General features: G+C 43.1%; 2 protein-coding genes across 2 annotated transcripts; both read left to right on the forward strand.

The window, feature by feature from the left end:
- Nucleotides 1–15,524: 15,524 nt before the first annotated feature.
- Nucleotides 15,525–19,914, forward strand: APOLD1 (apolipoprotein L domain containing 1). The gene is made up of 3 exons (XM_036252232.1): nt 15,525–15,586; nt 16,375–16,556; nt 17,855–19,914. The coding sequence occupies exons 2-3, from the start codon at nt 16,554–16,556 to the stop codon at nt 18,596–18,598; spliced, it is 747 nt and encodes a 248-aa protein (XP_036108125.1). The 5' UTR covers nt 15,525–15,586; nt 16,375–16,553; the 3' UTR covers nt 18,599–19,914.
- Nucleotides 19,915–35,617: 15,703 nt separating this feature from the next.
- Nucleotides 35,618–52,482, forward strand: DDX47 (DEAD-box helicase 47). The gene is made up of 12 exons (XM_036252456.1): nt 35,618–35,752; nt 36,444–36,537; nt 42,933–43,121; nt 43,359–43,430; nt 44,549–44,667; nt 45,541–45,612; nt 45,752–45,868; nt 46,419–46,565; nt 47,832–47,969; nt 49,478–49,548; nt 50,236–50,365; nt 51,918–52,482. The coding sequence occupies exons 1-12, from the start codon at nt 35,666–35,668 to the stop codon at nt 52,047–52,049; spliced, it is 1,368 nt and encodes a 455-aa protein (XP_036108349.1). The 5' UTR covers nt 35,618–35,665; the 3' UTR covers nt 52,050–52,482.
- Nucleotides 52,483–71,860: the final 19,378 nt, after the last annotated feature.

A 71,860-nucleotide genomic window follows, 5' to 3' on the forward strand; every position in this document is an offset into this window, starting at 1 on the left:
TACCTTTCATCTTATGCAAAAACCACCTCAAAAGGGATCATGGAGCTAAATGTAAAATGTCAAACTATAAAGTTTCTAGAAGAAAACATAGGAAAAAATCTTTGTGACCTTGAATGAGGGAGCTCTTAGATATGACACTGAAAACATTATTCATGAAAGAAAAAAATAATAAATCGTACTTCATCAAAACGAATAACTTTTTCTGTTAAGGGAATGGAAGACAAGCCACAGATTAAGAGAAATATTTTCAAATTACATATCTGAGAAAGGACTTTTATGCAGAATTTAGAAGAACTTTCCAAACTCATTAATAAGAAAACAAACAACTCAATTAAACATGGGCAAAAGATTTTGAACAGATACTTCATGAAAGAAGATATATGGATGGCACATAAGCACATAAAAATATGTTTAACATCATTAGTAATTAGGGAATTTCAAATTCATATGACAATGATATAATACCATGTGCCTATTAGAATGGCTAAAAACACAACCCGAATCAAACCAAACTAAAACAAAACATAAAACTGACAATATTAAATGCTGACCAGGATGTAGAGCAACTGAAACTCTCATACATTGCTGGTAGGAATGCAAAATGGTACAGCCACTTTGGAAAAGAGTTTAGCAGTTTCTTATGAAGATAAGCATGCACTTATCATATGACCCAGTAATCCTAGATGTTTACCCAAGAGAAATGTAAACTTTAATTCACACAAAAAACTGTACATGAATGTTTATCAAAGCTTTATTTTTTTATTGTTGAAAGTATTGCCCTGGCCGGTTTGGCTTTGCGGTTAGCATGTCAGCCGCGGACCAGAGAGACCCGGGTTAGGTTCCTGCTAAGGGCATGTACCTGGTTGCAGTTTGTCCCCGGCCCTGGTTGGGGTTGTGTGGGTGGCAACCACTCAATGTGTCTCTTTCACGCGTTGATGTTTCTCTCCCCCCGCCCCCCCCCCCCCCCCCCCCCCGCTCTACCTGAAGATAAATGCAAAAATGTCCTCGGGTGAGGATAAAAAAAAAAAGAAAGAAAAAGAAAGTATCACAGATGTCCCTCTTTTATCCCCATTGACCCCCTCCTTCCCGCTCCCATTCTTATTTTACCTTCCCCAGCCTAGTGTCCCTGTTGATTGGTTGTGCGTACATCTTTAATTTGTCTCTTCCCTCCCACCCCCACCCCTGTGAGGTTTGTCAGTCTGTTCCCTACTTCCATGATTCTGGGTCTTTTTTGGTCGACAGCTTGTCGCAGCTTTATTCATAAGCACCAAAAACTGGAAACACAAATGTCCATCAACAATTGAATGGATAAACTGGTATATCCATATAATGGAATACTACTCAGCAATAAAAAAGGATAACCAGCCCTGGCTGGTTTCACTCAGCAGTTAGAGCATTGGCCTGTGCACCAGAGAGTCCTGGGTTTGGCTCCTGCTAAGGGCACGTGCCTCGGTTGCAGTTTGTCCCCGGCCTCGGTTGGGTTTGTGTGGGTGGCAACCAGTCCATGTGTCTCTGTCACATCAATGTTTCTCTCTCTCTCTTCCCCCCTCTCTCCCTCCCACTCTATCTGAAGATAAATGCAAAAAAAAATGTCCTTGGGTGAGGATAAAAAAATAAAAAGGATACTATTGATACACCCAACAGTTCGTGAATCTCAAGTACATTTTCGTCAGTCAAAGAAGCCAAACCCAAAAAACTATAAATCATATGATTCCATTTATATGTCATTCTCAGAAAGGCAGAAGTGAAGGGATGGAGACCAGATCAGTGGTTGCCAGGGGTTTGGGGTGAGGAGATGTGTTGATTACACAGAGGCAGCACCAGAGGATTATTTGGGCTGATGTAAGTCTTTTGTATTTTGATGGTGGTGGTGGCATCATACCACTGCTTCACTTCCTGGTCAAGAGAAGAGAAAAGATGCACACATTTTTCCAGGCTAGGGGGCTACAAAGAACTTCTACTTTCTAACTAAATTGAAATAATCATATCTACAAGTTGAATTCTCTGAAAGGGCTCTGTAAGGGACAGAGCACCAGCTGGAAATTTCAGAGTCATTGACAAGCTCAGATGCCTAAAAAATTCCATCATAGATAACATGTGGCATGCACAATAATGGCTCTCCAAAGATATCTACATTCTAATTATAGGTACCTGTAAATATATTCCCTTAAGTGGTGAAAGAGTTTTTACATATGTAATTAGTGAACCTTGAGATGGGGAAAATACTTGGAATTATCCAGGTGGGCCCAATCTAATTAAATGAATCCTTAAAAGCCAAAATAGGGAGGACTTTTCCAACTGTGGCTGAAAGGAGACATGACTACGGAGGAATGGTCTCCCTCTCCCCAATCCCTGCTTTGTTTTTCTCCAGAGTGCTTGTATCACCATGTGGCAGGCACAACACTGGCTCCTCAAAGATGTGCACACCCTAATCCCCAGAATCTGCAAATAGGAGGAGTTCAGGTTGCAGATGGAATTAAGTTTGCCCATTTGCTGACCTTTGAATAGGGAGATTATTTTTTGGATTATTTCAGTGGATTCAAAGTCATCACAAGGGTCCTGAAGAGTGGGAGAGGAAAGCAGAAGAGGTCAGAGTGAAGTGATGAAAGAACTCAGCCTGCGGTTGGCTGTGAAGATGGAGGAAGGGGCCATGAGCCAAGGAGTGCGGGCAACCTCTAGAAGCTGGACAAGATCAGGAAAAGGACTCTTCCCTGGAGCTCCCAGAAAGGCAGCAGCCCTGTCCATGCCTTGACGTCAGTCAGACTGCACTTCTCGCTCACAGTACTGCAAGATTCTGAGTGTGTATTTTGTCACACCATTAAGTTTGTGGTAATTGGTTACAGTAGCAATAAAAAAACTAATACATAAGTAGAATGTATTATTCTTAAGCGTGAGGGGAAAATATTAGGAGTAGGAACCAGCGTGGTTTCCTGGATCCTCAGCCCTGGACTGTGGGCAGGTGATCTGTGTGTCCACTTTCACAATCGGTTTTGTTGCTGGGGGGACAGTTCTGATCCTGTCAGTAAACTTGGGATGCTTATTGAGTGCAATATTCACTGAGTATTAAACTGCAATCCTGTTGCCCATGCCCAGTGTTCCTGAAACCCTTTGCTCTTGGCCTCCTTGTGCACAGGCGATTTGGCCTCATTTGAGCCCAGTTTTATGCTGTGTCTGCCCCTGCCTGGAGATCAGGTTCCCGATCTGCTTTCCCTTCACCAGGCGTCACTACAAACTGTCTTTCTAGATCCCACATTTGCTTCTCCCTGACGTAGCTTTTTTTTCCTCCCACTTCTTGACTGCTTGAGATTTTGTTTTATGTCTGTGTGACAGAGGGAAATATATTAGAACGATGTACTGGCAACACCTCCCTTCTTGTCTACAAGAAAGAATGAATGCTTTGTGTACTCAGTGCACTGGAGGGCCTTTGTTGAATTAAGCAGGGTATTGGCAGTGAGGAGAATTAAAATGCCGAGAGGAGACCAAATTGCTCTACCCACCACAGAATGAGGGCGATACTTGGAAGGACATTTTATTTTATTTTTTTTCTTTATTAATTTTTTAGAGACAGAGGAAGGCAGAGGGAGAGAGAGATAGAAGGATTGATGAGAGAGAACATTGATTGTCTACCTCCTGCATGCCCCCCGGTGGGGATCTGGCCTACAACCTGGGCATGTGCCCTGATGGGGAATGAGACGGAAGACCTCTAAGTGCATGGGTCAATGCTCAACCACTGAGCCACACCGGCCGGGCTGGAAGGACATTTTATAAGAAGAGTGGAGAAAAGAGGAAGTGACGATGGGTGAGCAGTAAGCTATGGAGCCTTTGAGGAAACAGAAAGAAACTCAAAGAATATTAAAAAGGAAGGTTTCCTGTAGAACCTGTAATGTAATATTCTCTTTGCCTTCCTAAGAAACACTCAGTAACTCTTGGGTTTGCAGGAGATTGGATGCATTCGTCGCTGAGATTGGCCTTAAGGTGAGAATGGGATGTCCCCAGCCCGAACAGTTTCAGGTGGTAATAGTGAGGAAAAGGGGAAGGAAGGATGCAGAGTGGTCTTTCCAACAGCAGATCTTTTGGCAGGCCGACTTGCTCAGTACTCAGGAAGAATTCTTCAGAAAGTTTCAGGAAGAAGCGACACCTCAGAATAGTTCAAGAAAGAGAGAAAGAAGAGGGCTGACTCTCACCCCTGCCAGGCAAGCTGACTTTGGCCCAGAACTGTGACATCTTATTCTGTAGCGTAGTGTGGGGAAACTCTTCCGATTCTCCTATTAAGCTTCATCCTGCAACCCCACTTTATCAGAAAATAATGAATAATTTGGCCTTCTTCTTCCATTCCTTTATCTTGTTTCTTAATTTGTTTCAGACTCAGAAAAGGAGGAAGGGTGCTTTTCATTGGGTGCCCCTTCAATGTTCCAAAATTTGATGCATTTGGCCAGAACATTGATATGTAAGCAATAAGGAGTACAATTGGGGAGAAACAAATGAATACACACGGAGTGACCGAGGCTTCTGGAGTGGCAGGGCATTGGCAGGGCATTGGCAGGGCATGGGCAGAGCATTGGCCTTGGCCTGGGGTCTTGTTCTGAGAGCAGGACATTTCAACCTTGGCAGTTTGTAAAGACTTATATTGGACCAGGTAGGTTTTTACGGTGGTGTACTTGGCTTTTAAAGCTGTGGTCTGGGGGGAAAGACCTTGGAAAAGCCACTCAGAGGCTGTAAGAGCCTTGGCACGCATGGGCAGAGGGGCCATGAAAGGGTCTTAGCAGAGGCCAGCAGGCTGAAGAGGACTTAATAAGCTGTTAGAGCAGAGGCCAGGATTCAATTGTAGGGAAAAAGAAACAGTCTTTTCACAGACTGTCCTTTTAGATATTAAAGGAGTGCAAAAATATTTGCGGCTTTTAAATTGTGGGGCAGCTGTGTTCTCTCTGGACCACAGAGCATTAGTGAGAGATTAGTTTCCAATGTGCCAGTGCTAGGTCTAGGTGGTAATGTAAACAGACAGCCCGGATTTTAATTCCTCTTTTATGCTATTTTGAACTACCTTCAAGGGCGAAAGAGGGCAGGGTGGATGGACCAAGTTTACATTCATATGGCTCAAGAATCCTTCCCTCTGCTTGTCCTGAAGGCTGCTAGAAAGTGGTTATTTAAGTACGGTGAAGAAATCTTCCCCAGGTGGTAATTTTCTTAGGCCTGAGGAGGAGGCAGTGGAAAAAGCCGTGGCAGCACAGGAGTGAGAATGCCACGTTACTGAGGGGCCCTGTTAGCAGGCAGAGTTCACCTTCATAGCAACACCGCAGTACAGGCAGCTGAAGTTCAGAGGGGACACGGGGATTAAAAGGTTGTGAGTATCTGGGTGGGAAAGAGCAGCTCCTCAAATAAGGTCTGCTGACTGAGGATGCTGCCATTGCATGTTTCTGAACTTTGCAAAAAGGCAACACTTCCCTCACATGCTTGGCCTGAGAGGGGGCAGCACCCAGAAATGGTAGCTGCAAGGTGCCACGGTGCAGAAATTAACCTGGAGCTAGGAGATTTCCTCTTTCTGGGTTTTCATTCACAGGCCACAGATTCTGCACTTTTGGTATCACTCAGTTGGCATCTTGGTGAGGCTGCAGCCTCTACAATAGACTTTGGCCTCTGAAAATACAGATTCTGAGTATGTATTTTGCTTGAGATACCTGCTAGAAATTGGCTTGTTTTCTGAATACGGTGGGTGTAGTGCTAGCACTATGATCACTTTGCTTATTCTATTAAATCTATAGACTCTTAAAAAAAAAAAAGGTACATTACAGACTTGCTGGTATTCTTTCTTTTCTTTTCTTTTTTTTTATCCTCACCCAACGACATTTTTCGATATTTTGTTCAGATAGAGTGGGAGGGAGAGAGAGAGAGAAACATCGATGTGAAAGGGACACATCGAGTGGTTGCCACCTGCACGACCCAACCAGGGCCGGGGACAAACTGCAACCGAGGAACGTGCCCTTAGCAGGAACTGAACTCGGGTCTCTCGGGACCGCAGGCAGACGCTCTAACCGCTGAGCCAAACCAGCCAGGGCTGCTGGTATTATTTTCTGACTTGGAAGCCCTGTGGGAACTGTGCCCACTCCAGTGAGATACAACTCAGGCTGCTGTTGCTAAAATAGCCTTGACTCTACCCAGGCGTTGCCATCCCCTCCAGTTGATACAGAGCAGAATAAGAAGTTGAAGAAGCTGAATTTTGGATTTTAACTTCTTTAAATTTTAACTAAGAAGAACAAGATAATTTTATTTCAAACTTTACTTTTTTTTTGAAATAGAATGTCTCATGATTTTGATTTTATTATTTTTACATTAATATCTCCCTAGATATTTGAAAAAGGTAAGATGATTATGTTAAAACAATTCTTTCTTTAACATTGTTGGCCTTTTGTTATTGGAGTTTCATTGGAATAGTTTTATTATTGGAATAGTGTACTTTTGTCATTAAATCTCACCGGTGATCCTCTGATGTACTATGTGGACAATATGGATAGGAATAATAAAAATGGATAATAGAAAAATGAATAAAATTTCAGCCTTGGGTACAGATTGGCATGTGGCAATTTAATTAATGCATGATAGGGAACAATTTTGGAAATTTCTGTGAGCAAAATCCTTCTTGCCCACCAGTGAGAGGGTAGCAAGTTGGTTGATGTAAGAGGGAAGGGTGGTCTCTTAACGCTGGGGCAGGACTGTTCTGATAGGCTGCTGAGATCGTGTCTTGAGGATGCCAGGCACACCTCTGGATGACAGGCTCAAGGGCTAAACCAATGGTTTAAAAGAACAAGAATCAATGGAGTATTACTGGGGAGTCATTCGTAATGAACTCTTGATATTACCTCTATCATAGACTAAATAATGGTTCCCCAAACAAATCCACATCTTAATCTCCAGAACCTGTGAATATGTTACCTGATATGGCAAAAAGGACTGTGCAGATGTGATAAAGTTAAGGATCCTGAGGTAGGGAGTTATCTTGGATTATCTGGTTGACCTGATGTGATCCCAAGGGTCCTAATAAGAGTGACACATGAGGAGTCAGAGTCAGAGAAGAAGGTGATGTAAGGACAGAAGCAGAGATGGGAATGATGTTTTTTGGCCACGCTGGAAGGAGACACAAGTCAAGAAATACAAGCGGCCAGTAGATGCTGAAGCAGGCAAGCAGATAGCTCCTCACTCAGAGCCCCCAGGAAGAACCAGGCCTGCCAGCACTCTGATTTTAGCTGGGTGAAATATTTTGGACTTCTGATTTCCACAACTATTAAAGAATACATTTGTGTTGTTTTAAGCAACAATGTTAGTGGTAATTTGTTATAGTGGCAACAGGAAATGAGTACTCCTTCCATGTGAAATAACTTGATTGAGGGTATTTCCTGTGCTCTTGGAGGTGGTGATTTATCTGATTGGTAAGTTTGAAATAATACACTGAGCATGATTGGCTTGGTTTCTTTCTCCTTCCTCTTTGGGAGCCAGTCACCAGAGAAAGCACAAGTTCTACGTCTTGCAGGGCAGGATGCCACCCATGTGAGGAGACCTGCCCCGGCCCGTGCTGTGGGCCTGGCTGCTTAGGGTGATAGAAACTGTGGTTCACTGTGGTTTTATCAGAATAAGTTAATATTTTGGCCTCCACAGACCATTTCTTTGTCTTAAGTTTCTCTTCATACACATCAAGTGTGGCAAAGGGGGCACTGGAAGATCCAGTAAGTCCGCCCTTATCTGTGGATTTGCTTTTGTGGTTTCAGTCACCTGTGGTCTACCACAGTTTGAAAAATATTAAATGGAAAATCCCAGAATAAACCATTCTTTTTATTAATAAACAAAAATGTTTAAATTGCATGCCATTCTGAGTAGCATGACAAAATCTCAAGTCATCCCACTGTCCGTCCCACTGTCCATGCGGGTCATGAATCGTCCCTTTGTCCAGTGTCTCCGTGCCCATTAGTCACTTAGTAGCCATCTTGGTCATCAGATGGACTGTCCTGGTGTTACAATGCCTGTGTTCAAGTCACCCTTATTCTATTTAATGCCACGTGCACATAACCTTTATTACAGTATATTGTTATAACTATTCCATTTTATTATTTGTTATTGTTGTAAATCTTTGTGCTTAATTTATACATTTAATTTTATTGTTGGTATATATGTATAGGAGAAAACCTAGTATATGTAGGGTTCAGTACTACTCATGGTTTTAGGCATCCAGTTGGGGTCTTTTAAATCACATCTAGCCATTTTCATAACTTTTTCATCATCCCAAACAGAAGCTCTGGACCCATTAAACAAAAGCTCCCTATTCTCCTGCCTCCCCCTGTAACCACTGTTCTACTTTCTGTCTCTGTGAATTTGCCTAGTCTAGATACTTCAAATGAGTAGAATCATACAGCATCTATCCTTTCTATAGCTGCTTTTTAACTGAGTAAAAATGTCTCCAAAACAAGAGAACTACAAAAAACATCCAGTTGTTGCCCACACTATTATCTCGAAGGAAATTCAAAGAGATTGGAACCTGGGCCCATGTTTTCAGGCCACTGGGCCATGGTCTTGTAAGCTTCTCCAGGAGAGGCCTGGAGCTCAGTCCTGAGGCGGTCCTCAGCCCCTTCATGGAGCCCACGTCCACCACAGACCTGACTCTGGTGGCCACGGGCCTACCGAACTGCAGCAGACTTGCTGAAACACTCTACAACATTCAGCTGAAGCCACACCCGCACTGCCCTCCGGACAGCTTGTCACTGGCCCGGCCCAGGGCTCAGAGAAGCGCACTGGACTAGCCCTGTGTTCCCCCTTCTCACCCACGCCTTCAACAGTAATGATTTCTTTTACTAAACTTTTTTACTAAAAAATAAAACACAGGTTATAAAACTGCATGAAAAAATGATCATAGTGAGAACATGTTTGCAACCACCACCCAGGCCAAGAAATAGAACCTTGTCAGCCACCCCAAAAACCCTGTATGTCCCATCTGCATCTCAGCCCCTGCTTTTCAAAGTAACTACCCTCTTGATTTTCTTAAACTATTTTATTGAGATATAAGTCACATACCATGTAAGTCGCCTATTTAAAGGGATTATAATTTAATGGTTTTAGAATATTCACCGAGTTGTGCAAATATCTCCTGGCTTTTATAGCTCTTCCTTGCACCCAGTGGTAAAGTTCACACAGGAAGGGCAAAGTAAATGCTTGCTCTGTCTTTTCATTTACCACTTTTCAGGATATGGGATTAATTTCCCTTTATCTTCCAAATATAACCAGTTAGTTGTTTTTTTTAAACCATATGAACTCATGGTTTTAAATAAGTTTGATGGGTTTCAATTCATTGCAATTATTATCCTTAGTGAAGCTCAAATTGTTCCATCTTGGCCAACACTACCTCCTGGGTCCTTTTGACACATCTGTAGTTGTCTTTAATAGATTCCTTGCTATCTGGTATGATGAGCTGCTATACAGCATATTACAGACTTTGGTGATTTAAATAATGCGATATTGATGTAGGAATGGACAAATAAATTAATAAAATATGGGACTTAGTAAGTCATAAGGTTATGCAGTGGATACCCATTGTTTGTTGTTGTTGTTTGCTTTCAGCATTTATTGCACTTTCTACTAGGAATAGTTTCCCCCAATTTATTTCGGACATCACTCCTGGCTCATTCAGCCTTATTAAAGTGTGTTGAGAGGGACTGACACCATCTTCAGCTCTAGGTGCTGCCTTGATGGACATCAGCATATCCTGTCACCCTGCCCACAGTGACTGGTTTAGAGATGGGCATGGCCAGAGTTCATAAAAACCAAGAAGATTCGGCTTCTAGGAAAGATGTTGGGATCATTGGCCTTCAATTTGGAAGAAGATATTAAATTTCTACTTCTTACGATTCATAAATATTCACTGCAGTGGTATTAAGAATCTATAAGAGTCTATTATTATTATTATTATTATTATTATTAGAAGACACAGAAAGGCAAAAAGCCATATTGATTGATAATTTGTTTGCATGATGTTAGGACTACAAAACAGCACGAGTAAAATGAAAGCAAATTGAATGGAAGGAAATATTTGCTACACATTTAACAAGAATTATTATCATAGTAAACCTTCTATATGTGGATAAGAAAAAAGGCAACATAAATATGGGTGCAAGATATAAGCAGATAATCCATATAGAAGAATATGGGCAAAGAGGGGCACCCTTCCCTTAAAAAACCCACATATGAAAACATATGAAAAGTATTCAACTTCACTCATAATCAAAGAAGTGCATTTTCAACTGCACATAGTTTTTCATAGTATGGATATACTAAAGTTTAACTAACCATTTCCCTACTCACAGAAATTTAGATGAGTAATTTATTACATACAGTGCTCAATGAACATCTCTGTCCTGCGTCCTGGAACCTGTCTGCTTTGCGATATTAAACCTCGTAAACTGAGAATGTGGTAGCAAACTCCTTGGTATCTGGACCCCAAGTAGAAGATGTATATTTGTAGATGCACTCTGAAATGTATCATCAGAATGTTCTTTGGATTTTATTCCTAATCACGTGCTTAATCTAATACACTGAGGGATTCTTGGAACTTTTTCTGGTTAGATTAATTCAAACAGTCAGAAATTGTTCTCTTTCCTTGAAATAAAGCTGATTGAAGGATTACATTGTCTGAACAGCTGTAGGATTCAGAAGCGCCTTGATAAAGACTTTATTTTTAGGTTATAATTTTCATAGATTTCTTTTGGATTAATGGTCTAACACGAATGTTTGACTAGAGCCTTACTTTTCATTTATCATAGCTACAGCTTGTTTGTTGCTCATTAGATATAAGTACATTCCAGAGAGAGGAACTTGTTGGCTCTCTGCCAAGGAGGGAGAGAAAATATTAATCAAATTGAAAATATGTATGCCTTTTGTTCCAGCAAGTCCAATTATAGGACTCTCTCCTATGGAAATACTCACCAAAAGTATTCACACATATATACATACCTAAATATACCATTGTTTGTAATAAACTATTCAGTTGAAAATATTATAAATGCCCATCAGTAAAGGAATGGATAAAGAAATCATGACCTGTCAATATGCTGATTGACAGCTATGAGTATCACTTTGGAAAAATGTCTGTATTAGAAAGGTCCTGGCAGGAAAAAGAACTCATTCCAGATGTTTCAAGTGAAGAGATTTTAAGAAAAAGTTTACTTACAAGAGGTTGAACAGTGTTAAGCCAATAAAGAGATGGGAACATAGCTACAGGCCAGCAATAGAGGAAAATTATTACCATTCCTAGGGCTTAAGGCACAAGGGAGAGGACACATATAATAGGAGCCCAGTGAAATTTGGTACCATAGAGGCAGGGCCACCCACTAGAACAATAGTCAAAGAGGGATACAGCTACTGCAAAAGACAGAGCTGAAGTGTGGGAAAGCAGGGAAGGAGCGCCCTGTCTTCTTTCTCTTGTGCTCTGATCTCTTGCTGGTGCCTCCCAGTGGCTGAACCCAGTGAGAAGCATTGGCCGGGGAACCTGGGTGAGGCAGTCCGTAGGAGTCAGCCTGCTGGGGTATAGAGCAGGTCCAAGGGAAAGGGCAAAATGATATATGGGGATAAGGAATGGCAATGTTTGTGTTATATTTTTAAGTGGAAAAAAATTGCATAGCAATGTATACAACAATATGATATTTTTGTAAAAGAAAATCACAACCACATATTGGTGTAATCATAAACATCTAAGAACATATAGCAAACTACAAGTCTCAATATTACTTTCAAAGGGTGAAAACAGATGGAGAGAGAAAACTCTCATCTTTAACTTTCTAAATTTTTATATTATGCAAATTTGCTACAAACAGTATTTCTTTTGGTATTAGAAAAATAAAGATAAGCTCTATTTTCCATGATGCTAGCTTGGCCATGTGACTTGACTGACCAATAGAATGAAAGCAGATATGATGGGTAGCATGTCTGAGCAGGACCTTTCAGTATGATTTGCTAATTTTTCTGCCAAAATATATGTTTTACTTTATCAACTCCATTCTTCTGTCAACACTGTCTAAATCCATAATAATCTCATTCATTTATTTCTATAGCCTACTAACTCATTTGGGTTTGAGCTGTGTACCTTTGAAATCCATCCTTTACACAACTGTCAGTGATGGCAAGTCCGACCCTGTAAGGCCACAGACGGCTCCCTCTCCCCTACATGGCATTTGAGAGCCATCATGGCCTTCCTTCTACATACTCCCTCAGCCTCATCCCTGGACATTCCCAGCTTCCCACTTTATGATCTGCAATACTAAATTGCCTGAAGCATCCTGAACACTCTACCATGCCTTGGTTAATTCTGTTCCCTTAGCTTGCCTTCCTCTCCCTCCTAATTTTTGTCCACATAATTTCTGTTTAACTGACAAGGTCAGTGCTTTCAGCAAGTCTTCCCTAGTTCTTCATAGGCACGCCCTAGCCCCGAGCTGCTTTGGTGCACACACCTCTGGCACTTTCCACTTGTAGCTCAAATGTTTTGTTCTGTATCTTAATGGATTGCCATCTCCTGAAGGGCAGGGATGGTATCCTAGTCAGCTTTTTATCCTAAGAATGTAGTATGATGTCTTGCACACTGTAGGCATTCAATGCACATTCGTAGAACTGCAAATTAACCAAACAAATTAACCATTAATATAAGAAAACTTTGAGCAGTCCCATAGCCTGCAGCTTGGGTTCTTACAAAGCTAATGGCATTATAAATTTGTTCATCTGGAAAGCAGTATAACAAAGTTGAACAAAAACCATGAAAATGTTCATTCTCTCCCAGCTGGTATGGCTCAGTTGGCTGGAGCATCATCCTATACACCAAAAGTTCGCAGGTTCAATTCCTGGTCAGGGAACATACCTAGGTTGTGGGTTAGATCCCTGGTTGTGGTGCATGCTGGAGACAACTGATTAATATTTGTCTCTCACATCGCTGTCCCCCCCCACACACCTCCTTGTTCCTTTCTCTAAAATCAGTTTTTTTAAAAAGAGTTCATTCTCCTTCACCTAGAATTTTTCTGTTTGTGAATATTCCCCAAAGAAATAATCCAGAGGGGGAAATTTACACAGATGTTCCTGGCATCTCTAGCTATAATAGTGAAAAAAACTGGAAGCAATCCAAGTGTCTAATAGGGAAGTGACTAAACAAACAATGGGATTATTACATAGCTATTAAAAATGACAAGAGGTGAGAAATATGTCAACATACAGAAGTGTGTATCTGTAGGAACGTTAAGTGGAGAAAAGAACAAAGAGCAGTGTTTATTATTATTATTTTTTTATCCTCACCCGAGGACATTTTTCCATTTTTGATTCAGATAGGGAGGGAAGGAGAGAGAGGAAGAGAGAGAAACATCCATGTGAAAGGGACACATCAAGTGGCCGCCACCCACACAACCCAACCAGGGCCAGGGACAAACTGCAGCCAAGCCCTTATCGGAAACCAAACCCAGGTCTCTGTGGACCACAGGCTGACGCTCTAACCACTGAGCCAAACTGGCCAGGGCAAGAGCAGTGTTTAAACACTAGTGGTTAAGGATGTGTATGTACATTATCAAAGATCATAGGCCAATTTGAAGAAAAGAAAATAGCTGGAGTTCAGTGTTCACGGGGTCTTTTTTAAAAGTTGCACAATTCCCTGAGTTTATAACAATAATAGTTGAGATGTCATGCAATGTAGATATCCTGGAAGTCCTCTGCAGAATAAGGGCTCTAACTTACCTACTAGGTTGTATATTCCAAGAGAAAATTTCATGCTAAATACTCATCAAATTATCATGAAAATAATGACATTTTAATTTTTAAAAATTTTTTATCCTCACCTGAGGATATTTTTCCATTTTTTTGTTCAGATAGAGTGGGAGGAAGAGAGAGAGAGAGACATCGACATGAAAGGGACACATCGAGTGACTGCCTTCCGCATGACCCAACCAGGGCCGGGGACAAACTGTAACCGGGGACAAACTTAGCAGGAACCGAACCTGGGTCTCTCTGGACCGCAGGCCAACACTCTAACCGTTGAGCCAAACTGGCCAGGGCAATAATGACATTTTTAAAGAGAAGACCATACCTTTAGTTTTATTCAACAAGCAATTTGAGAGTTTAACAATGTGGCAGAGGATTTACAGTCTCATGAAATTTACAAAAAATACGGACAAAATCCTCAGGTGGATATGTGTTATTATGGTAACTTTTATTTATTCAAGTGACTGTACATATTAGGACCTATTACAAAGAAATGTCTGTCAGCCTTTGGCCTAAACCTCACATTCACAAATTGTCTTGATTTTATGCTTTTGATGTCTCTAAAAGGAGTCCTATGTATAGTCACTGAGATATACTGATAAAGATCAAAAGGAAAAGGTCATCATCCTATAACTCTACGCTTGTATCACATTACCACTGTAGTGCACTATGGATTAATATTTTATGAATCCTGTGATTATCTTGTGAAAAGCAAAATACTGACATTGCAAGGTATATTACATTATAATTAAAAGAAATAAACCACAATTTTTCATATCTTGTTTTAGAATTTCTTTATTTTTGTATTCACTAAGAGCCTCAACAAATAGACATGTCCCAGGCTTCTCTAGATCTCTGGGAGGCCCTGATCATGATTATCACGTTATCTTTAAAATGTGATCATTTTAACGAGGGGGTTGTTAATAACTTAACTGTACACACACCTAACTAATAAACTGCTTTCTACTAGCCCTACTATTTCTGTGCCATACAACTAGGGGTCAGAAAACTCTAGAGCAGTGAGTGGCTCACAATCCTGGCTGCAGGTCAGAATCACCTACACTTGCCCAGACACCACTCCAGACCTCCTGATTCAGACTCTTCAGGGCTGGAGTTTGGAGATCCCGATACTTAAAAAGCTCTCTTTCTCTCTTCTTGCTTGCAGTAGGGAAGTTGGAGAAGCATATGGAAAGTGAAGAATCAGGGTTCTTGCCCGGCCGGTGTGGCTCAGTGGTTGACCATGGACCCATGCACCAGGAGGTTGCCGGCTGGATTCCCGGTCAGGGCATATGCCCAGGTTGGGCCCGATCCCCAGTAGGGGGCATGCAGGAGGCAACCGATCAATGTTCTCTTTCATCGATGTTTCTATCTCTATCCCTCTCCCTTCCTTTCTCTCTAAAATTAATAAAGGAAAAAAAAAAAATCAGGATTCTGTCCCTCCTTGCTCACAGCCTCTCCACCCTCAATTCAACCTGATTTACATTCCATTTGGAGTGTTAATGTTTATGGGGACATATTTCCCCACTTCTTCATTCAAAAGTGCAGGTAGATGCTGAAGGTATCTTGACTAAGGTAATATTTATTCTTTGAGGAGCTATAACCAGAATGCTTGGACATGGATCAGATTCAGAAAAATTAAGTTCAAAGGGGCCATGGTTGTGCGTAGTAGTAAATGACATATTGATAAATACAAAGTATAATTATAAAGGTGGGGAATTTCATTGTATTCCAGGAAGGTATGGCTGTTAAGACTTTCCAGATGAACCAGGGAGTTGAGACAATCACTTAAGGAAGAAACCAATTTGGCCTTCCTCGTTTTAAGGTGAGAATGTTAGAAGAAGGATGATGTATCTGGGGCCCGGTGGTCAGAGGCTGCCAGGCTGAGCTCCAACCACCAGAAAGTACCCACAGATGCTATACTCCCTTTTCCCTTCTGAGTTATTCAGATAACTGCCCTTCAAGCCATGCTTCACTAACCTGGGGATAGAATCCATTCATTGAACTATTTCATGGGCTACAATTGCTACTTTAAATGAAAACCTGGGAAGCTGAATCCTTGCTGCTGTTGAGAGGATATAATTAGCTCCTTGTGCAGCAATGACCCCACGGATTTTTCTGACGCATTTGGCCTGCAGTGTGACCTTTCTGAGACCTCCAATATCTTCTCCACAGCTGTAGATGCCCAAAACTGCACGAGCACTTCCTGTGGGTGTGGCTTTTCATGTTTTTAAAAATTTTTTAAGGCTTCATGCTTATTGGATTACATATTTTAACCACTCACAGATTTGTAATGCTTTTTTTCAAATACAACAGTGGACTCTAAGTGGCTATATCAAACATAAGAGTCCTCCCTTTTCTTTTTAAAAAATGATTTTATAATTGTGGCCTCTCAAGAAACACTATAATTGGTCAGCCTGGGGTGCATTTGATGTCCTTCCAGATAACGTCATTAGCTATTTTCAGGAAAGGAAAGGCAGAGTATACCCTCTTGGGAAAATGACAACACTTGTTTCAAGTTGGGGAAGAGCCTGCTGTTCTTTTCCTGCATTTGGGGAAAGAGAACACACATTGTTCATTTCCTAAATACGGGATGTGCTGTGCGCCTGGCAGGTCATTTTCCACCACGTCACATCCTTCTGGATGAAGGCAGCAGGGGCCAGGGCAGGAAATGGCAATTCTCAGAATGAGACAAGGCTTTCCCAGGGCAGTCATTGGTTCTCTGGAAGTATAAAGGATGCTCATCCAGAAACAGCCTCAGATTTTTCTTTCCTGGAGACAGCCAGAGGTGAATGGTAAGTGGGGAATCTAGAGGATACTATCTGAAAAATTGCCATTGGACTTGTAATACTGGGGTTACATCCCCGGTCCATTATATATTTTGAGTGACCTTTTTCTCACTTTGCTAAGAGATGTCTTTCCTTGGAAATTTATCACTGGTGGGTGGAATTATGGAGGCATGGAAGTAAAATGAAGACTTAGGAAGAGTCAGGAGACAAATGTTCTAGACTGGGCTCTGTGCAGGACTGGCAGCATCTAGAAACTGTCTGTGTTTCTATTTCCTCATCTTTCAGATGAGAATAATAATTTGTGTCCTGATATCTCACAGGATTGAAATGCTCTATTTCTGTGGCTTATCTGCCATTTTTAAGAAGTTCCCAATAATGATGAGTACAATGGATATGAAGGTAGGAATTTTTGGCAACTCGGAAGGATGTACCCCATGGTGTACAGTTCTGTCTCTTTGTTAGTCATCTGTAATTGGCTTCAGTTAAATTTGGCACAAGGTTTGCCCTCAGTGAGTTGTTAAACAAAAAATTTGGGTGACTTTATTTCATTCAAACGTAACTCATTTTTAAAAGGAAGCTTTCATAATAAAGAGACATAGTGGTATTAATTTAATTTAGTTTTAATTATACACCCACCAAAGAATGAGACCTGATGAGCTCTAGTTAGAATAAATAGCAAAACCACATTTTAGGCTTAATTCTAAGATAAGAGCGTGGAAGAATAAGCAGAAGAGCTGCTCTAGACAATCATCTAACTTAGAAAGATTAGTTTCTTACATTTGATAGACAAAATGATTTTTGAGTTTTTGGTGACTTATTTTGAGAGAGAGAAAGAGAGAGAACTGTATTACAAAACTCTTATGATCCAATTCTTCATGTAACAAAAGGACTTTGTAAACAGGTACAACCTCCCACTTGTAAAGTATCATCTTTTGAATAGAGCAGAGGCCTGAGTATTGCAGGTGTTAGAAGGCTCATCCTCTCCTCACTGAGTTTACATCTTATACACAAATCGTTAATAAAGTCCATCCTTAGGGTTCCCTGGGAGAAAAAGCAGAGGAGAGCTTTATTCCCATTTGCACATGCGGTTTCAAGGTCCTGACAACTTGTGTAACTTGTCCCAGATTAAAGAACGGATCTTTGGGAACTTGACACATGACTCACTGGAAAATGACCCAATTCCCTTGCGTGGCAGCGGCTATGTTTAACTTTTGCCAACTGCTGGCTCGCATATGGGAACCGCGATCGGGAGCCGCTCTTAGTCACGGAGACCACGGAATAACTGCGTGTCTGTGTCCCCGCAGGACATGGAGGGACCTGCCGCCTGGGAGCTGCAGGGCGCCGAAGCGCTGCGGCGTTTCCACGGGCTGCTGCTGGACCGCCGCGGCCGGCTGCACGGCCAGCTGCTGCGCCTGCGCGAGGTGGCCCGGAGCCTGAAGCGCCTGCGCAGGCGCTCCCTGGCGGCTAACGTGGCTGGCAGCTCGCTGAGCGCTGCAGGGGCTGTCACCGCCATCGTGGGGCTCTCGCTCAGCCCGGTCACCATGGGGGTCTCGCTCATGGCGTCGGCCGTAGGTCTGGGGGTGGCCACCGCCGGAGGGGCCGTCACCATCACATCTGACCTCTCCCTGATCTTCTGCAACTCCCGGGAGGTGCGGAGGGTGCAGGAGATAGCGGCCACCTGCCAGGACCAGATGCGCGAGATCCTGAGCTGCCTGGAGTTCTTCTGCCGCTGGCAGGGCTGTGGGGACCGCCAGCTGCTGCAGTGCGGAAGGAACGCCTCCATCGCCTTGTACAACTCCGTCTACTTCATCGTTTTCTTCGGCTCACGTGGCTTCCTCATCCCTAGGCGGGCCGAGGGGGCCACCAAGGTTAGCCAGGCCGTGCTGAAGGCCAAGATTCAGAAACTGGCGGAGAGCCTGGAGTCCTGCACGGGGGCTCTGGACGAATTGAGTGAGCAGCTGGAGTCCAGGGTCCAGTTCTGCACGAAGTCCAGACGTGGCCACGACCTCAAAATCTCTGCTGACCAGCCCTCAGCGCTGTTTTTCTGAGAACATCCGTCTTCCTAATGACCGAGGCCAGAAACCATCCCTGTGGGATGCTCCAGATTTGTAGCTCCCCCAGGAAAACACGAAGCTGCGTTAGGAGCTGAATGCAAAGGATGAGAAAAAACTGTTCTTGAAGTAGAGGGTCCTCACAGCCCTTCTTTTCCCATCACTGTGACATTCTGCTGGGGTTGAGTGTTTTCTTGCCTGATCCTAGTGGATATGTGACCTGAAAACTATTTTTCCTTAATCAAAACCGTTCAGTCTTCACTTCACTAGGCACTCCTGTTTTAAGTGGTTTGAGCTGAGGCTGGAGAGGGTGAGACATGGCCATCCTTTGGGTCCTCTGCAAGCCCTACTAGGCTTGGAGGTCCTCAGAATGCCGGTGTGAAGAGACATAAGCTTTAAAACCTGTCTTCCAGAGTTTCTGAGTACAAAGACCTCCGGACTCCAGAGCAAAGTGACCCTCTCTGAACAGTGTGTTGGGGTTCAGGACTCAAGAGAGGCCCCTTCCTCTGACATGCAGTCCTCTCCCCTCTCAGCTTATCCACTCACAGATCCAGCCTGGGGATGGAGTGGACCTTCCTGGATAGCTTCATATCCAGACTCTGAAAAGGGGAACCAGCCAGTCATCTAAGTGCTGCCTCTGGCAGGAAGAAGCTGAGGCCAAGGAAAATAAAGTGATTAACAGCTTCATTTACTGACATCATAGTGTAGAGAAGAGAGCAATGGCTTTGAGTTAGACAGTTCTGGGTTTATTACAGACTGTCACTACTGTGTGATCTTGGCCATCCAGTCTCTCTGAGACTTGTCTTCCTGGTCAGTAAAAGAGAGATGCTAAAAACTTACTCTGAGTATTAAGTGAGATAAGGTGCCTAGTGCAATGTCTGGCCCCTGGTCTGGCAGCATTAGCATCACTGGGGACTTGTTTGAGAGGCAAATTCTTAGACTCAACCCCTGACTTATTGAAGCAGAAATCTGGAGGTGGAGCCCAGCAATTATATTTAAACAAGCCCTCAGGGTGATTCTGATGTCTACTAAACTTTGAAAACCACTGCAACAGATGTTAGTTCCTGATCCCCTCGATGAACTTTCATGAAGTCTAATGCTCTCTCTAGGAGCTCCATGGTCTTCAGAGTCATTCACTGTAGATCAAGGACAGTCTATGTCCCAGTGTATTCTGGGGCACCTTCCCATCATGTTCACTAAGGAATGTAACATATTAGGCCCTTTAGAGGGCAGTGTTGTCCACTCATTGTAGAAACTGGTACAGAAAGGAATGTGAATTTATTGGAAACTGACCTTTATTACCTTCTCTGAAAACTGCTAGACCATGTATTTTTTAATTTATTTTAAAGTTTTTTTATTTAATTACTGTTTATTATTTGCATTTAATTTTATTTAATCATCACATTTAGAAAATAATAGGAATAGCAAGTGATTGAATGGGAGACTACTGAGGATCTTTTCGGAGATGAGGTTGAGTTTGACTTTCTGAGGCCGGTCATGGGCTCTCCTTGAATAAGTCTCTCTCTTTCCCATATGAAGTAAATGTGGGAAGTTCTGAATAGAGAGACCTGGAGCTGAGTTTAAGCTTATGATTGGAGGCTTGACTTGCAGAATATAGAAATGATGCAGGCATATTTAACCTGAAGGTACTTTGCCAGCAGTAACACTTGACCTGAAAGGAGAACCTGTTTAGCCCAGGGTTCTAAACTATTTTTCAGGGGGAAAAACACACACAATTAAAGGCATGTGAAGCCCTGGCTGGTTTGGCTCAACGGTTGGAGCGTAGGCCTGCGGATCAGAGAGTCCTGGGTTCGGTTCCCGCTAGGGGCACGTACCAAAAAAACAAAAACAAACAAACAAACAAAAAATAAAGGCATGTGAAGAAAGCACTTAGACCTTGGAAGCCTGATGACCTGTGAAGTTATATCGTATGGGTGATAGACAAAATAAGTTGTGTTATGGTGGTGATGTGTCATATTTTCGCATTGGGAGATGTAAAAATCTGTAGACTGTCTCTAAGAAAATATAATTTTTTCAATTTTAACTGTAATATTGAAAAACATGTTGAAAAGTCTTTGGGACTACACACACATAAAACTTGGCTGTATTACATAACTATTTAATATGCTTTAAATTGATTCAGTTTTCTCTCATGCTTCTCAATGATGGCAGTATGTCTGAGGAAGTATAATTTCAGTGTTGGGGGGAGTTGGTTAGTGGTTCTATATTTTAATTTCTCCTATAAATTTCAATCAATATGTATTCTGGTTTGTTTTCAAGTTGGTACTGGTTTATTTATAAACTGGTGTCACTTCCTAGACTACCTTGCACAGATGCTAGCATTTTAGGTCACCAGAATGTACATTATGATATCATTGTGTTATGTTATAAAGGTACAACCACTCCCTAACTCCACCTTCTATTAATGCTTAAGTTTGAATTATATTCTTCCATTGCCTGAGTTGTTCTCTAGAAATAAACTGGGCACTTTTGGTAGCAGCAGCAGCATAAGTATGAGCAGCATTAGCAGCATCAGCATCATCAGCAGCAGCAGCAAACATTTCCTATCATTAGGGTATTTTGAGTATATCAAAGTCCTAAACTCCTGAAGTTATCATTTCAGTGGCCCACTTTACATCTAAGGAAGAGTGTCCACTTTGGAACAACACTTTACACATAATAGGACCTCAATAAATGCCTTTGAATACTTTAATAAACTGCTTGGATATATTATAGGAATCTGTTGATAATGAAAGACCATCCATCCTCTACATGTCTGTTATAAAGATTGGAGCCTCTATCAGGATTTAGTTAAGTTTAGCTCAGTGGATCCTACAGACAAATATTTATTTCTTTTGTGAGAATGTGAAAAATGCTTTTCCTTAAGGCCTGCATTCTATAAACAAACAAACTGAAATGGTATGTTGTAAAGGGAAGAAGGGAGAGGGGTATTTAGATCATAAGTGTACTTCAGAAAAATGTCCCAAGTTTGAAAAATAAATGTGTTTGTATTAAAGGTTTAAATGCTTCTGGTAGTTTCTGGGGTTTAGAATCATTTGGATGTTTTTCTTTCACAATAAAAGAGATTTAATAAAACTACATTCTGCTCTATTAGAAAAGAATCCTTAGCAAACATTCTGATCCTAATTGCTTTGATGTATTTGCCTTCAGGCATCTGCCATTTCCAATATGGCAAATGTCAAAGTCAAAAGTGTGTACTGGGGGGAAAAGAGAGAAGCGTGGTGTAGAAGCCACTCTAAATCAGATATATCAAACGATTAGTCACCTTGATAGAGTTTCATTCAGTACTTTGGTGTGAAAAACAATTGAGATATTGAGATCAAGACATTGTGCAGAGATAAACAGGGATACAGCAATTTTTGCATCAATTTTTGAATTTTATTTTTTCAATCACTATGCAAAATTAGTTCTTTCACTTTATTCAAATAAAGTTTTCCCATTCCTCAAACTTTTTGATCTCTGTAATTAATTGCCTAATATCATGTTTGCCTGTGCGTGAATTAATAATTTTGAAAAAGGGATAGTTAATCATTTTCACTTAGGATATTCAGTATTAATTCAGTGTAAATAAATTTTTAAAAAGCAATCAACTCATGTACAAGAATACCTCTCTTACCTAGAAATCAGACTTCCAGCAGTTTCAAATTCTGTAAACATAATTCTTTAAAGGAAACTTAGAATTAGCTAAATTAGCCTTCACAAAACCTAGAGAGAGGTAGAAAGGGAGCGCAAGGGGCAACATCTATATGAGGAGGCAAATTTCCCCACAAATCTCCAGGGAACTTCACCTTGCAACTTACTGATCTTGACCATGCAAAGCAGGCTGAGAAATGTACTAACTTTGAGCTAAGAATCGGCTGATCCTAGTATACCTAGAATTCTGTTTGAAAGGAAGGTGGACATAGAGTAGGGGTCCAGCAGTCCAAACAAAGAGCCTGCAGTGGTTGCTAGTCAGTCAAGAGCTACGGCCCTGGAGGTAATCTCCCTATATGAGTGCCAGCCAGCCTTTGAGTCTCCCTACCTTGGAGCCATCCCTGGGTCCGAATGTTGCACTGTTAGTGAATGTGCAACCAAAAAAGGATGTCTTGGCAAGACCCTGAGTATTTGTGAAGGCCAGACACAAGCTGGGATCCTGTCTTTGCTATAACGTATGTATTCCTGTCACAATAAATGTCCTTTTAGTTCATTGCAATAAATCTCTCCTTGTTGAGTGGACAGGTGGTCCTTGCAAACCCTAGTAAATCCTGCTGTGGTCTGGAAAAAGACAGAGTGAGACCTAAGATCTGGAAATAACCCCCAGAGAGTTGGCAACCAGAGAGTTGTTAGGAGAGGAGAAATCATGCTGATGAAGCAAGACCCTTCTAGGGGAACTTTAGGGACCCTCAGCATCCCCAATCCTGATTGGCATTAGCATTAGGTTGTGGAAAGAAGGCCCTCTAATGTGGTCTTGAAAGCACAGGTAAAGCTTGTCCATACAAAGCTACATCTGCAGAGAATGATGTTTAATCCCATTTTCTATTTCCGGTGTAACCCCAGGGGTGGCAGTGCAGGCAGGCCTATGAACTGATTTGCCCCAGAACTTCAGCAATGAGTCACAGCCTCCACCTCTGCAACTGGATCCAGTTGCTAAATTTACCGAAACAGTTGTAAGTGGGAGAAGCTTTTTGTGCAGATGGAGTTAGGGAGCGGCGGTAATGTCTAAAACCTTTTTTTTAGGCTAAACATTTCTTATTCTAGGCTCCCTGGTTGACACGTAGACCTTTGTTCTGCCCTCACCTTGTTACTAAAACTGCACTGTCAACATGTCGTTGCAGAACAATACTTTCTCAATGCTTAAATAAAATGATATTTCGATAATAGATATAGAATACAACTGTGGATATTTAATGATAATAATAGCTAACATTTATTGACAACTTACTAGGTACTGTTCTACGTACAATTTGACATGTATTATCACATTTACAAAAATGTTATGAGAGAGACACTAATTACTTTGTATTATTGGATAAAGAAAGTAAGGGAACTGAGAGATTGCACAAGTAGCAAGAGCTGTCCCAGGGTTTGAATATTGGCAGCCTGACTCTCAGCTCTTCCAAGAGTATTTTACTTTTTTTTTTTATCCTCACTCGAGGACATTTTTCCACTTTTTGTTCAGATAGAGTGGGAGGAAGGGAGGGAGGGGGAGAGAGAGAGAGAGAGAGAGAGAGAGAGAGAGAGAAATATTGCCATGAAAAGGACACACGATTGGCTGCTACCTGCACAACCAACCAGAGCTGGGGACAAACTGCAACCAAGGTACGCTCCCCTAGCGGAACCGAACCAGGTCTCTCCAGACCGCAGGCCGACGCTCTAACCGCAGAGCCAAACCGGCCAGGGCCCAAGATTATTTTTCTAATACAATATAATAGCTCATGACTGTGATGATGTTAATAAGAAACTGAGATTCATTCATTCATTCATTCATCTGGAAAACATTTATTGAGTACTCACGTTGTACTGCCTACTGTCATTGGTGAGCAATAAAGACAGGGTTCTAGATCCACGGCACTATCACTCCAGTGATCTAGATAGGGTCATCTTATGCCAGTAGATTAACCAAGAAGTTAAAATGTAGGTTTGCAAATGGCTAGTATTTGCAGAAAACAATGTAGGTGCAATTTGAAAATGATTAAACTTCAGCTTTGATCATAAAAACTTATGCATAAGTATTTTGTAATGTTGCCCCAGAAGTCCTAGACATGGCAAAATTCTTGTGACAAAACAGCCAGAATTGGAGGACATGATTAATAAAAACTTTTTGTTAACTGCTGTTATGCTGGGACTGAAGGTATCAACAGAGACCGCACAGATACGAATAAAGGAATTAGTGGTTCAGCAGACTTTTCCAGATCTTGCATAAAAACCTCTGAAAATGGCCCTAGCCGGTTTGGCTCAGCGGTTAGAGCGTCAGCCTGCGGTCTGGACCTGGGTTCGGTTCCTACTAAGGGCACGTACCTCGGTTGCAGTTTGTCCCCAGCCCTGGTTGGGTCGTGTGGGTGGCAACCACTCGATGTGCCCCTTTCACGTCGATGTTTCTCTCTCTCTCTCTCCCCCTCCCACTCTATATGAACAAAATATCAAAAAAATGTCCTCAGGTGAGGATTAAAAAAAACCCACAAAACTCTGAAAATGAAAATTCTTTGGGGTCATTCCATCAAAACTGTCACTGAACCTGCTCATCAGTTTTCTTCCTGTTGGGGGTGTGTACTCAATTTCAGTATGATAGCTCTGGACTAAAACTGTAGGAGACTCGTGGGTGAGGAGACAGGTGTGAGTAGGAATAAGACTTCAGGTATCATAAAACTATTCAAAATAATAATGCTGTGTCTGTGTGTGATTTGCTTTTAATATTGTTCCCTGAGCTTCTGCATAGTCAACACTTTCTTTCTAAGTTCTCTGTAGCATTTGACATTGCTCACTACCTGATTCTGGAAACACTTTGCTCTCTTGAATTCTGGGACATCAGCTTTTCTTATTTGTCTCTCTTGATGCTCTTCTTTCTCCTCCATTTCTAAACTTCAAATGTCCCCTGAGCCTCAGATCCGGCTGCTCTCCCTCTCACCTCCTTCATATCCAGTCCTCCAGTGAGTCCTTCATGTCCATTCTAGTGCTCACCGGTCCTGCGCTGGATGTTGGAATGGATGAAACCAGCGCTTAAGGATTCTCTTAGGTCAACTTGAATTGTCAGGTATCAGATGGGATGAAAACAAAGGTGAAGATCATTGACCGAGTAAAGCAGGTTGCAGGGAACACGAACAAAAAGAAAGTCCAAGCTGTGTGCCTCCGACCCCGTTCTCCCCATTGGAGTGCTACACTTTGATTTCAGCCAAAAGTGGTCTTGCTCTTATCTGGATGTCTAAGAGCAATCTGCCGGTGTCTCTTATACAGACTTATCACATGACACCTTTTGTTACAGATGTTTGTGCCTCCCCCAAGGCTCTTAAGGACAGAAACAATATCTCAGTTATCATTCAGCCTCCCAATGGTGTCTCCCCAGCTTCTGCCCAGGGGATGCTCCGTAAGCGTTGACTGAAGGAACAAATAAACAAATACTCTTTATCCTCATGGATGCACTGGCATTGCTCCCCAGCACATCTGAAGCTGAACGTGAGCTCCTCCTCTCTGTGAAAGCTGGCCCAGTTTCACAACCTTCTGCCTCTACCAAGGCAAAGTTAGTATCCCAGTTTCCTTCCTTGAAATCTCATTGTCATCTCCAAATCTTTCCTGCCTTAGTTCTCTGATAGAGCTTGCCAAGGTATATCCTTCCTGTTAACTGTCTCTCCCAAGCACTTTGATCCTTTCCACTGCTACCACAACCCATCTAGGCTTTTATTCCCTGACACCGGCGACAACCATCACACTGCTTTTCCTGATTCCAGGTTCTTTCCGCTCAAATCCATGCTCTACTCCAATCCTGGAGTCATTTACATAAATCATGGATTTTCTCAAATTCCAATCACATGGAACGTAGCCATACCTAAAACTGGACTCTGAATTCGAGTACACACCCAGAGAGGTGCTGAGTTCCTGTGGTGCTTGTGATGTTTTAACAACGTTTTATGATGTGTGATATTATGAAAGACTAAGATGAACTTCATTCTGTGGCTTTAATGAAAAAACAATGATGTAATTTGGCGACTTAAGAAAAAAGACTGAGTCAGGGAGAAAAGGACCAAGGGTGGAGGGGAGGGGAAGCCTTGGTAGGGGGAGGAAGGTGGAAAGCAGAGGGAGAGCAGCTGGAAAAGGCAACATCAGGCCACCACTAGGTGGGGATCGTACCTCCGTGAAATCACCTAGTGGTTCTGAGTAGCCAGGAGAGAACCAGACCACCACACACCATTAAAGCAAACTCTTTGTAGGACCTTTAATGATGCAAGATAGAAGCAGAGAGGAAAGGTAGCTCTGTGACGAATCTGACGTCTCACCTTCACAGGCTCTTGAACGTGTGGGGCTGGCATAAAAAGCACAGGCCCAGCCCTCGGTCAGCGCTAACTTCCTTGCTAAAGCTACTGGTTCTGTGGCCGAATCATAAATCTATAATGCCGACAATGAACTTCGCACCTGTGAAAACTTACCTCCCCAGAGTGGCCTTCTTTGTCAGGAGTGTTATCTAAAGAGGGAGAGACTTCAGGGCGATCTGGGGTACCATTTCCCACCTCTGCAGGATGACTAGTTCTGGTAAGCTTTATTGTGAAGTTGGTTACCTCTCAGAACAGGAGGACACCATCTCCTTTGATGTGCAGGAGACGTTAAGAGAGATTTTCCTTTGCATACCACAGTCAAGTTGGACCGTGTCCGCATGCCCCTGCCTCACATATGGAAAACTACTGGGCTTCTTCTGTCCTTGCCAGGCAGGAGCAACCTTGGCCCAGGGTGACGGCCTGTCTTCCGAAGCTCACTGTAATGGATTACGCCTTTTACACCCAAGTATATAGCCTTCCTACAGCACTACTGCTCCATCTCTCCTGTCAAACACACCGCATACCTACAGACACACAGACATTCATTCATTCAACAAAATATTCACTGAGTGCCTACACTATGCTAGCAGTGAGTGCAGAGTAGTGGACAAAACAGTCAACTATCTTTGCTGTCATGGACTTTGCGTTCCAGTGATGGTAGGAAATGCAGACAAAGAAAGATGTAAATATCTAGTTTGTGAGATGATGTCTATTTTTTCTCTATAGTCACCGCAACATATGACCACAAATGTAGTGGCTTAAAATGACACACATTTTGCCCTGGCTGGTTTGGCTCAGCGGTAGAGCATCGACCTGCGGTCCAGAGAGACCCAGGTTCGGTTCCTGCTAAGGGCACGTACCTCAGTTGCAGTTTGTCCCCGGCCCTGGTTGGATCGTGCGGGTGGCAATCACTCGATGTGTCCCTTTCACATTGATGTTTCTCTCTCTCTCTCCCTCCCCACTCTATCTGAACAAAAAATTGAAAAATGTCCTCAGGTGAGAATTAAAAACAAAAAAGACTCAATATTAACATAAAGATGTGTATTAAAAAAAATGACACGCATTTTATTTTTGTACAGTCAGAAGGCTGACGTGGGTCTCCGTGGGCTAAAATAAAGTATTTGTCAGGGCTGTGTTTCTTTCTGGAGGCTCCAGGGGAGGGGCTGTTCTCTGTCCTTTCCACCCGTTCGAGGATGCTGCATTCTTTGGCCTCCCTCTTCACAGCCTGCAGTGACAGGTTGAATGCTTCCTCCACTGCCTCACTCTGACCTCCCCTTCTGTCTCTTCTTCCACTTTTCAGGACCCTTGTGATTCTGTTGGGCCCCCCTGGACAATCCAACATAATCTCCCTATTTTAAGGTCAGTTGGTAAGCTGCCCAATTCCCTATGCCATGTTCACACATACAGTACATCCTTGGGGACCATTATTTAGCTTACTATAAAAGTGCCACGGAGCCCTTGCCGGTTTGGCTCAGCGGTTGAGTGTCGGCCTGTGGACCAAAGAGTCTCGGGTTCGATTCCAGTCAAGGACACGTACCATGGTTGTGGTTCAGCCCTGGTCAGGGTCCTGCGGGAGGCAACCAGTCCATGTGACTGGTCTCACGTAGATGTTTCTCCCTCCTCTCTCTCTCCCCCTCTCCCTCCCACTCTATCGGGAGATAAAGAGAAAAATATCCTCAGGTGAGGATTTAAAAAAAAGTGCCACGGAGGAAAACAAAGTGGAGACAGGGGAGAGAGTGCTGGGGAGGGGCTAGGAGGCCTCAATGGCAAGCTGACCCTGGCGTGAAGACCTGAAGTGGGTGTGGGAGGGAGCCTGAGGGTATCTGAGGAAACAGCATGCCAGGCAGAGGGAACATCAAGGACAAGACAAATTGTGTGTTGGAGGAACAGACAGAAGCTCAGGTGAGGGTGAAGGTGAGGGGAGATGCAGAGAGGTGTCGGGTCCTGAACATACAGGGCAGTCTAGACTGTTGTAAGGACTTGGATGTTTGCTCTGAGTGAGATGGAAAGTCATTGGAAGGCTTTGAGCAGAGGAAGGATCTGATGAGATTTCTGCATTAAAAGGATCCCTTTGCTGCTATGTTGAGAACTCCCTGCCGAGGGTAAGAGTGAGGTAAGAAGACTAGTGAGGAGGCGAATGCAGTCACCCAGGTGGGAGATGCTGGTGGCTGGGAGTGGAGAAAAGTAGTCAGAGTCCTCATCTGCTATGAAGCTGGGCCAGCAGGAGGGTGAGACAGTGAGCTTCTGGTTTCTACTGAAGAAGAAGGATCCAGCCAGTGTGGATCAGTGGTTGAGAGTCAACCCATGCACCAGGAGGTTGCCGGTTTGATTCCCAGTCAGGACACATGCCCAGTTGTGGGCCCGATCCCTAGTGGGGAGCATGCAGGAGGCAGCCAATCGATGTTCTCTCTCATTGATGTTTCTCTCTCTCTCTCCCTTTCCCTCTCTCTCTAAAATCAATAAATAAACAACATTTAAGAAGAAGGACAAGTACTGGAGGAACTTTGGCAGTTATTGGAATACTGTTCAAGAGATGCCCTGGCCAATTTGGCTCAGCAGTTAGAGCATCGGCCTGTGGACCAGAGAGTCCCGGGTTCGGTTCCCTCTAAGGGCACGTACCTAGGTTGCAGTTTGTCCCCGGCCCCGGCTGGGGTCGTGTGGGTGGCAACCAGTCGATGTGTCTGTCTCTCTCACGTAGATGTTTCTCTCTCTCTTCCTCCTGATCTATCTGAAAATAAATGCAAAAATGTCCTCAGGTGAGGATTAAAAAAAAAAAAAGAGATGCTGGGCTATCACCAAGCATAAGAAATGTCCAGGATGACAGTTTATGTTTTATTTTATTAATTTATTTCAAACTGTTTAGGCATCAAACTTCTCAGTCCGTGTGACGACGTTCAATCCACTGAGCTACATCAGCCAGGCTAGGCATCAAACTTCTTATACTTAAATTCACATTCTTCTCTTTGAAAGTGTGGCTGAAAGATGCTATGTACTTTACTGGTTTCACAGTGACCATGCTAGCTGGATGGCCACGGAATTTCATAAACACCTCCATTTTAATAGCTTGTTAATTTCTAACTGTGTGTGTGTGTTTTAAAAAACACTTGCATGAAAAGAATATGAACCAGGAAACCAGGAAATTAGTCAAAGCTGCCTTTATTACCCACCCCATAGTAAGAAGTGACCTTGAAACTCCAGCCTTTGTGGTTTTCTATGTCAGGATTATAACATCACATTTGGATGTTTTGCCTGTTGTTGACTTCAGGTTAAAACCATTCCCTACACGTTTTATTTACATCTTAGAACAGCTTTGTCCTCTTCACTGTAATTCTCAGTCTGAGCACCAGATTTTTTCAGGTACTGGACATAACTATCTCTTATGCTAAAGTCCCAAGGGTGGTAGTGGACCAAGGGTTCTGCCTAATGTTTAGGGGCAAAGGCAGGTATGGCAGAGAAGGTGGCTTCAAAGCCACACACAGCTGCTCCTAGCCACGGCCTAAGGGATGCTGTCCACCTGGTCCTAATTACTCAGGTCCCTCCCTGTTCCTGCAGCTTCATCATAAATCACCATTTTATAATCTCTGTGAGCTTCATTTCATTTTTTTTTTTTTTTCTGCCACAGGGCCTAACCTGACAGCTTCTTTCTGTTTTTAAACCACTCCCTCCTCGTCACAGCTAGTAGGAGCTGCTCACCTTGCAGGTCTTGGTTTAAAAGTTACTTCCACAGGGGAAATGTCCATGATTCACAGAGAGAGTTTAGGGCATCCCATTACACATGGCTTTAACATCTTGGTTTCCTCCTTGGTACCACTTATCTCACTTGTGATTACTTTTTTTGGTTTGTCTGTGGAAATCGATTGTGAGGATTTATTTATTTATTTTTCATTTTGGAGGGGTTTCATAGGGTTCATGATCACTTCTGTAATCTCATGTCTGGGCCGTAGTCTGCCACAGTGTCTGGGAATACTAGAGTTTAAAAAACATAATAGCCCTGGCCGGTTTGGCTCAGCGGTTGGAGCATCGGCCTGCGGTCCAGAGAGACCCGGGTTCGGTTCCCGCTAAGGACATGTACCTTGGTTGCAGTTTGTCCCTAGCCCTGGTTGTGTTGTGTTGGTGTTAGCCACTCGATGTGTCCCTTTCATGTCGATGTTTCTCTCTCTCTCTCTCTCTCTCTCTCTCTCTCTCTCTCTCTCTCTCTCCCTCCCTCTCACTCTATCTGAACAAAATATGGAAAGGTGTCCTTGGATGAGGATAAAAATAAATAAATAAATAAATATAAAAAACATAACAAATACAGGTGTTCTATATTTTAAGAAATCTTTCAAACTGAAAGCAAAAAAAAGAAATCTGTAAGTAACCAGGGCTAGTTATCTTTTTCCCTAGACACAAATTGTGATAACTAAGTTAATTTGTAACTCAACTCTCCTTTTTCTAGATTCCATGTAGACTGTCTTCTTCTCTCTGCCTCATTATTACATCATTTATATCCTTTCTTGTTTTTTTTTTTTTTTAATCCTCATCCGAGGACATTTTTCCATTTTTTGTACAGACAGAGTGGGAGGGAGAGAGGGGAAGAGAGAGAGAGAGGGAAACATCAATGTGAAAGGGACACATCGAGTGGCTGCCACCCGCACGACCAACCAGGGCCGGGGACAAACTGCAACCGAGGTACATGCCCTTAGCGGGAACCGAACCCGGGTCTCTCCGGACCGCAGGCTGATGCTCTAACCGCTGAGCCAAACCGGCCAGGGCTATATCCTTTCTTTGCTAGAACAGACATATTCATAACAGATTATAATTAATAAGTTAGCGATAATTTTATGAGTGACTAAAACTTGCCTTGGTTCCTTCTTTCTTATTTAAGATATTTTAAAAATGAGTTTTAGAGAGAGAGGAAAGGAAAGGGAGAGAGAGAAAAACATCGATCAGCTGCCTCCTGCACGGCCACTACTGGGAATTGAGCCCCAAACCCGAGTATGTGCCCTGACCGGGATCAGAACCAGCAACCTTTTGGTGCACAGGATGATGCCCAACCAACTGAGCCACACTGGCCAGGGCTGCATTAGTTCCTTCTTGATGAATATAAAACACTTTGTTATTAAGTGACCTTTCTCTGAAGCAGACTAGTGGGTATTCAATTTCTAAGAGGATTTTGAGCAGAAGCTGATCAATGACTAATTCTTTTTTGATTCCTCCACAGAACTTTTGTCCCTGAGTTTGGGGGCTCATTTCACTTTTGGTCCAGGAGCCACCACTGTCCTATGATGCTCACACCCCTCTGCAGCCCATTGTCACTGGCCTGTTGAAGGCTTCACCATGGTCCTCACGCCCTTCCCTTATCCACCAGGCGTGGTAGCCACAGTGTATAGTGCCCACTATACTTTTAGAGGCCCAGCAAAGAGGTTTATATTTCTTTTAAAACCAAAAGAAAAAAATGAACTTTTAAGTCAAAGAAAGTATTTAATATATAACAGTAATAGATTTGTTTTTATACGAATGCAGCCATAAACTGTAATTTTTAATATATATTTCTGTGCGTATGGAGGAAGAGGCCCATGAACGCAGAAAACCTTTCAGAGTAAGGTGGGGTCAGTCACTTTGACCTCTCATTCTGGAGCCAGTATATTGTTTCAGCCTTGCTCCCCACCCCCCATCATTCTGAGTGTTTTATTTGGATTTGCTCTTTAACCTTCCTCATTGTTCTGAAGTCACAGGATGTGACAGGGCTCCGTTACTAGAATGGAACCTCTATTATTTTCATGACCAGAATGCAAATGTCCAAGTAACGCCGAACCTGGCAGGAATAGTCAAAAGGGACAATCCTCTCAGTTGATACAGGCTTTTCTCTCTGGAACCCACCTGTAGCCACCCTGTTGGTCTGACCTGAACCCTATCAGCCAGGTGCATGTTGTTCAGGCCCCAACCCTTGCTGGCGCCCCAGGGCCAAGGAATGGAGTGTTGCGCTGCCCGAGTCATTGCCCACCTCAGGGGCCCTGGCACCGGAGGAAGTGTTAAATATAGCTGATATCTGAATTATTTAAGAACAAACAAAAGATGTTTGCTTGGTTAAAACAGGCAGGGTTTTTTTTTTTTAAATCCTCACTCAAGGATATTTTTTGTTTATTTTCAGACAGAGTGGGAGGGTGAGAGAGACAGAGACAGAGACAGAGACAGAGACAGAGACAGAGAGAAACAATTGGTTGCCTTCCGCAAGACCCCCACCAGGGCTGGGGACTGAACTGCAACTGAGGTACATGCTCTTGACTGGAATTGAACCCGCAACTCCTTGGTCCACAGCTGATGCTCTAGCCACTGAGTCAAACCAGCCAGAGCACAGGCAGAGTTTTTTTTTAATTTTTTTAATCCTACCCGATTCATCTTCGAATAGAGTGGGAGGGTGAGAGGGAGGAAGAGAGAGGAGAAACATTGACATGAGAGAGACACATTCAGTGGTCGCCACCCACACAGCCCCAGTCGGGACCAGGACAAACTGCAACCAAGGTACGTGCCCTTAGCGAGAACTGAACCCGAGTCTCTCTGGTCCGCAGGACAATGCTCTAACCGCTGAGCCAAACTGGTCAGGCCACAGGCAGAGTTTTATATTATTATCACAGCAGTTGACTGATTTAAATCAGTTTTCCTTTGGAGCAGCACCAGACCCACAGAAACCTTGTGTGTGATATTTTTTTCTTTCCTGTAACACATTTTAACAAAATGTGGGTAACTTTAGACCCTATAGACCTTCACTTTTATAGACCTTCCAATTGTTCCCACCTGGGTCCCCTCCTCAGGCCTCTTAGCTCCACTCCCCTCACGCCCCAGTCATTCCTTTTGCCTTCTCTCAGCACTTTTCATTCCCCACTCTCCTCTCCTAGGTGAAAGCAGAGAATGAGTCTAGGGAAGCAAAGTAATAACTTCAGCTGCTTCTCTGTTTTTACAGAAAAAAATCTGTGTGGCAGAGGAATTATGAGTGTGTGCAAGAGAACCCTGCTTGTGATCATGGAAAGCAATGTTCTCTTCAGCAAAAGCATTGCTCTGGGCCTCAAGAGGCTTCAGTTCTAGTCTCGTTTCTGTGACCTAGCTGTGTGACAGGCCACTTTACTCTCTGGAATTCGAGTTCCTCATTAGTCAGACAAGGAGCAGACATTCCCCAGCAGGTCTACGAAGTAGAGAACAAGAGGAGGAAGAGCTGGAGCGAGTTTGGTAGACTTTCTTTGGGATAAATTAACTTCCCCTTACCTCAAAGCCTACTGTCCACCTTGGACTTCCTCTAAAGTGGCCCAACCCCCAGTCCTAGGATAAAGGAGAGGGCAGCCATGAGGAAGAGCTAGCAGACAGCCGGAGAGCCTTAGACTGCACTGGCACAGTGTGTGCTTGTGACTGCCCAGTGCAACCCATTTCAAGGCGACCTCTTGATTTATCCAGTGTGTGGCTTCTCTCTAACTTAGAATAAACTGATATATAAAAATACCAAAGTTCCTAGCCTATTCTGCAGAAGTGTAATCTCAAAGATGGAAACAACTTCACTCTCTTAAGAAACAAGCAGCACACTATGCTGTACACCTGAAACGAATATAAAATAATATTGAATGTTAACTGCATGGACACCAGATTGCTTCCAACTGCCCACCTCCAAAATACTGCTGTGAGGAATCCCCTGGCACCGTGTGAGAACCTGCATGCTGGGCCACGGGTACGTTTGCCGGGCACAGGGCATGCAATACTTAATTTGCCTCAGTACTGGTGGATTGCTTTCCAGAACAGCCTCACCGGCTGCACTCCCTCACGGTCTCCGAATTTGTTGTTCCCTCAGTCTGAAATCATGGTTCCACCAGCTCTTGAAGGGACTTCCTCCTGCTCATCAGTGAGGTCTCAGCTTAAATATCACTGCCTCCGAGAGGCCTTCCTCAATCTTGCAGTAATCCCCACAACCCACCCTCCCTAGGCTACTCTCTCTCATTTTTATTTCCATTTGTTACATCATAGTTATTTTCACAAGTTGAAAGGATCTACGATCACTTATTTATTATCTCTCTTCTCCATGAGGTAGGGAACAAAGTCCTTGTTACTAAGCATCTAGCATAGCTCTAGCATATGGTAGGCACTCAACAAATATTTTATTTTATTTAAAAAAAAATTTTTTTTTTATCCTCACCCGAGGACATTTTTCCATTTTTTGTACAGATAGAGTGGGAGGGAGAGAGAGGAAGAGAGAGAGAGAGAGAAACATCGACGTGAAAGGGACACATTGAGTGGCTGCCATTCACACGACCAACCAGGGCCGGGGACAAAATGCGACCGAGGTACATGCCCTTAGCAGGAACCGAACCCAGGTCTCTCTAGACCGCAGGCCGACGCTCTAACCGCTGAGCCAAGTCGGCCAGGGCACTCAACAAATATTTTAATAAAGAAATGAAATAATACTGATAATAGTCCTGTGTTGTCAACCTGTTTAAAACTCTATGGCTAGAAAAGTAAGGAACATAGAGGTGGAAAAAGCTTTTTAAAAGGGACCTGAAGCCCTGGCCAGTTTGGTTCAGTGGTTAGAGCGTCAGCCTGCGGTCTGGAGAGACCCGGGTTCGGTTCCCGCTAAGGGCGGGTACTTCGGTTGCAGTTTGTCCCCGGCCCTGGTTGGTCGTGTGGGTGGCAGCCACTTGATGTGTCCCTTCACGTCGATGTTTCTCTCTCTCTCTCCCTTCCTCTCTCTCCCTCCCACTCTATCTGTACAAAAAATGGAAAAATATCCTCCGGTGAGGATAAAAAAAAAAAAAAAAGAAAGAAAAAGGGACCTGAAGGGCACATTGGAGGCCTTGGTCATCAGCCTCTCTGCCCTCAGCTCAATTCCACAAGCCCACACGCTTATATCCATTCCTAACTTTTTCACTAAGTTTCCCTGAAGCCCCACCCTCCTGGTCGGCCGGTGCAAAGCCCGAGAAGCCCGCAAGGGGGCGCCCAGAACACGCAGTCTAGGGAGAACCATGACTACATTTACCAGCATCCCCCGCGCGCCGCCGACCCACTTCCGGAGCCGCCGGACGACATGGAGGCGCCGGAGGAGCAAGATTCTCCAACTGAAGCGCCCCAGTCGGCGGTGGAGGAGGAGGAAACGAAAACATTTAAAGACTTGGTGAGGGTGGATGACTGTGGTTTCTCTGTACTGCTGGCGCCAGGCGCAGGCAGAGAGCAGTCGCCTCAGGTCCCGGCTGGTGCAGTGCTGCGCCGCGGGGCCTGGCTCAGGTGTGCCCGGAATTTGCGACGCCGGGGTTCGGACGCGCGCCCTTCCCCTCGGGGTGTGGGTCGGCGGGGTGGGGGTCGGCGAGGGGGGTGGGTGGGGCGGCCGCGCTGGGCTCTGCGAGCCCCGGTTTGCCCTTTCCCCCCTTGTAGTGGGGCGACGTTTGTGTCTGTCCTGGAGGTGGCACATGCGGCGAATCGGCTTTAAAAAAAAAATATCTTGGGCTTTGGAACAAGATGAACCAGGTTTGAATTCTGACCCAGTCTGTCGCCGGAGGCAAGTTGTTACCTCCCTGTGGCGCACTTTCCACACCTGTACACCGGGGGGTACCGCATAGATTATTAGCATTGCATGAAGTTAGTACCCGCAAAGGACGTGGCCTTGCCCCGGGCAGCGGGACGCGCTCCTAGTCCAGCTCGGGTCACCGCCACGCAAGACGAGCGGACCGAGCAGGCGCGGTGGGCGCCCGGAGTCGGCGGAAGCTGCGCGCGCGCCTCGCCCGCAGCGGGGCCCTGGCCGTCGACTGATTGGCAGGGAGGCCGGTGCGGGTTGTTCTTCACTGAAGTGTGTGTTTCTGACTTCAAAGGGTGTGACGGATGTGTTGTGTGAAGCTTGTGACCAGTTGGGATGGACGAAGCCCACCAAAATCCAGATCGAAGCTATTCCTTTGGCCTTACAAGGTAGGTTAAAATGAAAAATGTGGCCTGGTACAGATTCAGTGTGAACTTACCCTCAGTTAAATAGTAAACACTTTTGAGAACTGTTGCTTGCATACTTCAAGTGATATAAAAATATGGGCACGAGAGATACAAGGTTGGTGGCTTATGGGCTTTTGAAAAAGTTATCAGGTTTCACTGAGCTAGCTTACTTCAAAAAACAAAAAAAGAAATCTGATTTTTAAAAAGTTTCGCCTGAGGATATGTTTTCTACTGAGAGAGAGAGGAAGGGGGAGGGAGGGAGGGAGGGAAGGAAGGGAAAGAAGGAGGGGCAGAGAGAGAAAGAGCAAGAGAGAGAGAGAAAGAGAGAAAGAAAAAGAAAAAACAAAAACATTGATGTGACCATGCCCCGGCCAGGGAGTGAACCTGCAGCTTGGGTATGTGCCCTGACTACGAATCGAACCTGGGACCCATCAGTGCATGGGACCAACTGACTGAGCCATACTGGCGAGGGCTGAGGTTACTTTCTATGAGGATTTAGTGTCTGCAGCAGATGCTGACTTAAAATGTACTAACGAGAAACTTGTTAGAAATCGTGAATAAGTGCAGATTTACATAAGGATGCCTGGAATCTGTGTTAGTATCTAGAGGTGTTAAGAGCCCTTGCTGTTAAGACATACATACCAGATTTGCAGAAGAGTGGCTGAGACAGACTAACAGAATGAACTTTAATAGGAATAGAGGTGGAGTCCTGTGCTCTCACATTGAGATTTCTCTCTCTCTCCCTTCCTCTCTCTAAAGACTCAATAAAAACACATTTAAAAAAAAAAGAACTGAACTAGTGCCCTGGCCAGTTTGGTTCAGCAGTTAGAGCGTTGGCCCGCAGACTGAGGGGTCTCGGATTTGATCCCAGTCAAGGGCATATACCTGGGTTGCAGGTTCAATCCCTGGCCCTGGTTGGGGTTGTTCAGGAAGCAACCAATCAATGTGTCTTTCCCCCTCCCTCCCTTCCACTCTATATAAAACAGTTAATGCAAAAGTAGTATCTTTGGGTGAGGATTAACAACAATAAAAAAAGAATTGAACTAGTACTAGAGAGAATAGTACTTTGCACTGTTTAGAACTATGATGTTAGAATACTATGCTTAGTTCTGGGGTCCAGTTTTCAGCGACCAGCTGAGTGGCAGTGAATGTGGGAGAGGATCAAGAATAGTCACAAATAGTTAAAGGAACTGAGTGCGGGTGATCTGGAGAAGAGTAATATTAGACGGTAGGATATGATAATTGGCTTTGATGATTTGAAGAGCTGTCATGTGGAAAAAGAATTAGACTTATTCTCTGAAATTCCATTTGCTCATTCCATAAATAGTTACTAAGTGTATCTGATACAAGTATAAAGCAAAAGGAGTTAAGGTTCTGCCTTCTTCAAGAGGCATTTATAAATTTATTACAAGATGAACAGGAACATAAGAAAATTCAAAGTGCTCTGAGGGAGTAGAATAGATTACTTCTGATTGAAATAGAGAAAATTTGTTTTTTTGTTTTTTTGGCTGGGGAATTTGGAAAGACATTTGAGTCGAGTCTTGAAGACGGAAGGAGTTAGACATTTAGACATGATAGGAGGGGAGGACTTCTAGGCATAGGGAACAACATGGAAAAATGCCCATTTGCTTAACAGAGATTGGTGGGAAAGATTTAGTAAGGTGATTGCAGCCCAGTCATGAAGGGCTGGAATGCTGGGTAAAGGAATTTGGCTTTTGTAACATAGTCAGTGGAGCAGCTTTGGAGATTATTTTTTAGCAGAAGAATGAAATCCTTGGAGTTATATTCTCAGAAGATTAATCTCAGTTGTGTAAGATAGTTTAGAGACGAGAGTCTGTAGGCTGGGAGATCAATTAGGAGGCTGTTGCAATAGTTTTGGCAATAAATTACGAGTAGGGTAGTGGTAGTGAGAACGCAAAAGAGAAAATGATAGAAAAAGCACCATCATTTTACAACTAGTTTGTTGCAGTGTAAGGCAAGGGGTGGGGAAACCTCAGCCTATTGCAGGGTTTCTAGCCTATGTGTTTAGGATATATTATTGGTGTACCACTTATATAAACACCAAACACAAGAGGAAAAATAACTTCAGGAAAAGTGAGTTAGGTAGGAAATAATTTCAGATATCAAGGAGATTGAGATGACTAAAGCACAGTTGGAATAGAGGGATTTGAGCTTGATTAAGAGGCCAAGACTGGATATAGGCATCATGTCCGGAGAGGTGGTCGCTGAAACTGAAAATGGTGAGGTTCCTGGATGAGGCCGAGAGACGATAGAAGAAATGGCGGCTCAGTAGAGGGCTGTGAATCATGAGTACAGTTTCACACACATTAGGTCAGGGAGAGTGTTTCAAGGAGGGGATAGTAAACACTCTCCACTTGTTTAGAGAAGCTAGGAGGACAAGACTATAAAGGCCATTTTGGGGAAGAAGCCTCAGCAGTGCCAGAGTGGCTTTCATGTGACAGAAAGAAGGGTAGGTATGTTAACTTTTTCTTCTTACCCTATGACACAGGTGGGAAGAATGAAGCAAAATCAGGTGGTGGTAATAATTCTAAAATTATTCATAACATTTCCAGTCCAAAAGTTTGTATTTAATGCAGAGAAAATATGAGTTAATGAGAGATGACTGAGAACTGAGTGATGTGATTGAAGTTACACCATGGAAAATGTGTTTATTCTTGTTCTTGAACTTGTCTCACTTTAATGAGTAGTTTACAAATGCTTCATTTGAATCTCTAGAGTCAGGCCCTTAGAAAATGATTTAAATACTCTAACAAAGGTTTTCTCTTTTCTTCTATTAACTTTAAATTTAATTTGAGCACTAATGAGGGTGTCAGTTTTTACTCTTACAGAACCCTGGGTACCTCCATTGTTCTTAAACCTTATAACAATCCTGAAAGGGCCCTGGCCACTTTGGCTCAGCGGTTAGAGCGTCAGCCTATGGTCCAGAGAGACCCGGGTTCGGTTTCTGCTAAGGGCATGTACTTCTGTTACAGTTTGTCCCCGGCCCTGGTTGGGTTGTGTGGGTGGCACCCGATCGATGTGTCCCTTTCATGTCAATGTTTCTCTCTCTCTCTCTCCCTCCCGCTCTATGTGAATAAAAACTAGAAAAATGTCCTCGGGTGAGGATAAAATAAATAAATAAATAAATAAACAATCCTGAAAGGTAGGAATTATTATTTTATTGGTGAAATTGAGGCTTGCAGGGTTGAGTACCTTAGCTAGAGTCACGTAACTAATTATTGAATATAGATTCTTTTGGCTGAAGAGCCTGGGTTCTTGGCCCTATATCACAGAGTTTTACAATGGAGAGAGCAAAATCTTTTGGTGGTTTTTGAAGATGCTTTCCTTTCCATCTGTTAATGTATTAAATTTATTTCTGTTTCAGAGATCACTAAGAGTCCTCTAGGAATTTCAGACAGGTTTTTGAATGGTTGCCATATACCAAGCACTTGTGTTAGGTGCTGGCAATATGGCAGGTTACTATGTATTTATTCTGCTCTTTTATTTATTTATTTTTATCCTCACCTGAGGACAGTTTTTCATTTTTTGTTTAGATAGAGTGGGAGGGAGAGAGAGGGAGAGAGAGAGAGAGAGAAACATCGACATGAAAGGGTCACATCAAGTGGCTGCCACCCCCACGACCAACCAGGGCCAGGGACAAACTGCAACCGAGGTACATGTTCTTAGTGGGAACCGAACCCGGGTCTCTCTGGACCACAGGCCGACGCTCTGACCGCTGAACCAAACCGGCCAGGGCTTTATTCTGCTCTTAATGGAGCTTGTGCATTCAATGTATTTTACACTGAGAAGACTTAGGTGTTGTGAGAGGAAGAAAGGAGACAATAGAGAAATATTTTACGAATTGTACAAACAATATTACTCTGAGGGGAGCATGAATAAACTGAAAGCAGTGCAAATGTCACCTGGTGGCCGTGGACATTGCTCACAGCCACATGTGGGTGACTTAAGCTCCTTTATATCCTCACATCTTTTCTATTTAAAAAAAAGTTTTTTTTTTAAATCCTCACTTGATATGTTTATTGATTTTAGAGAGAGGGGAAGGGGAAAGAGAGAAAGAGACATCGATGTGAGGGAGAAACATTGATGGATCCCTCCCCCCTTCCTATATGTGCCACAACCAGGGATTGAACACACAACCTAGGTATGTGCCCTGACCAGGGATCAAACCTACGAACTTTTGGTATATGGGATGACACTCCAACCAACTGAGCCACACTGGACAGGGCCTTAAAATTTTTTTTCTGAAAATTTAAGGTTTCTCTTGACAAAAAGGAGGACAGATCCTAGTATTGTTTTTTTGTCTTTGTGTTTCTGAGGCATGTTGTACACAGGCAGCAAGGGAAGACACCCCCAAGAGTTTGGAATAAAAAGCTCTGGGAGATCTTAGTTCACACATACGTGGGGGCTGTTGTCAGCTATCCAACAACCAAGGAGAATGTGAAAATTGGTGGATGAGTGCAAAATTTGTTTCTGTAACCTTCACAAAGTTACTCCATTGTCTGATCTGACCACTAATTCATGTCTGTGCATATACTTTTGTATGAAAAACATTGATATTAACAGAAGGGTAAAGGGTAGGATTCACTACAATACACTGATCTGGTGTGGCGTATCCTAGTTCAAGTGATTGTGATGTCATGCAATGGGGATTGAAAAGTCCGTTCTATTTGGTGTCAGCCATTCTCCTTTCTTGAAGCTTCCTTTTTAATTTCAGGTCAACATTGTCTTCTTGTGTCCTTTTAGCAGTTCGCTATTCTCAGTTTCTTGTTAATTCTGTCTTCATTGTCTTTTTATGTCACTCAAACACTACTACAATTTCATATCTAGTTCTGAAGCTCTAACTCTATCTGTGTCAGTGAGTCTCAGCCAGTGCTCGTGAGAATCCCCTTTGAAACTTAAAACAACAGAGATTTCTGGACTCCAACCTAGATCTGAATCAGAGTTTCCAGGTGTGGGACCCAGACATATATAGTTATAAAAACCTCCTAGGTTATTCTGCTGTGTCTGCCCCTGGGGGAGCACCACTACTAAATTGTTCATAGCTCCCCTATCTGTATTTCTTTTTTAAAAAAACATTCTAATTTTAGAACATGTGCTGCCAAAGCAAGCATCACACCTGTATTTCTAACCCAAGCAAGTATGTCCAGCTGGTTTTTAGATATGTTACTCTGAGCTTCCTGCAGGAACCTCAGGTTCCCAGTGTCCAAACCAGAGTTATTGTTTTCCTCACCAGAACCAACTTTTCTGTAGCCCCTATCTCAATCTATGGCCTCTGAGTTTCCCAATCTAGAAACCTGTGTTTACATTTCCTATTGGTACACTCTGAATCTCACTTGTTCCCATCCTCACTGCCTTGCCTCAGTTGAGGTCACCATCATAACTCCCCTTACTGAGCTCTCATTTTCCTGTGTGTTCCCCATTCTGGGAGTTTGGGCCGTTTAGATGGGAAGGAACAGAGTCATGTTCAGGTTACTTCAGGGAGAAGGGGTTTATTATAGGGTTAATGTCTAGGTAAGGAAACCTCGGCAGTTACATACACAGTCAAGGAACGGTGCAAACAACAACTGTGGAGGTCACTGCTCAACAGGAAGCACTCCCATGGGCACTGTTCTAGTGGTTTGGGGTTGGAGGTAATTTCCAAATCTTATCAATGGGTTGATTGGTGATAACAAACCATGGGGACCTGTTCTTAAGGAATTACTCATGACATTCTTCTCTCAGAAGTGACCTGGGCTGTTGAGCTCCTTGACTCCTCCCTGTGCTGTCAGGCCTAGTTTATCTTTCTGAGGAATAACTTTGGTCATGGTATTCCCTGCTTCAAATCCTTCTGGTCTTCTCTCTAATAGGAAGACATCAGAACTCTTTAGCAGGGCTTATGAGTTTCCTTTCTAGCTTTATTCTCCCCTTTCCCCCTTAGATTTCTGTGTTCCAGCCACATTGTACATCCCACTCTCCCTGTGCATGCTGTGTGTTTTAAAGCTTTCATCCTCTCATCATACATCATGTGGGAATTCCTTCCTTTCCTTCTGTGCTCACTTCCAGGTTTAATTTAGCCAGTCCCTCTTTTAGCCTTTCCTGACTCTTTAGGGCAGTAAGTTACTTCCTCCTTTGTGTTCTCACTGTATTTTGCAGGGACTTATGTTAACGCCCTTATCACATTATAATGTGTCTGTATATCTCATCCCCGGATTTTGAGCTTATCTAGAACAGAGACCATGTCTTCTGTCTATTCAACCTTCCTCTGCCCCAATTCCTTATATATTTATTCAGTGTCTACTTTGTGCTCAGCATTGTGTCATTGTAGAAAGTATGGGAAAATGCAGAGACAATTTTCTTTCTTTCTTTTTCTCCCCTAGGTCGTGATATCATTGGCCTGGCAGAAACTGGCTCTGGAAAAACAGGGGCCTTCGCTTTGCCCATTCTGAATGCGCTGCTGGAGACTCCCCAGCGTTTGTTTGCTTTAGTTCTCACCCCAACCCGAGAGCTGGCCTTTCAGATTTCAGAGCAGTTTGAAGCCCTGGGGTCTTCTATTGGAGTGCAGACTGGTAAGTGTCTAAGAGGAAAGGAGTCTTAGGGTTTCTTCACTAATGGAGAATGAGTGTGAAAGCAGAATGGAAGGAAGTATAATTAGCATAAGCTTATTGATGGAAAAGCTGATTTGGTATTTTAGCTTTGGGGAAAGTTGTAAGTTTAAGTAGAAATCTAGCATTGGCTTTAAAGGATGATCAATGAATTATGGAAAAATTTAAGGATCTTTTCTATGTTTTTTTTTTCCCCTGTAGCTGTGATTGTAGGTGGAATTGACTCAATGTCCCAGTCTCTGGCCCTGGCAAAAAAGCCACATGTAGTAATAGGTGAGTAGTTGCCAAAGGTAAGAGACATTGACAGTGATGAATCGGAGAAGACTACCAATGTTGGGTGTAACTTATTTGTGGAAATGTTAGCACTGAATGCAGATGTCAGTTTTTGAGTTTGGTTAGGAAAGAATTCAGAGCCAAGAACTCTAGCACAAGAGGAAGTTCATTTGGCAAGCAAAGCAAAGTACACTTGAAAGGAAGAATTGAGCAGGCTGCTTAGAGAACTGCCCTGGGTTATTGGCAAGGGCTCCTTTTAGCTCCTTCTTTAAGCTGACCTATTGGGGCCTGTCCGTTCTCATCTCCTATTCTTGTATGGGAGTCATATGAACCTATTCTCCAGTCCCTTGTTCCTCCTCTAAGGGGGTCTAAACCACATGACTAATGACATGGTAGGGGGGAAAGGTCACCCTGGGGGCAAGGTCCTAGCCTATAATAGTTGATTCTCTAGTTTTGCCCCTTGCTAAGCACCTGGGACTTTCTGCCCTGGTGACATTCTGTACATTGCTGCACGTTTCAAGCCTGTCTAACTGCCTGCTCTATCAGAAAGACTTTGGAGAATGGATTTTTGTAACTCTCTTTAATTTTTTTTTTATCCTCACCCGAGGACACTTTTCCATTTTTTGTTCAGATAGAGCGGGAGGGAGAGAGAGGAAGAGAGAGAGAGAGAGAAACATCGATGTGAAGGGACACATCGAATGGCTGCCACCCGCACGACCAACCAGGGCCGGGGACAAACTGCAACTGAGATACATGCCCTTAGCAGGAACCGAACCCGGCCTGTACCGCAGGCCGACGCTCTAACCGCTGAGCCAAACCGGCCAGGGCCTCTTTAATTTTTTAATATCTGAAATTATGGGGGAGGAGGAAGGGCTTGTTAACTTTTATTTTGTCCTTTTTTAAAAAAAATACTGTTTTTAGAGAGGAAGGGAGAGATAGAGACATCACTTTGTTGTTGTACTTATTTGTGCATTCGTCAGTGGATTCTTGTTTGTGCCTTGAGTGGGGATGGAACCCTTAACCTTGGAGTATCGATGGTGCTCTAAACAACTGAGCTATCCAGACAGGGCTGTCCTTGTTCTTAAACATTGCTCTTTCTCCTCGACCTTTCTTGGTAGCAACTCCTGGTCGACTGATTGATCACTTGGAAAACACAAAAGGTTTCAACTTAAGAGCTCTCAAATACTTAGTCATGGATGAAGCAGACCGAATATTGAATATGGATTTTGAGACAGAGGTAAGCTCTCAATTTATTTCCTCCTCTTAGGGCATCTCAAGTGCCCTGTTTCAAAATTTGGTTCATTGCACACCTGCTTTATGTGAAGTGCTGCATCATTATCATCTAATTTAAACACCTCTGCTGCCTTTTTATTTTTTATTTCTTTATTTTTATTTTTTGTTGTTAATTCTCACCTGAGAATATTTTTCCATTGGTTCTTAGAGTGGGGAGTGGGCAGTGGGAGAGAGAGAAACATCCATGTTAGAGAGACACATCAATTGGTTGCCTCCTGCATGGGCCCTGACCAGGGCTGGGGATAGAACCTGGAACCCAGGTACGTGCCCTTGACCAAGAATCAAACCCACAGCCTCTTGGTGCATGGGCTGATGCTCTGACCACTGAGCAACACCGGCCAGGGTGCCTTTTTCATTCTTGGTGCTTTTCTCATTCTTGGTGCCTCAGCATCCTCTTTAGAATATAGTCGGACTCCAGTTTTAGAGATGAAGAATATCAAAACCTGATTTTCTTTTCCATTTCATTTGAGTTAGGTCTCTTTCATACAACTTGAAATCTTTTTTTTTGATGACCTACTCATCAAAGCTTTTTTATTTAATACCTACTATTGACTTTTCTCTTAGATTAGTTCTAATTTACTAATTTAAATTATTCTTTTTCTCCAAATCACATTTTTTTTTTTTTGATAGTATCTGGTATGGTATCACATAGTAAATATTTCATAAATTTTAGCTGGATTTAATTGAATTTTTGAGTCCCCAACTCTCACAGTGCTGTATTTAGTTTGTTACTCTATTCTCTGTCTCCTTCACAAAGAATATTTGCAGATGTCTAGTCTAAATGTTATATTGGTATCTTTTCCTATTTATGCCTTAGGTTGACAAGATTCTCAAAGTGATTCCCCGAGATCGGAAAACATTTCTCTTCTCTGCTACCATGACCAAGAAGGTGAAATTTTCTGGGACTTCTCATTTCTTCTTTATAAGAATTGATAAATGCAAACAGCAATAACAATAACAATAGTAAGAATAGAAAGAGCATTTGGGAATCATTGTGCATTCCAGGTTTTTTTTTTCCCCCTCTTTAGGTGCAAAAACTTCAGCGAGCAGCGCTGAAGAATCCTGTAAAATGTGCTGTTTCCTCAAAATACCAGACGGTTGAGAAATTACAGCAATATTATATTTTTATTCCCTCTAAATTCAAGGTAAGTGTTTACTTTGATCATTTCTGCCTCTCCCTCTCCTTCCTCACTAAAGCATCTGAAAATGTGTCGACTCTTGAGTAGCTAAGAGCTGTGTTACAGATTGGAGTTCTTTCTGTTTGCTTTAGAGAGCATGCTGTGGTTATACTTATCATTGCTCAGGTCAAACATTCCAGGAATTCACAACATACTAAATAAACCACAGCAATGAAATCATGATATAATTTTATCCTTACCCCATCCTTGAGGTAGTTTGTGTCTGTGTGCTTATTATGTGGCTTTTTTATAGTCCAGGGACCCCGTGTTGTGCTTTGTTGTGAGGACATTTTCTGGTTGCTGAGTACAGATCTCCCTGTGCTTGGCCCAGGCTGTATGTGAAATTCGTGGTTCACAGAGCTGATAATGGTGGTTGAGGAGTGTAACGCTGGCAGCTGGGGGTCTGTATGATTGAGACGCAACTATAAACTTAGTCTTTTATATAATTTATATGCCCAGGCCCCCATCCTTTTCTTCCAGGTTCAATTACATGTGTTGTTTTGGGTTTGTGACTTAGGATACCTACCTGGTTTATATTCTAAATGAATTGGCTGGAAACTCCTTTATGATATTCTGCAGCACTTGTAACAATACTCAGAGGACAGCTTTGCTACTCCGAAATCTTGGATTCACTGCCATCCCTCTCCATGGACAGATGAGTCAGGTAAAGATTCCAGCATCATCAGTGATGAACTGTTGACATGAGAAAGATAAACCTTATAACAATAGATTTATACAGTAACACATGACATTAATGCATCTTCCCATGATTGTTTGATTTTATGGGCTTTGAAGTGCTGCTCTGAGTGCTGGCTTCCTCCTTTGAGGATAGTGAGAGACTCAGATTAGAGTATTCTATAGGTAGTTGTCGGGTATGGAAGCAGTTGAGTTGATTTGTTCAGCCCTAGTGGTAATAGTGATTCTCTGGTATCGAAGGTTTTTTTTTAATCGTCACCTGAGGATATTTTTCTATTTATCTTCAGATAGAGTAGGAGGGAAAGAGAGGGAAAGAATGGGGGAGAGAGAGAAACATTGACATGAGAGGGACACATTGACTGATTGCCTTCCGCACAACCCCAACCAAGGCCACAACAGAGGTACATGCACTTGACCAGAATCTGCCTGGGACTCATAGATCTGCGGGCTGACGCTCTACTGCTGAGCCAAACTGGCCAGGGCTAGTATCTAAGGATTTTTAATAAAGTATTTCCTAGTTATCTCTATCATGTTAAAAAATTCTTATTTCAGCCCTGGCTGGTTTGGCTCAGCGGTTAGAGCATCCGCCTGCGGTCCGGAGAGACCTGGGTTCGGTTCCCGCTAAGGGCATGTACCTCGATTGCAGTTTGTCCCCGGCCCTGGTTGGTCGTGCGGGTGGCAGCCACTCGATGTGTCTGTTTCTCTCTCTCTCTCTCTTCCTCTCTCTCCCTCCCACTCTATCTGTGCAAAAAAATGGAAAAATGTCCTCGGGTGAGGATAAAAAAAAAAAAAATTCTTATTTCATGTTAGTATTTTCCAGCCTTAGTCTTAAATATTTTTTTTGTTGCTTCATGTTTTCTTTTGACCCGTGAAGTCCAACCTGGACTTAGAGTAGCAGTTCTCAACCTATAGGTCGCGACCCTTTTGGGGGTCTAATGACCCTTTCACAGGGGTCACCTAAGACTATTGGAAAACACGTATTTCCGATGGCGATTCATAACAGTAGCAAAATTACAGTTATGAAGTAGCAACGAAAATAATTTTATGGGTTGGGGGTCACCACAGCATGAGGAACTGTATTAAAGGGTTGCAGCATTAGGAAGGTTGAGAACCACTGACTTAGAAGGAAATATTCTTTTAAATATTTCTGTCTTGTGTTTAGTGTGTCTAGTTGGTATGTCTTAGATTCCAAGAGTCCTTAAATTATTTGCATTTCTTTTTATCACTATTTCAGAGCAAGCGCCTAGGATCTCTTAATAAGTTTAAGGCAAAGGCTCGTTCCATTCTTCTTGCAACTGATGTTGCAAGCCGAGGTTTGGACATACCTCATGTGGATGTAGTTGTCAACTTTGACATTCCTACCCATTCTAAGGTGAGTCGTGTTGCTGACCTGACTTTCTAGTCTCAAAGTGTATTTTTTTTAATTGAGGTGTAATTCACATGTAATATTATATTAGTTTCAGGTGTACAACATAAAGATTTGATATTTGTGTGTATTGCAAAGTGATCATCACTATAAGTCAAGTTAACATTCGTCACCTCACATAGTAACAAATTTTTTTTCTTGTGATAAGAACTTTTAAGATCTCTCTTAACAACGTTCAGATATGCATTACAGTATTAACTATTAACTATAATCACCATGTTATACATTACATTCCCATGATTTATTTATTTTATAGCTGGAAATTTGTACCTTTTGGTACCTTTACCCATTTCACTCCCCTACCCTCCACACCTCGATCTCTGGCTAACACCAAATGTGTTCTCTGTCTGTGAGCTCAGTGTTTTGTTTCTGTTTTAGATTTCACATATAGATTAAGGTAAGGTGGTATTTGTTCTTTTTCTGATTTATTTCACTTAACATAATGCCCTCAAGATCCATCTGTGTTATCACAAGTGGCAAGATTTAATTTTTTTTTTTATGGCTGAATAATATTGTATCCAAAGTATATTTCTTAATGAAATGTTTACTGTTTTCCTTAGTTACAGTGTGGGGTTTGTGTTTCTTTTTTGGGTCCATGATGAAAGTATCAAAAACCGGGAAAGCTCCTGCTTTATTCATTTGTATTACTTTGCACATGCCCACAGATATAATATTAATAAATGTGAATGGAGGTGGCCAAAGAGGGATATTAGATGTGCATAGCCAGAGGGGCAGATGCAACATACGATTGTTGTCAGTCTCGTGTCTTTAGAAGTGACAGCTGGTGGTTCTTAGTGTATCTCAAGGTTTATCACCTTGGCGCTATTAATATTTGGAGCCAGTGACTTCTTTGCTGTGGGAGCTGTGCTTTGTATTGTAGGATGCTTAGCAGCATTCTTGGCCTCTAATTGTGACAAACAGATATGTTTTCAGATTTCCCAAATGTCCCCTGAGGAGGACAAAATTGCCCCTGGTTGAGAACATTTGGTATCTCTTGGTTGTGTGACTGCTGTAGACAAGGTGCTGTCTCATTTGATTTTCACAATAACTGAGTTAGGGCTGTCTTTCTATCCCTGTTTTCTAGATAAGAAACCAAAGTTGAGAGGTTATGTGACTTGTAGACCGCTATGTAGCTGGTAGGCGGCAAAACCAGAGCTGTGACCCAGGTCTGCCTCTAGAACCAGTGCTGTTTTTCTCTACACCAAGTTAACGTGCTTTGTGACTATGTAGATATGCATTGTAGATTTGTCTTTCTATAAAGAAGGGAAAAGGCTCAATTTTGTGCTGCGAGGAGAATATAAAAGGTGAAATAGGTATATCTTAAATACTTTAATTGGTTTTTAATGTTTCAGCACAAATGTATTTTCTTTCAAAGGTTTGCAGTAAGACTATACTTACAATAGCCTTTTTTTATATTCCACATAACTCAAATGTATTTACTCTTCTTGTTTCAGGATTACATCCATCGAGTGGGTCGAACAGCTCGAGCTGGCCGCTCTGGAAAGGCTGTTACTTTTGTCACACAGTAAGTGAGTCGACATTAGGGGCAGAGCAGTGTAGAGAAAAGAGCAGAACTCTGAAGCTGGCTGACTTGGAACCTGACTACCAGTTACTATAATAATGACTTAATTCTTGTATTCCATTTTCATCATTTGTAAAATGGAAATAATACCTGCCTTTGGAAAATCTGAAAATACCTGTTTGTCACAATGTCACCTGTGGGTAGAGGGCAGGAATGCTGCCAAGCATCCTACAGTACAAAGGACAGCCCCCACAACAAAGAATTTACTGGCCCCAAATGTTAATAGTGCAGGATTTTAATGAAGATTGGAGATGTAGATGTACAAGGTCTCATACATAATTTGACATATAGAAGAGGGAAAAAAACCCTGTTATTTCTTTAACTGCTAGAGCTAGAGAGCAGTGACTTTCCCCTCAACTCAAAGAATTAGAATAACTATTTCTGATTTTGTTTTTAAAGGAACAAATTTTATATACACAGTGCTTTTTGGGGAGTAAAGACTCTTGGGGGATTTTCTAATGGGCTGTGCACAGATGATTGCATTTAGTCAGTATTCTGGAAAGGAACAGTGGATTCAGTATGGTTTAACACTGTGGCTCCTGTTGCATCGTGTGGTGCAATGTATATTTTGGAACGGGCTGACATTTGCATTGTCAGTCCACCAAAGCCATGCTGGTTTTCCTTCCTCAGGTACGACGTGGAACTCTTCCAGCGCATAGAGCACTTAATTGGGAAGAAACTGCCTGTCTTTCCAACACAGGATGATGAGGTTATGATGCTGACAGAACGTGTGACTGAAGCCCAAAGATTTGCCCGAATGGTATGCAACTTATTTTTTTTTACCAACTTCTTTGCAAATGGTATTAACTGTGTGCTAGACACTGTGTTGTATTTGTATTAATCCTCATAATAAACTGTAGGAACTGGGTAATATTTTATTCCAAATTTAAGGTGAGCATGCTGAACTTTTTACACTTAGTCTGATCACAACGACCACATTCTCAGCCACTGTTCATGTTTCACGTGTGGCAGGAAAACCTTTGGACTTGAGATCAGAGGGCCCAGCTGTGAGCTTGGGCAGTGTGCCTGATTTCTCAGAAGCAGTTCCTCACCAAGCTGTTTCTGTACAATTTAGGGAATAATACTTACCTTGGATACCTTACAGGGTTTTACGATAATAGCTAATATAAACTGCACAGTTACTAATAGTAGCAGTACTAGTAGTAGTAGATATGAGAAAATCTAAAGGAGAATCCTTGCAAGTATTATCTGCTCCCTGGAGTTCCAGTCTGAGGTAGAGAGGAACTTCACCCATAGGGTGCCTTATGAGTAGCTGAAGTGTGGATTTGTTTTTGTTTTTCTTCCAACATGAAATTCTTTGTTTGGTATTTTTATTTACATGTGCATTGGGGGAAAGAATTCAGAAAATACAGAGAAGATTCAAATAGTAAATGTAACATATAAGCCCCCCATAGAGAACCATAGGTAACCTTTGGCTGTTTTTCTTTTTTAGCCATAATTAGACTTTATATAATTGTATATGATTAACCTTTTTCAGTTTCAAAAACTATAGAGCCATGTGTCATTTCTTTATGACTACAAAGAATTCTGTTACTTCCTGGCTGGTTTGGCTCAGCGGTTAGAGCGTTGGCCTGCGGTCCAGAGAGACCCAGGTTCGGTTCCCGCTAAGGGCACGTTCCTATGTGCAGTTTGTCCCCGGCCCTGGTTGGCTCATGCGGTGGCAACCACTCGATGTGTCCCTTTCACGTCGATGTATCTCTCTCTCTCTCTCCCTCCCACTCTATCTGAACAAAATATGGAAAAACGTCCTCGGGTGAGGATTAAAAAAAAAAAAATTCTGTTATGAATATGTAACACAATTTACATTGGTGTGTATTTATGCTTTTCCTAAGTTTTTGTATTTTGACTAGCACTGGGTTGAACATCCTAGTATGTACAGCTTTGCGTACTTGTCTTGTTTCCTTAGAATAATTCTTAGCAGTAGAACTGTTGGGCTGAGGAATATACACAGTTACAATTTGAATTCACATGGAATGCTGTATTGCCCTATAGAAAAGCTATAGCAGTTTATACTGTCAATGAAAGTATATGTGAATGTCCTCACATCTTGACCAGTACTAGGTAATACCATTCTCTTAAATCTTTGCTAGTCAGCCATGTGAAGATAATAACTTATTGTTTTAATTTTCATGTCTTTGATTACTAATAAGGTTAACATTTTTGTATATTGGGATTTTGGTTTTATTCCCTTGCTAATGTGAGGTTTTAGGAAGTTACTTAGTGTTTGATTTTAAGGAGGGGAGACCGGTAACAGTAACTTATTTTCAGTCCTATCCTTTGTTTTCTTGCAGGAGTTGAGGGAGCATGGAGAAAAGAAGAAACGCACACGGGAGGATGCTGGGGACAATGATGATACGGAGGGTGCTATTGGTGTCAGGAACAAGGTGGCAGGAGGGAAAATGAAGAAACGGAAAGGCCGTTAATCTCTTTTGTAAAGACCTGAGTTCTGCTTTTTGTTTGTGAAAGGGAATTGAAGAAGAGAAAGAAACCTCCTCCAACAGAGTTCTCCAGACTGAACTCTGTCAGAGTAATGTCTGGAATCTGCTCAGCTACTTCAGTACTTACTCCCTTTCTGTGTCGGAGCGTCATTACTGCAGTGTTTGTACTGTGCTGGTGTCGAGGTTGTTACTGCTCTTCCACTCGGCTCCTTGCTCATGACACGAGTGGAACGTGCTCTTCTGTCACTTCACACAGACCTTTTGCTTTTCTTAGCTGCAGTCATGGAAGAGGTTGATGAAGAACTAGACCTGTAATTGTGAAGAAGCTTCTGTATCTATAAAATGGTGATCCCTAAGCAATCTCAGCTTGTGCTTTGTTAGACCTAATGTGAAATAATTAAATATTATTTTTTTAAAATGGAAACTTCTTGAAGACCTTTATAGGTTAAAGGACTTTATAGGTTTAAGTAAGATCTTACTCATAGGTAAGAAACTAACAGTGGTGGTTATATGGCAAATTCATTGGCTGTCCTTCATTTAAGTTAAACATTATTTATGACTTTTATTTATTTATTTTATTTTTTATTTTTTTTTATCCTCACCCGAGGATATTTTTCCATTTTTTGTACAGCTAGAGTGGGAGGGAGAGAGGAAGGGAGAGAGAGAGAGAAACATCGACGTGAAGGGACACATCGAGTGGCTGCCACCCACTCGACCAACCAGGGCCGGGGACAAACTGCAACCGAAGTACGTGCCCTTAGCGGGAACCGAACCCGGGTCTCTCCGGACCGCAGGCCGACGCTTTAACCGCTGAGCCAAACTGGCCAGGGCTATTTATGACTTTTAAAATAAATTAGCCGCCGTGGGCAGTTTGGCCCAGTGGTTGGAGTGTCAGCCTACGGACCAGAGAGTCCCGGGTTTGGTTCCTGCTAGGGGCATGTACCAAAAAAAAAAAAAAGCAAATTAAAATAAATCAGCAAAGGGACAAGATGATGGTTGACTTTGAAAGAAAGTTCTACTTAAAAGGAGGTTGGTTGTGTTTATCTTGGAGATGGCTCAAAGTCCATAAGTAAGACTCCAGTGTTTCTTCGATTCCTAAAGAGGTTCACTTCCCTGGCTTTTTGGACTAAGCAAGTGGTTAGGAAGACTGGTTTCTATTTTATTTATTTATTGATATTAGAGATGAAGGGAGAGGGAGGGAGAGAGAAACATCGGTGAGAGAGAACATTGGTTGGCCGCCTCCTGAATACCTCCCCACTGGGGATCAGGCCCACAACCTGGGCATTTGTCCTGACCGGGAATCGAACCAGCGACCTAGTGCATGGGTCAGTGCTCAACCTCTGAGCCACACTGTCTGGGCAAGAAAGGAAGACTGGTTCCTTACATAGATTCTTAACCAGGTGACTAGATTAAAATCAGGAAGCATCATAAGTAACGGGAATTTCAAGACCCAATTTCATTTACTTGTCATTGGTGCCCATTGGACACTGTTTCCTTCCTTTCAGCCTCATTTGTTGGTTGACTTAATTCAGGAGCTGTAAAGCTGGGATGTCAGCTCCTGGGGAGGAAGTAGACGTTGGCACTGTAGGGACTGGGTAGGGCAGGGGGAGGTGATGGGGTCAGAAACAACTCAGCTTCGTAGTCATGAGTGGTCATGCGCTCTGAGGGCTTTTGCATATATAAGATGTCTAATCATTTTTGTTGAATGTAAGTTTTATTAGAAGAGGATGTCTGGAGCAGCAGGATTAGGATGAAACAATTCTAGTAAGATTGAGAATGAATTTTGTCAGAAGAGAAACTTTCTGTATTCACATTATGGAAAGTGCATGTTTAAAAATTGTATGTAAGAGTCAGTGTGTTGGTGAGAAGTAAAAGGTAGATGTCAGTAAAATTCTCTGTGGTAGTCAGGTGTGAACTGATGATGGTTGACTGTGGAAGGCCTTTTGTAAATGTAGCAGGTAGGGTGCTTTTTGTCACAAATGTATCCTAAGATGAATGCCTATGGATAAGGCATTTAAGGTTTGTTGGAATCTAACACACGGCTTATTTTGTTTAGTTTGCCTCAAATTTCATTGCTGCTCATGGTGCATTTGAGTGAAGGGTAGTTAGAGGAGTCGGGAGGCAATAAGCGGAGGAGAAGGTCGGCAGAAGAAAAGGAGAGGCAGATAGTTGCGTGGGGCCATACCTGTGACTATTTGTTATGAGTTGTGTCTCCCACTGGAGACCAATTCTCCATTAATGTATTTTCCTAACGGGAATCACCAGGATGGCTTAGGGTGATGGCATCTCTCTCTCTTTCCGCCAAAGGGTAAAAGCAAAGAGATGGTTGCAGTTTCAGATCAATGGATGATTGCAGAAGCAAGCTGAAATTGAATTGGGGTATGGGTGGTGGGTAAGGAGGAGAGATTAGAATTATCCTGGAGTCTAAACTTTCTAAATAGGCAGGGCCCTCTAACCTAGGGCCTGTGCACCACTGAAGTAGGCATAGGTATATTTCTGGGGAGACTAAGAAGGTTAAAAACTAGTATCCTTATAAGAAGCCCAGGTGAAGTCACAAACCACGAAGGTTATGTGAAGATGGAGGCAGAGACTGGAGTTGCGTTGCCACAGCCAAGGAACACCTGCTATTGCCAGCACCCCCCGGAAGCTAGGAAGGACCACTCTAAAGCTTAGCTGTTGTCTCTAAAGTAAATAATTATGCTTTGCTGGGGTGGGAAGATGGGACACTAATGTGGATGGTGTGTCTTCAGGCGTATTAGTGCCCTGACCATAAATGAGAGTCCCAAACAGAACAAGTAAAGGTATCATCATGTGAAAGGCAGGAGGCACAGAAGTCAATGAATGTATGCATTAGTAAAGGAGGAAGCAGCTGTGGGTTTGTGCCGTTCTTCAGGGCTATGCTGTCCTGTCCTCTGAGGCAAGATTGCTAAGTCTTACTGCTGAAACCCTTATTGAGGTGTGCATTAGTTTCCTAGGGCTGCAGTAACAAAGTACCACAAACTGGGTGGCTTAAAACCAAAATTGATTGGCTCAGTTCTGGAGGCTGGAAGTCCCAGATCAAGGTGTGCAAGGCTGTGCTTCATCTGAAACCTCAAGAGAAGAATCATTCCTCTCCTTCCTAGCTTCCGGGGGTGCTGGCAATAGCAGGTGTTCCTTGGCTGTGGCAACGCAACTCCAGTCTCTGCCTCCATCTTCACATAACCTTCGTGGTTTGTGTCTTCACCTGGCCTTCTTATAAGGATACTAGCTGTTGGATTTGGGGCACTATAACTCCATATGACCTCATCTTAACTAATTACAGCTAACCCTTAAACCACATGGGTCGACTTAACACTTGGATTTTTTTCAATACATTAATAGTTTGACCATGTTCCTGGGTTTCACATCCATAGATTCAAATAACTATGGCTCAAAAACAGTATTTTTGATCTGTGGTTGGGAATCCGCAGATGTATGAGGGCCAACTGTCTGCATTGTTTGTTCTATACCATTTTATGTAAAGGTTTTGAGCATCTGCAGACTTTGGTGTCCATAGGGGGTCTTGGAATCAATCCCCCCTGAATACTGAGGGAGGACTCTAGTTAAGTTGGGGCAGCAGTCAAGTTATATGCAGATTTTCAATTGCATGTGCCAGGAGAGGGTCTGTTACACCACTGACTCCTGTGTTCAAGAATCAGCTGTGCACCTGCAAAGACCCTATTTGTAAATAAGGTCACATTCTGGGGTTCCAGGTACACATGAATTTTGGGGGTACACTATTCAACCCATTACTAACTCTGAACAATGTTCTTGGGGTTTAAGATTGCATTGTGGAATAGAAGTGGTAGAGTTGACTAGACAGAAAGTGGAGAAAAGACAGAAGACAGGTCTTCAGAAATGGTGGGATGGGTAGAAGTTCAGGAGTTTGAAACAACTTTCTTTTAAATGGAGTGTAAATTGTCTTTGCAGTCAAGGTACCAATGACTCTAGGAATGGGGAAGGAGGTCTCTGGCTTTTGTTCTGTTCCCTTCTTGATATAATTCTTCAGTTCTCTTTTCCTTATTTAAGAAACAGAGCTTCAGCCCTGGCCGGTTTGGCTCAGCGGTTAGAGCGTCGGCCTGCGGTCCTGAGAGACCCGGGTTCGGTTCCCGCTAAGGGCGCGTACCTCGGTTGCAGTTTGTCCTCGGCCCTGGTCGGTTGTGTGGGTGGCAGCCACTCAATGTGTTCCTTTCACATCGATGTTTCTCTCTCTCTCTCTCTGTTCCTCTCTCTCCCTCCCACTCTACCTGAACAAAAAATGGAAAAATGTCCTCGGGTGAGGATTAAAAAAAAAGAAAAGAAACAGAGCTTCAAACAAATGATCAACCTCTCCCCATCTCCCAACTGCAAACAAACACACCTGACTTTTAAGACTTAAAGGGCATATCTCAGTAGCTGTGTAATGCTGGCCTGGAGAAAAATTTCTCCTTATTTCTCATCTGAATCATAAAGCCATTTTATATAGATCCACTGTGTCATGGCTTCATGATCCTAGCTAGCCTGGTTTTTCCTCTCTGTACAGAGCTAACATGAGATGAGGAAAACACTTCTACCTTATGAAGGGGTCCTAGGAGCCCAGTGGTAGAGTTTCAGTTGGATAGCTATATATTCCAGGCTTAGAGCAGGCCCTGAATTCCAGGCACTGGAATTTAAGGGCACTCTGAGGGGATTCTAGTTGTTGCCAGAAGGGGTCTAGTCTCACCAGATCATGCTTCTTTCTCAGTCCCTAAACAATGTAACGGATATGCTAGACTCTATCAAGATATCTGGCAGGAGTGCCCTGGCCGGTTTGGTTCAGCGGTTAGAGCGTCAGCCTGCGGTCCTGAGAGACCCGGGTTCGGTTCCCGCTAAGGGCGCGTACCTCGGTTGCAGTTTGTCCCCGGCCTGGTCGGTTGTGCGGGTGGCAGCCACTCGATGTGTTCCTTTCACATCGATGTTTCTCTCTCTCTCTCTGTTCCTCTCTCTCCCTCCCACTCTACCTGAACAAAAAATGGAAAAATGTCCTCGGGTGAGGATAAAAAACAAACAAAAAAAAACACAAAAAACAAACAAACAAAAAAGATACCTGGCAGGAGTGATTTCCAGGTACCTTCTTACCTACAGATATTTTAAAAAATCTAAATCAGAGACTGTCTTCTCCAGGTCCCTCAAAGGCCTGGGAAATGGGACCAGAAAGGACACAGGCGGTGGTATTGGTTACAGAAAAGGAAGGCATCCAAATTTTCAAAAGCAGGTAACAAAATAACATCAAGAAAGTATGTTCCAAAGAACAAACACACACACAGGTACGTTCCGAAGACTTGAATACAAAATTAGAGAATATACAAGAAGTTTCAATTCACATAGTTTTTAAGGTGAAATCAAGCCTTAGTGCAGATAATAAATCAGGGTGTGAGTCACCTCTCTTTGGCTGGAATGACAAGAGACCCAGACCCTGGTACTAGAGATTAAAGGGTTACCTACACCCACATTCCTTTTCATGCCTCACCTGTCCCAGGTATGCGGTAAAATTCCATCTAAAAATAACTGTAGAAACTTGAACTCTGGGAAATAGTGTTGAACAGTCTTACCTAGAGTCAAGAGGTGATGTGTGCCAAGTGGAAGAGAGACAGGAAGAAAATGGGCTCATTAGAGACCTTGTAATCTCTGATGTGATCCCCGATGTCTGCTCATATTGAAGTTTTGATCTGTTCGCAGCCATCCATCCACCTGATACCTTCAGAAAGTATTGCCCTTCATTAACCTTGAGGCCACCTGGGGCCTGGAAGAAACCAGGAGGATGGGGCAATGCAACCAAGTGTGGCAAAAGTGTGTCGTTCCCGGTTGCTCTTGCTATGTGATCTTGTGAGAAATACTGAACCTCGATTTCTCTCAGTTGCTAATACGGATTAAGAGCATCGCCCTGGCCGGTTTGGCTCAGTGGTTAGAGCGTCAGCCCGCGGACCAATGAGTCATGGGTTCAATTCTGGCCAAGGGCATGTACCTCAATTGTGGTTCGTCCCCGGCCCTGGTCAGGGTTGTGGGGGAGGCAATCTGTCGATGTGTCCCTCTTGCGTAGATGTCTCTCTTTCTCCCCCCTCACACTCTATCTGAAGATAAATAGAAAAATACCCTCCGGTGAGGATTAAAAAAAAAGATTATCCTGTGTGACTCAGTCTTGAACATCGTTTTATTTTATTTTTAAATTCTGTTCCTTCCCTCTTAGTGTCTGCTGTATCCTAGCCACTGTGCCAGGCACTAGGAAGACTACGTGGAAGAAAATCAGATGCTGTCTTTGCTGAACTGTCCTAGCTGAGCTCACCCTGAGCACTGTGCTGTGACTGCTAGCCTAGAGGGCAGGGACCATAACGGGTGCAACTCGACGGTCTTGCAGGGCCCAACACAGTGGGTGTTCAGTGTCTGTCCTTTTTAAAACACTGTGTGGCCGCAGCTCACGTGTGTTGTGTCTAAATCCACGAACAATCCTAAAAGGTAGATATCATTGTTCCCATTATGAGCTGCGGAGCCAGACGGTCCCCTCTGCTCATGAGTTATGAGACCTTGGGCCAGTTATTCAGCCTTTCCCTGTTTCCGTCTCCTGATCCGAAGAGCCACAGATCTTGCAGAATATACCCAACTTACGGGGCTTTGGGGGTCAAACAAACTATACTGAGGCTCACCCTAATGACTGTGTGTTAGCCATTATAGTTATTACTATCATTCCTGTTATTACAGATGAGGAGTGGCTAAGTAGCTTGCCCAGGTGGTATAGCTGATAAGGGGATAAATAAAAAATGGAAGCCTTTACTCTATATTATATATATACCATGTTTGTGTGTATAATTCATATTATGTTATTCATTCAATAAATGCTTGTTGAATGAATGATTACACCATAATTTATAATATGTGTTTTTTCCTTTGGAAAAATGTCTTTTATGTACTGAATATTACATAAATGAGCTTTCAGACTCCAAGGTATTTGCAAATCAGGAACAGCCGGGTGAGAATGTATTTTCATGTCTACCAGTAGATGGCAGAAGGAAGAAACCATACCCCTGAATGGGGAGAAGTTTTCCCTCAGCAGAGTAATTGATAGTGAGCAGTGACCACAAGGCAGTGGCTCATTAAAAGGACTTGTTGTGTAATGTTTGGCCCACAGTGGTGGAGGGATGGCGGTCAGGGCGGGTATGAGAACCACCTGGAGGTATTTGGAGGGTGTCAGCCTCCAAGAAGATCTGCTGGGTTGACCCAGAAGATGGGGACTGGGAAACCAAAGTAAACTGAAGTTCAGGTGTAACAAGGAGAACAAGCTGCATTCCAATATTCTCTCTTCACGGTCCCAGTCTGCGTGTCCTCTTTCTTTTTACAAGCAGCTTTGTTCTTTTCAAAAGTCTGCCCTTTCCTTTTGGAGTTTTAATTAAGTCACTGACCTCTGTTTGGGTCCTCCCCCAGCCCCCACCCCAACCTGTAAGCTAGGAGTACTGTTACTGCCTATTCCAGTACATGTTTATGAATGTAAATTCTCTGAGCCATTAATTCCCTTTCACTGTATCTCTCTTACTCCACCGAGCAAGCTTTGCCCATAGTCCTCCGTCAAATAAGCTTGGTGTTGGTCAGCTGGTGAGCCACTCATGTGTTCGTCTTAGATATGTCTTTCAGTTCCAGTAAAGAATTGTCCCTCTGGTTCTAAAGCAGCAGTATCAGCAATCATGTGTGGTGGTCAGAAACGCTGGGCTAACTCCACTCTGTGCGGGCTCTTTTCTCCCAGCGTTCCTTCTGGGGGAGGGGTCTACCCCCTCAGTACCCGGCCTCTTGGAAACTCTAACCCAAGCTATGAAATCCAGTGCCAGCTTCCAACCAACATCCTTAGTTTTCTGGGCGGATCAAGGGAGTTGGGACCATGAGAAGGTTTCTTATCACATATTTCTCTTTGTATACTTGTGATGGTTTGTTTGTGATTCTTTAAAATAAGGCTGTGGAGAGCTTGCTGTGCGATAGGCATTTGCTAGGTGCTGGCCGTATGTTATTTCATTTCCAGGAGATAGTGAGTCCTTTCTTGAGGAAATATTGAAAAGCTTGTTTGTGCCCAGGCCGGTTTGGCTCAGCGGTTAGAGCGTCGGCCTGTGGTCCAGAGAGACCCGGGTTCAGTTCCCGCTGAGGGCACGTACCTCGGTTGCAGTTTGTCCCCAGCCCTGGTTGGGTCATGTGGGTGGCAGCCACTCAATGTGTCCCTTTCACGTCGATGTTTCTCTCTCTCTCTCTCTTCCTCTTTTTCCCTCCCGCTCTGTCTGAACAAAAAATGGAAAAATGTCCTCGGGTGAGGATAAAAAAAAAAATTAATAAGAAAAGCTTGTTTGTGATATTTTAAAACCACAACCTGGTCATTTCTTATTCTGCATCTTCTATGATTTCCTAAATTCATCCAAGGGTATTCAGGAACTCTGCAGGGTGAACTCATGCTAACAAAATGAAGTAGAGACACAGTCACATCATGGCTAATCTATGGCTTCTGTTTTTATTTCATTGATTTTGGTGGAATTCACAGGGCTGGCATGAGGAAGACGGGAAAAGACTCCCTGCTTCACCATCGTTTTATATTGTCACCAAGTCTCTGGAAAATGCATACGTTTGGCATTTGGACTCTACCATAATATCCATGTGAAACCTCATACAAAAGCCAGATTTTAGAGAGGACCTTGGTGAGAAACCAGATTGTTCACGTTTCCTTTGAGGATACTTAAAGGTACTCCGCGTATGTTTATCAGTTTGCATGTGCTTTGCCACGTGTAGGTTTGTGTATGTTTTATAATGTGTTCTCCTGGTTATAGCTATTTAAAGAGATACCCTAAAGTAGACTCCTTCTATCCTTCAAAAAAGTTCTGGTGAAATTTTATTTGTAATACCTGCCTAAGGAAAAGATGCTTTCTTTTCAGAAGTAACATCTTAGAGACTGAAATCTCCTTTTTGAGAATAGTGGTGGAAGATTTTGGGGGACAAAAAGACCCAGGTTCAGTTCCCACTAGGCCCTAGTTTTAGGTAACCCTGGTTAGCCTAACTAATTTCCCTAGTAAATGCCAGTGTTGTCCCTAACCAGGTTCTAGGTGCTACCTCAGAAGGCGTGTGGGGAAGTCACATTTCATGCCACACCTCTTCAGCATCTTTCTCCAGGTGAACTCCAGTTCACGTGTGATCACCAGCAGAAGCCTGGCAGGGGGCAGTAAGCCCCACAAGGGCAAGATTCAGGCTAGGAGATTATGAGAGGAGAGGAACACACCTCTGTGTTGATCACCTGGGAGGGTGCAGGGAGAGAGGAAAGGAGAGAGAGAAACATGTCAAGATTATAGCCTGTACATAGACTTCAGAGTTTTATGGCTGCCCTGGCTAGTTTGGCTGCAGACCAGAGAGTCCCAGGTTCAGTTCCCACTAGGCCCTAGCAGCTAGGGGCACGTACCAAAAAAAAAAAAAAAAAAAAAAAAATCAACAGACTTTTATGGCATTCTGCAGCATACAGTCATTTCCTGCCCCTTCGCTCTCCAGACTCCCTGAGTCACTCGCTGGCCAGTAGTTTGCAACTGTTCCCTGTGGCCTAGGAGAGGTTTCCACAGTGGCACAGTCCTTCTAGGGGAGTGCATGGCAGTTTTCTGGAGTGTGGGAAGAAGATAAAGAACTTCTATTTATACTTTCTAATTTCTGTTTTTGTGTACATTTTGTAATGTACGTAAGTATTGTAACAATTTAAATACATACACATATGGAAGTATGTTAAAAATGTTGTGTTAGGGTGCATTATGAGAAAGTTTGAGACCGAAGCCCTAGGAAATTATTCTGACAGCAGTTCTTTTTTTAAATTTAATTTTATTTATTTTAATTTATCTTTTTTGTTGAATGTATTATAGATGTTCCTCCTTTTGCCCCTATTGACCCCCTCCTCCCTGCTCCTGCCCCCCTCCTGCCTTTCCCCACACTGTTGTCTGTGTCCATTGGTTGTGCATATATACATATAAGTTCTTTGGTTTATTTCTTCCCACCCCTCAACCCCCCTTCCCTTTGAGGTTTGTCAGTCTAACAACAAATTTGTACTTCTTAATCCCTTCACCTTTTTCACCCATTCCCCCAACCCCCTCCCATTTGGCAACCAACAACATGTTCTCTGTATGAGAATGCTCTGCCTGTTCATTTTGTTTGTAGATTCCATTGTTGATAGATATGCATTTATTGCCATTTTGTTTGTTCATATTTTTTATCTTTTTCTTCAAGAAGGCCCTTCAACATTTCATATAATAATTGTTTGGTGGTGATGAACTCCTTTAGCTTTTTCTTGTCTGGGAAACTCTTTATATGGCCATCGATTCTAAATGACAGCTTTGCAGGATAGAGTAATCTTGGTTGTAGGTTCTTGTTTTTTATCACTCTGAATATTTCTTGCCACTCCCTTCTGGGCTGCAAAGTTTCTTTTGAGAAATCAGCTGACAGTCTTATGGGAACTCCCTTGTAGATAACTGTTTTACTCTTGCTGCTTTTAAGATTCTCTCTTTGTTTTGAAACTTTTGCATTTTGATGATGATGTGTCTTGGTGTGGGCCTCTTGGGGTTCATCTTGTTTGGGATTCTCTGTGTTTCCTGAACTTGTATGTCTGTTTCCTTCACCAAATTAGGGAAGTTTTCTGTCATTATTGTTTTGATTACTTGTTCTCTCTCTTCTCCTTCTGGCACCCCCAAGATGCGAATGTTGGTACACTTGAAGTTGTCCCAGAGGCTCCTTACACTATCTTCATTTTTTTTAAATTTTTAAATTTTTTATTGCTGTTCTGATTGGGTGTTTCTTGCTTCCTTATATTACAAATTGATGATTTGCTTCTTGGCTTTACCTACTTTATTACTGAATCTGTGTAAATTATTTTTTATTTCAGTTAGTGCCTTCTTCATCTCTGACTGGTCCTTTTTTTGCTCTTGAGGCCCTCACTAAGTTCACTGAAGTTCTCACTAAGTTCATTGAGCATCCTTGTAACCCATGTTTTTAACTCTGCATCTGTTAGGTTGCTTATCTTCATTTGCTTAGTTCTTTTTCTGGAGTTTTGTTCTGTTCTTTCATTTGGGACCTGTTTCTTTGTCTCCTCATTTTGGCTGCCTCCCTGTGTTGTGTCTATGTATTGGGTAGAGTTGCTATGTCTCCTGCATTTTCTAGGGTGGCCTGTTGTAGTAGATGTCCAGTAGGATCCAGTGGCACAAGCTCCCTGATCTTTCAGCTGGGCCCTTGAGGTGTACCCCGTGTGTGGACTTTACACCCTTCTGTTGTAATTGAGTCTTGATTGCTGTTGGCACATCAATGAGAGGGTTTACTCAGGTTGATCAGCTGCAAGGACTGACTGTGCCCACTATCCACCGACCTCTGACTACCTTGGATGACCAGCTGTGCAGGGCCCACCTCACAGAGCAAGACTTACTTCAGCAGGGCTCTGGCACCCACTGAGTTCACTCCTTGAGTGTGTCACTTGTGGAGGTGGTTGGGTGGTGGTGCTTCACAGTGTTCTGAAGCTGTCTACTGGGTGTGCTGGCTCTGGGGCAGGGTCAGCCACTGCCCGTGTTTTACCCAGGGCCACCAGGCATAAGGTACAAAGTGATCTGCCAATGGCTGCTTCTTGTGCTGGGCTTGGAGGTGCCCAGGAAAAGCCAACTTGGGAACCAAGGCTGGCTGCTTCTAGTGCCAGGCCTGGGGCCACTTAACAAGAGGTATGGGGCTTGCTGAGACCAGATGCTGCTTGTTTGAAAGAATTTAGGAAAACTTGAAGCAAGATCCAAGACAGGCCAATCCTATCGCAAAGCAATTGGCAACAGCTTGAGTGGGCCTGAAAGTTGGGTGGGGCAGGGCCTCAGGGAGTCAACAGGGTGGGGCAAACAATGTGAGCCAGGTTGCTGGAGTCCTAGATGTGGCGGCTGTCTGCTGCCCCAGCGTAGGGCTCACCAAAGGAACAAAGGCCTCCGGACAGCATGTCTATCCAGGAGAAAGCTGCCTCTCCAGCCCTCGCCCCAAGGCCAAACAACTCAGTTCTTCCCCATATGTCTCTGGTGTCTTTCAAGCTGCCTCCCCCCTGCTAGAGCCTGGAGGGTGTGAGTCCCAGTAAGTTTGTGTGTGGGCCCTTTAAGAGGAGCTGCCTGGGGTTCCAGAATCCACACACCCCCTCAGCCTCAGTTCCCGCTGGTTTTCCAGCCAGAAGTGATGGGGACTTCTCTCCTGGCACTGGAACCCTGAGCTGGTGTGGGACAGGGACCCCTCATTCCTCAGGGAGGACCTTCCCAGCACAGGTGTTCTCCTGATTTTTATCTGCCACATGTGGGTGTGGGACCAGCCCTTCCGCCTCCGCCCCTCCTACCAGTCTCCATGTGGCTGCTGCTTTAATTCCGTAGTTGTTGGACTTCCATTCAGCTTGATTTCAGGCAGTTTTGAATGATGGTTGTTCTGTAGTTTAGTTGTAACTTTGATGTGGTTGTGGGAGGACGCGATACCGAGTTTACCTACGCTTCCATCTTGACTGGAAGGGTCAGCAGTTCTTTAAAAGAATTCTTTTGTTCATTCTGAAATTAATTTTTAAACAACACTCTAATATAGACTTTTAAAAAAGACTGTAGCCCTGGCCAGTTTGGCTCAGCGGTTGGAGCATCGGCCTGCGGACCAGAGAGTCCCAGGTTTGGTTCCCGTTAGGGGCACGTACCAAAACAACAACAAAAAGACTTTAGAGCAATTTTAGGGTCACAAAAAATTGGGAGGATGGTACAGAGATTTTCCATATCACCCTGCCCCCACACATGCATAGTTTCCCCATCATCAACCTCTCCCTCCAGTGTACCTTTGTCACAATCACTGAACCTACAATGACACATCATTGTCACCCAAAGTCCACGGTCTGTAATTTACCTTAGGGTTCTCTATTCATTTTGTGCATTCTGTGGGTTTGGACAAATGTATGATGAGATGTAGCTACAATTATGATATGATACAGAGTATTTTCACTGCTGTAAAATCTTTTGTGCTCTGTCTATTCACCCCTCCCTGCACCGCCCCACCTGGCAACCACTGCTTTTACTGTGTCCAAAGTTTTGTCTTTTCCAGAATGTCATATAGTTGGAATCATACAATATTTAACCTGTTCATATTGGCTTTCACTTAAGAATTTGCACTTAAGGTTCCTCCATCTCTTTCTAGGGCTTTTTAGCATTGAATAATATATCCCATTGTCTGGATGTATCAGTTTACCTATTCACCTACTAAAGAACATCTTGGTTGCTTCAAGTTTTGACAATTATAAATAAAGCTTCTGTAAACATCCAGGTGTCAGCCCCCCCGCCCCCCCACTGTTACTAGTGTGGTAAAATACTCATAACATAAAATTTACCATCTTAACCATTTTTAAGTATACAGTTAGTTCAGTGGTATTAAATGCATTTTTGTTGTTCTGCAAACACTACCGCCATCTATGCCCACTCTCGTCTTGTAGAACTGAAACTCTCCCTTCATTCCTCCCCTCCCCCAGCCCCTGGCCATCTGGCCATCACCATTATACCTTCTGTCTTACTGATTTTGACTAAGAACCTCATATAAGTGAAATTTAACAGTATTTGCCTTTTATGACTGGCTTATTTCACTTAGCATAATGTCCTCAAGGTTCATCCATGTTGTAGCATATTGCAGAATTTCCTTTTTAAGGCTGGAGAATATTTCCTTGTATGTATAGACCACATTTTGCTTATCCATTACACTTGGGTTGCTTCCATGTTTTATCTCTTGTGAATAAGGCTGCTATGAACATGGGTGTTCAAATGATCTCTCTGAAACCCTGCTTTCAATTCTTTTGGGTATATACCCCAAAGTGGAATTGCTGGGTCATATGATAATTCTATTTTTAATTTTTTGAGAAAGCACCAAATGTTTCCATAACAGCTGTACTATATTGCTTTCTCAACAACAGTACACAAAGGTTCTAATTTCTCCGCATCCTTGCCAGAACTGTTTTTTGTTTTTTTAAAAAATAGTAGCTATCCTAATGGGTTTAAGGTGGAAACTCATTGTACGCTTAGGCTGTTCTTTTTCTAGTTACTTACTTAAGCTGTAAACTTAGGGTGTTGGTTTGAGATCTTGTTGTTTTTTTTCCTGCTCCATCACTTAAAAATTTTTTTTTTTTAAAGAAAGGCACATTTTATTTATTTATTTTTAATCCTAACCTGAGGATATTTTTCTATTTATCTTCAGATAGAGAGGGAGGGAGGGAGAGAGAGGGAGAAAGAGGGAGAGAGAGAGAAATACTGACAGGTTGCCTCCCGCCAGGGCTGGGATGAACCGCAATGGAGGTACATGCTCTTAACTGGAATTGAACCTGAGACTCATTGGTCTGCGGGCCGACGCTCTAAGCGCTGAGCCAAACCAGCCAGGGCGCCATCACTGTTTTTTTTTTAATTCTCACCCATGGACATTTTTGCATTTATCTTCAGATAGAGCAGGAGGGAGAGAGGGGGAAGAGAGAGAGAGAAACATCCACGTGAGAGAGACACATCAAGTGACTGCCACCCACATGACCCCAACCAGGGCCGGGACAAACCGAGGTACATGCCCTTAGTGGGAACTGAACCCATGACTCTCTGGTCCACAGGTCGACGCTGTAACCGCTGAGCCAAGCTGGCCAGGGTGTGCCATCACTTTTTAAAAATACATTTTTTAAAATTTATTTTTTAGAGAGAGAGAAAGGGAGAAGGAGAGAGAGAGAGAGAAACATTGATCAGCTGCTTTCTGTTCGCTCCCTACTGGGGATCGGGCCTGAAACCCAGGCATGTGCCCTGACTGGGAAAACCTGCAACCTCTTGGTGCATGGGACAACCCCCAGCCAATGAGCCACACCAGCCAGGGCCCTTCTCCATCACTTTTATCATATTTTTATATTTAAAGTGGATTTGTTATAGACAACATATTACTGCCCGGCTAGTGTGGCTCAGTGAATCAAGCATCATCCCATGGACTGAGAGGTCCCAGTTCAATTCCCACCAGGTCACACGCCCTGGTTGCAGGCTCTATCCCCAGTAGGGGGCGTGCAGGAGGCAGACGATTGATTGATGATTCTCACATGGATGTTTCTCTCTCTTTCCCTACCTCTTTCTCTAAAAAAATCAATAAAAACATTTTTAAAAAGTAGACAATATATTACTAGGTTTTGTTTACTCTGACAGTTTGTCTTTTAAAAAAAATTTTTTTTCTTTATTGATTTTTAGAGAGAGAGAAAGGGAGGGGGAGAGGGAGATAGAAACATTAATAAGAGAGAACACCAAAGAAAAAAAAAAAAAAAGAAAATTAAAAAAAAACTCTGGCTGGTTTGGCTCAGCGGTTAGAGCGTCGGCCTGCAGTCCAGAGAGACCCGGGTTCGGTTCCCGCTAAGGGCACGTACCTCAGTTGCAGTTTGTCCCTGGCCCTGGTTGGTCGTGCGGGCAGCAGCCACTCGATGTGTCCCTTTCACATCGATGTTTCTCTTTCTCTCTTCCACTCTCTCCTTCTCACTCTATCTGAACAAAAAATAGAAGAAATGTCTTGGGGTGAGGATAAAAAAAAAAGAGAGAGAACATCAACTGGCCACCTCCTGCATGCCCCACACTGGGGATTTGGCCCACAACCTGGGCATGTGTCCTGACTGGGAATAGAACCGGGACCTCTGGGTGCATGGGTGATGCTCAACCACTGAGCCGCACCAGCCAAGCAGTTTCTGTCTTTTAATTGGCGTGTTTAGACCATTTACATTTAAATGATTATTAATGCCCTGGCCAGTTTGGCTCAGCGGTTAGAGCGTTGGCCTATGGACCAAAGAGTCCCGGTTTCGATTTTGGTCAAGGGCATGTACCTCGGTTGTGGTTTGTCCCTGTCCCTGGTTGGGGTCGTGTGGGTAGCAACCAATTGATTCGTCTCTCTCACATTGATGTCTCTCTTGCTCTCTTTCTCTCTCCCTCATACTCTGTCTGAAGATAAATGTAAAAATATCTTCGGGTGAGGATTAAAAAATAACTACATAAATAAATAAAAACAAAGTAATTATTAATATAGTTGGATGAATATCTGTCATTTATAACTTTTCTGATTATTGCATTTGTTCTTTGTTCCTATTTTTATCTTCCCCTCTTTGACTCTTTTTTTTTAATCCTCACCGGAGGACATTTTTCCATTTTTTGTTCAGATAGAGTGGGAGAGAGAGAGAGAGAGAGAAAAATTGATGTGAAAGGGACACATCGAGTGGCTGCCACCCACACAACCAACCAGGGCTGGGGACAACTGCAATCGAGGTACGTGCCCTTAGAGGGAACCGAACCCAGATCTCTCTGGACCGCAGGCCGATGCTCTAACCGCTGAGCCAAATTGGCCAGGGCTGACTTTTTTTAAAAATGTATTTATAGTTACAAAATTTCCCCCATAACACCATTTCTCTGTATCCCATAAGTTTTGAAAAATCGTGTTTTCATTTTCATTCATCTCTAAGTATTTTCTAATCTCCCTTATGAAATCTTTGATTCATTGGTTGTTGAAAAAAATGTTGTTTAGTTTCTACAATTTTGTGAATTTTCCAATTTTTCTTTTGTTATTGATTTCTAACTTCATCTAGTTGTGGTCAGAGATCATACTTTGTATGATATCTATTTTTATTTTTATTAATTAATTTTTGTTACAGATGTTTCTCCTTTTCCCCCCACTGATTCCCCCTCCCCCTCCCTCCCTGCCCTTTCCCCAGCTTTGTGTCCATGTCCATTGTTCATGCATACATGCATATAAGTTCTGTGGTTTATCTCTCCCCCACCACCTCCTCTTCTGGGGATTGTCAGTCTGTACCCCACTTCCACGTCTCTGGGACTACCCCATTCCTCAGACTGTTATGTTCATTATATTTCACAAATAAGTGAGATCATATGATACTTGTCTTTCTCTGTTTGGCTTGTTTCACTTAGGATGATACTTTCCAGGTCCCTCCATGTAGTCTCAAAGGATAAGAGATTTTTCTTTCTTACAGCTGCGTAGTACTCCATTGTGTATATGTACCACAGCTTTTTTATCCATTCTTCTACTGATGGACACTTGGGTTGTTTCCAGATCTTAGCTATTGATATTTATTTTTAAAATTTATTGAGAGTTAATCTATTGAGACCTGTCCTGACAAGGAGACTAAATTGGAACTGATTAATTGTTTTTCCGAAGAGACCATAGGATTAATTCCATTATTCCTTATAGTTTTCTTTACTTTAGTCACTACTGAAGTCCAAGCAAGGTGTGGAACAGTATGGCATGCTATCATTGTTTTAACATCCATATTAAATATATATATATATTCATTATATTATAATATGTGTATTAATATATTTTTTCAACAATTATATCTTGATGCATACACAAGAAATAAGTAACATTGGTACCTCCAGGGAGGGAAGCCAACTATTTGGGGGCTGCTGGGGAAGGGAAATTCTTCATCACATATACCCTTAAGTAATTTTTGAGTTTTGAACAATGTGAATACACTTACCTATTAAAAACAAAAATAAATAACACATAAATATGTTGAATGAATATCCTCAGTTAGCTGGGCACTGTGGAGCATGTAAGGAAACAGATGGCTAATCACAGTGTGTGCTCAGGGGAATTATAGCCTAGTGGGGGTGAAAGATAAATGTGCAGTTGCTCTCATGTGATCGATGCCGTGATAATCGCTGTATCAAAGACATGAAAAACTACAGATGCCAATGTCTCACAAATGGTTTATTGTTTACTTACATGATTCATTTCCTAATGGTTTGGGACATTTAATTTTTGTTGATTAGCTGATTCAGGATTCTAGGCTGACTTTGGCTCTGTTCAGACATTCCCTTCCTTCTCCTCACAGGCCATTCTGCCTCGCCCTTCTGTAACCCTCTGGGCTGGGGATAATTCAGATTTTTAAAAAATTTATTTTAGAGAGAGAGAAATATTGATGTGAGAGAGAAACATCAACTGCTGCCTCCCGAATGCCCCCCACTGGGGATCGAGCCCACAACCCGGGCATGTGCCCTGACCAGAATCGAACCGGTAACACGTTGGTGTATGGGATGGTGCCCAACCAACAGAGCTGCACTGTCTAGGGCCAGATTTTTTAAAATTAAAAATATGTTTAGCAGCTTATTGAGGTATCATTTATGTAGCCAAAAAATTCACCCATTTTAAGTGTGGAGTTTGATGAATTTTAACAGATTTATGCAACCATCCCCAAAATCCAGTTTTAGAGAACACTTTCATCACCCAAAAGGTTTCCTTGTGTCCTTTTGCTTTCTGTTCCTATTGTTTTGCCTTCCTTGTACTTTTTTTTTTTTTTTTTTTTTAATGAGGAAAAAATTATGAATTCATACTGTTATTTTTAATTCTGGTCATCCCATAGGCGGCCTCTTCTTTTGCCACACCTTGTAAATCAGACAGGTTTGGTGGGTGTCGACCTGAACCTGAGACTACCACCACGTTCAGTGGTGCATGGTGACCCTCCCACTTTCCTTTGGAAGAATTCCCTGAGCCGATGCTAACAATCCTCCTTCATTTCTTCCTCCACCCCGTCAGTTCAGCTTGGAGTGGTTTGGCTCGCTTTTCTTTTTATCCCGATTTGGGTGAAGTACCAAGACATGCAATGAGCATCTCTCCTGCAAGTTAGAAGCCAAATCAAGGGCAGTGATGCCACACTGAGGTTTTCTGATCTGACTTATCAGAGGTCAAATTGCACAAAGGACCGTACAAAGCACAGCGTTAAACGGAGTCGCTAGCTGCAGCTGTGCAGTGGAGTTTGGAGCCCAGGAGCCCAGGAGCCCAGGAGCCCAGGAGCCCAGGAGCCCAGGAGCCCAGGAGCCCAGGAGCGGTAACGCACTGTCTGACCCCATCCCAACACTGAGAAGAGGTTAGCGTGGAGAACCGCCAGGGCTCACTGCTGCGCGGCGGAAGTGTAGATTTCTGATGACAGTCCTCTCTTTTCCACCTCTGGCTTTTCTAATTAGGAACAGCAACGAGAATTCAGCTGATTTGCTTTAAACCTCTAGATAGGAGGGGCAGGACACAACCTTGCCTGCCTGGGCAGTGCACTGTTCCCTGTAGCCAGCCCCATGCAGGAGAGACCATGAAGGAATGGGGAAGGCTGAGGGATATCCGGCTCAGACCCAAGGCTGGTGGTAGAGACCACATGTTTTCTACATGACTTCAATGGCATGACTCTGCTGCGTGTGGGGGCGATGTCACCCTGGGTGTTTAAGCTCTCTGCACCTTTACTTGTCCTTATTGCAGAGGAGGCAGATAATGTCAGTCCTAGTAGATATTTGTCACTCATTCAGGTCTCTTTCTAGAGTTCCCCACTTGGTGAAGCAACCCTTATCAGCCCTCAGAAAGACAAACCAACAACAAATCCACTCACCTATCCACCCTTTAGTGTCTTCTCATTCCTCTTTGGAGAAAGGAAAGACGTAGCCACTTAGCATGGCCTACAGGGCTCTGCATGGCCCTATTAGCCTCTTCAGCAACTCTTCTACTTGTCCTCTCTCCCCCGCAGGCCTTTTTTCAGTCCCTGAGCTCCTGCCTGCCACAGGGCCTTTGTACATGCCGTTTTCTCTGCTGTCCCGTCTGCCCTCTTCACCTATGCAAGCCAACATCTTTGCCTGTATGCCACCCCGCCCTGGTACTGCAGTGGCCACTCTTTCTATGCCCTCAATCTGCTAAGCCTAGTAAAGGTAGACAAGCTTCCTGATTGAGAGGGGCTGTCAGCGCTTTCGAGCCAGGAT

The sequence above is a fragment of the Molossus molossus genome, unplaced genomic scaffold (genome assembly GCF_014108415.1).
Source record: "Molossus molossus isolate mMolMol1 unplaced genomic scaffold, mMolMol1.p scaffold_m16_p_10, whole genome shotgun sequence".
NCBI lineage: Eukaryota > Metazoa > Chordata > Mammalia > Chiroptera > Molossidae > Molossus > Molossus molossus.

Bases quoted from the DNA above. Each gene is read 5' to 3' on its own strand.
- DDX47 (XM_036252456.1), top strand. From the start codon at position 35,666: ATGGAGGCGCCGGAGGAGCAAGATTCTCCAACTGAAGCGCCCCAGTCG. The intron at 43,122-43,358 runs GTAAGTGTCTAA...TTTCCCCTGTAG, and splicing joins TTCTATTGGAGTGCAGACTG to CTGTGATTGTAGGTGGAATT. The intron at 45,613-45,751 runs GTGAAATTTTCT...CCCCCTCTTTAG, and splicing joins CTGCTACCATGACCAAGAAG to GTGCAAAAACTTCAGCGAGC.